Raw genomic sequence first — 64517 nt, 5'->3', positions numbered from 1 at the left:
ATAAAGCACGTAGAGTATTTTATATCATTGTAGTTGGTCAAGCCAAGATCTTAAGACATAGTGTCCGTCTTCCAGGATTATGTAAATCTTGCTGAGGGAAGAAGATATGTGCAAGAAATAGTGAAGTGACATTGCAAATTGCAATGCCAAACTTTATTATTAATATACAGGGAATGTTAAAGGAATTCAGAGAAGATGGATGGCAAATTAAGGGCTCAAGTCATTCTAGACATTTATTTATGCAGGTAATAAGGCAAATTTTGCATGTGTGAAAAGGGGATGCTTTTCAGAGCTACAGAGAAAAATTTGATTTTGGGCTGCTTAGCAAAAGCTACCTAGGACAGTGGGGTTGTTTGGGAAGAGTGGAAAAAAGTTGAACTCAGATTGTAGTCAGATTTGAAGTCTGAGTTGAGACGTGTTGAGACAGGAGTGACTATTATGAGCTAAATATCTAAGGTGCATTATAATATACTAATTCATTAATTCATTCATTGAACAAATAGTACTTAATTCCTAATATTTGTTGACTGTGCTGTCAAATATTGGGTATATAGGATTTTGCAGGGAAGATGAACTGGAAGAAGGGAAATCAACAGGCTAATATAGTTGTCCAGGCATGAGAAAATGAGGTCCAGTATTGGAATATGGTGATGGAAACAAGGAGGAAAGGCTGAATTTTAGAAAGCTTTTAAAATTAATGGTAAACTGGTCATTTTAACTGGTTGGCTATAGGAAATAAAGAAAAGGGAAGAGTAAAAGATGGCTTCAGAGTTTCAAGCTGAGCTGTCTTGGAGAATGCTATTGATAGAAAGAATGGAATTAGGTAAATGGTTACAACTTTGGTGTAAAGAGGACAGATACTACTTTATAGCAGTTGTGTCCTATATGCAATTAGAAGTATAGGACTAGAGCTTAAATGAGAGATCAGAGTTGGAAATATAGACATTAGAGTCATTAGCAGTGTAAAGTTAAAGCCATTAAATACAATTTAATGAGACAAATTACTTATTTACTGTAATTGAATATCATAGAGCCAAGAAATAAATATTGGAGATGGCCACAGCTGGCACAGGGGATCAGGGCAAGATAAGAAAAGACTTACAAGGAGCAAAGTAATTGGAGGAAAATGGGAGAAGCAAAATGTTTCATGTGTTGATATATTCAACAATAGATTTGAATTAACTTTTATTTAAAAAATATTATTGAGCACCTATTATGAGCTAGGCACTATTTTAGGTGCTAAGGTTTAGGATTGAATATAAAAGTCCCTGACCTCCTGGAGGTTATGTATTAGTGGGGACAATGCAAGAGAGGTTAAAATAGTCTAATGTCATGTGACACAACACACAGACATTTTAATGAATGGATAGGCAATATGTTAAGATTCAAAATATGGGTACAACCTCCAAATAGTATAAAAGATATTTTTAAAAGGAATTTTTCCCCTTAGGTTTATGATGCAGTAATCCCAATGACAATAAAATAGAGTAATAAAAAAAGAGATAAGATGGAGTGTGGAATGAACAGAACTTTAGGTGTATGATTGATGTCATCACCATCAGATATAACACAACTTTTTTATAAGTCCATAAAGTGCTCAAGTCCTTGAAAAAGGGAGTTGTAGAAGAGGTGGGGCAGGGACTAGGTCCTTAAGGCAGATTGCTTTGGGAAGTGAAGCTGCTGAGTAGATTTTAACTACTAGACATGGCCTTTTTTGAATTGTCAGGAATGAGTGTAATAAACAAAGGAAAGCAAGCTTCAGAGAGACTGACAACTCATACTGAAGTCGTAATCAAATGTTTTCTCCTTTGCAAATATGCAGGTTGCCTCTGCAAGGATAGTGTTGTTTCTCATGGAAAACATCTTTCCCACAAATGTCAGGATCCTGTTTGCACTAATAATACACACATTCACACACACACACACACACACACATACACACACACATACATAATTATACAATTGGTTACTGCTGCCAATACTTAGAGGTCTTTCCAAGGATTTTCTGGGTAAATGCTTGCTTGTTTCTGCAGGAAACTTTTGGTATATATAAGAAGGTATAACTGTAAATGGACTGTTGGTACCTAATGGAGCCAATGTATATTTTGTGAGTTATGAAATAGGACTAATGTAGGACATATGTAGGACTAATGAATTTTTGAAACACGGGAATAAGAAACATTTGGCCAGGTGGCATGGAAAAGAAATAAAGACACTTTGAGTCTTTTAAAGATCTATAGTACTTTAAGACAGTCATGAGCTGCTTAACAAAGGAAATACATTCTGAGAAATGTGTCCTTAGGTGATTTTGCTATTTTGCAAACATCATAGAGAGCATTTACACTAACTTAGATGGTCTAGTCTACTACACACCTAGGCCAGATGGTATAGCCTATTGCTCCCAGGCTATAAACCTGTATAGCATGTTACTGTGCTGAATACTGTAGGCAATTGTAACACTTTGGTAAGAATCTGTGTATCTAAACATATCTAAATATAGGAAAGGTACAATAAAAATATGATATAAAAGATAAAAAATGCTACACTTGCGTAGGACACTTACCATGAATGGAGCTTGCAGGACTGGGAATTGCTCGGGGTGAGTCAATGAGCGAATGGTGAGTGAACATGAAGGTCTAGGACATGACTGTACATACTGTAGACTTTATAAATGCTGTACCCTTAGGCTACACTAAATTTATAAAACAGCACAAGAGGAAATCAAGCACAAGAGAGAATGATGTAATTAAGAAACATGGTAAACAGAAGATATACGAGGCTGCTGCTGGTGTAAAACGACATATTGTTTTACACCAAACCTTTTTTTTGTAAGTAGAAAGAGTACCCTCTAAAATAGTGATAACAAGAATGGTACAGTAAATACATTACCCAGTAACGCAGTCATTTTATTGTCATCAAGTATTATGTATTGTACCTAACTGTGTGTGACACACTTGTGTACAACTGGCAACACAGTAGGTTTGTTGACACCAACATCACTATGAACACGTGAGTAACACATTGCGCTGTGAGATTATGACAGCTACGTCACTAGGAAACAGGAATTTTTCAGCTCTCTTCATGTTATGGGACCACCATCATATATGTAGTCTGTTGTTGACTGAAAGTTTGTTATGCGGTGTATGACTGTATTTCCACTACTGAATGAATATTCATTAAACCCTAACTATATTAGGCTTGGGGAAAGAAAAAGGTAACTAAGCAAACAAGCCTTTGGGAAGTGCCAAATGACAGTGAGGATAATAAAAACTATGGGTGTAGAAAATAATAAGGAGATAACCACGTCTGAAAGTGAAATATTCTTCAACATCTTGGTCAATGCAGTGTGTGTTATGTAAGATAAAATGATTCCTTTAGAGATACTAATTTATGCTGGACAAGTGATTTTATTCACACCTCCTTGGTCTCTAACTAGATGGAGGGTTTTCCAAAGAGACGCTGGATTTAGGTTCAAGCAGTAGACCTTGTCCAGAGTTTTGGGGGAGGCATTGGTGTTGGCTTTGAGGAAATTTCTCAGGTTCAACAGTAGACGCGCCAGATGAAAAAGAAAGAGCTCAAGTGTCTAGTGTGAATGCAGGGGTGGGGGCTGGAAGGATGGGAACACAACGTATGGGGTGTTTAGAGACCAAAGGTAGCAAAACTCTTTATTACGTTGGTGATTCATTCATGGCACTTTATGCCATGAGAATTAATAGTTGGCTTCTAAAGTGAATCATATTATAACAGTTAACCATTTTGGAGAACATCATTGACACAGTACATTAAAAATCTCTGGCTTATGAATATATTACTCTGGGATTCTAGGGAGGTCTAATGAATAAATATAACATTTAAGCACATTCCTAAGAACCTAGTCTAGATTCACTTGATAAACCAGATAAGCTCCCTGTTAATGGGTTTGTTCTGTGTGGCTGAGTTAATGAGTGCTTAAAATCACACCTAATGTGTATTTACTTAATAGTAAAAGAATAGTCTGAGTGATGATGGTGTAATTGGAAACCTAATGTAATAAATATGTATTTGAAAGCTTTAAAAACTAATACTATACATTAGAATTACATAATTTATTTTTTTTTATTTTCTGTCCTTCTAATCCCACCTGATCACTATACGGCAGGACTTCATTTTCATTAGAGCAAATAAGTAGTGTAATTACCCTTTAAAGAAATTTGCAGGGTCTGGAGAGAATTAATAAAAATTATAATCAGACTGCATACAAAGTGAAATATTTCAACACATAGCTTGGCAGTAACTATTTGGAAATTAAAAATAACCCTATTCCCTATATATGCAACTTCTGGGTTTATTACCTTTAATTTTAAGTCTATGGAGAAGATTCTTTTGACTTGAATGTGAGCAGCACTTTTCATAATCTGATTCACGGCCAACATATTCAATTTTATAAGTATGTACTGAGCTTCTTTTGTGATAGGAGATATGACACACTAAATGTTGCAGTCATCGCCTTTCCAGAACTTGCCACCTTGTTGAGCAAAACTATAAATGGAGAAACTTTGTCTTCACAGTCCCCCTGGAACTTTCAGCCTCCTTTTGTCCACCATCACTGCTTCTTTAGATGTTTTTTTTTAGGTGGAAACCTTATACCCAAGACAACTCCACTTATTGTAATCACCAGGTCTGTAAGTTAGGAATGCTTCTAGTTGCTAGTAATAACGCATTTGGACAACAACAGCTAAAATGAGTAGGTGTTTGTTCTACTCAGACATCACTAAGTCCAGAGGCAGGCAGCTGCTGGCATTCGTTCAGTGGCAGGGCAGCTGTAGTGCAGGCGCATGGTCATTCTCTCAGGGCTACTCCTGCAGCAGCAGGCATCCATTTGTCTTGGAGGCACAAGGATGTGGAGGAAGGACCAAGGCCAGATGCATATGTTACCTGTACAGCCACACCAACAAAATATTACCAAGGCTTTACTGAAATCTCCCTGGGGATCCCTGCTTATGTGCAATTGTCTAGAACCGTGGCATATGACCAACTAGCTGCATGTGAACATGAGTTTCTAGTCGAGGTGAGAATGGGAGAAGGGAGTTGGAAATCTGTCCTGGGTTAACCAGACAATAGTGTTTGCCACATGTAGAGAGGCTGTGCTTTACTGGTTAGGGCAGAGACTCATAGGGACCAGCTGGGAAGAGAAAATGTATAGGTGGCAGAAGCTGTTAGAAGGAGTAGGGGACATTTCTCCCTCTGCTGCCACCCTCACCCAGATCTGCATGTTGACATGAGGGTACACAGCTTATCCCTCAAGGCTCTTCTCAATGTTTCTTTCTTCTCTTGATTTTATTTAGTTCTTACATATCCTATAATAGTGAAGACAAATATTGAAAAATCATCTCAGAGTCCCATTTCCATAAACTGTTCACATGTTCCCATTTTTTCTTTTGATCCCTCTCATTTGAATGCATTTCAATATGAAGATGATAAATATTTATTTTTTCACTAAACATTACTTCATAATGCTTTCCTCCTTGCTGTTCCATTTTGTTCTTAATAAATGTCTGCATCGTCTTCACCCATTCCTTTAAAGCATTGACATTAGGGATATTAGCTTAGTAACCATAACCATTACATCTCTTAGTTCCAAGAGACTATTTATGAAAGAGTCATTATATCCACAGTAGCAGAAGGACAGGATCATATTTGTTATATTTTAAAAGATTTTTTTTATTTTATTTTATTTTTTATTTAATGATTTTTAAATTAAATTTATGGGGTGACATTGGTTAGTAAAATTAGATAGATTTTAAGCATACAATAGATAGTACATCATCTATATATTGCTTTTTAAAACTCTCCTAATTTGAGAATGATGTAACTGTGGTGACTGAAGAACTTATTCATAATGTGTGGCTCAGTAATTCAGCTGAAAACGCTACTGGTTCAACATGCAAGGAATCTTTGTGTTTAAACAATCCAGATCACTATTTTAATTTTGAATAATGATGCTATCGCTCATCATTTTAGCTCTGTATACCATTATATATGTGTGTGTGTTTGTGTGTATGTATTTAATTTGCCAAAAAATTGATCATTCATTCGCTTCCCCTACCATCTTTATAACACTGACTAGGCTTTTAAATGCAATACTTAGCAAGTTAATAAAAAGCTAGAACACTGGAATTAAAACAACAAGGAATTAGGCTGCATACCCCAGCAAATACCTTTTATGAATGCCTTGTACGTTTTCAGGTGATATTTGCCATTTGTCATAATATTAGGTAATAACAAATTCCGTTTCTGAAGATAGTAGCAAATACAATTTTGTAAATGCTGAAACTTTAATATTAAATTGTTACATCACTTTTAAATGTATCCAATGGAATCTCCATACCTTAGAGGTATGATACTTATTGCCAGTTTTGTTTAAAAAAAAACAAAAAACACGGAAAAGTTCTGCCTTCATATTTGGGAATTTCACATTATTTTCTTCTACTTGAATTTATATTTTATTTCCATGTTCACTGCAAAATCTATTTGAATGTAATGCATTCATGAAACGTTTTAAATTCCACATATCTGTGGGTGAATATTATGTAGTTTATCACTGTAGTCAACAGTATAGAATGTAGAGCCAGATTTCTTGAGTTCAAATCAGGTTTTGCCACTTGTCAGCTGTGTAATATTGAGAAAATTGCTTAACTTTCTGTGCCTAAGTTACCTCATCTGTAAAGGTGGTGGTGGTGGTGGTGGGGGAATATTACACATCCCATGGAGTTGTTGTGAGGACTAAATGAGTTCCCGTATGCACAGACGTTACAGAGAGCCTGGCAGACAACAAGCACTGCATAACAGTTTGCTGTTACTGTCAGATCCAGGGGCCTCATCAACTACTTTGTTCCTCTTTCTGTGTTGATAAATTTCAGTGCTGATCAGCCTTGTTTTACATAATGAGGTAGATGACAATGGGAAGAATTTAGGTATATATTGTCCCTTAAATTTGAATGCCTTCCAAGTTAACATGCTAAAGAAATCAGTGGTCTGGTGTCAAAAACTTTTTTTTTTTTTTTAATGCAAGGTTTGGCAACTTGATGGGAACCTCTTTCAACAAAACTTGAAAACCAAGCATTGGAAATACCTGTTTTTCAAAATATTTCTGGAACTTGAGCTATTAACTGTTTCAGTTTCTAGAAAGTATACAAAGGGCTTTACCCACTTATCAAATAGATCTTATAGCCTGTTACTCTCTGCGGCTCCAAATTTAACTCAATATTCTCAGAGAGGGTTAGGCAAAATGGAATAAATTTCCTCGCTACCTCCTAACTGATAACATTTTAATCAGCTTTATTAACAGTATAGTTTATATAGAATACAGTTCACCAATTTTAACTGTAAAACTATGCATTTTGACAAATACTTGAAGTTTTATAACCACCACCAAAGTCATGATATAGAGCATTTCCATCACCCCAAAATGTTCCCTCATGCCTATTGTAGTCAACTCGTTCTGCAGGTTTCTGGCTCATGAACTTTCTGTTACTATGCTGTATTTACTTCTGGCAGCTGGGTAAATTCCTAGGAGTGAGTTTGTTGGGTTATATGGTTAGTGTGTGTTTAACTTTATAATAAACTGCAAACTGTTTTTTGAAAGTACTGTACTTCAAGTAATCTATGAGAGTTACAGTCTATAGTCTCATCAATACTTGCTATCATCAGTAATTTTTTATATTAGCTATTTTATTGGGCATGCAATGGTACCTCTTTGTGGTTTTAATATGCACTTATCTAACTTTTAAGAGTGTTGAGAATTTTTTCATGCGTTTATTTGCTATTACCATGTATTTATTTGCTTTATTAGCCATTCTTTGCTGAAGTTTGTTCAAATTGTTTTTGCTCATTTTTTAATTGAGTTACTTACCTTCTCATTATTAGGTTGTAAGAGTCTTTATATATGCTAGATCAATTACTAGATTTCGATATTATCATGTTTTTAATATATTTTTAAAACCTTGGGGCTGCAGATTTAGCTCATTTAATTTATGGAAAATGTCCTTCGTATTTCCTAATAGGCAAAACAAGAGCCCCTGTCAAACCAATCAGCCAAATCAGCCTTTATCTCTGTGAAGAAAAATAAAATCTGACTTCATTTTTCAATTCGAACCAGTACACCAATATGAGCCCTTGTGTCAGTTCCCTCACATCTGAATTCCAAGATAGATAAGGTTCAGACATTTGCCATATATTTGTTATTCCTCGGATGAAAAAAAAAGTATCGTCTTTCAATCTTTCTAACCAATGCTCCTTTGCTTGCTCTCACAGGATTACCCTCAAGTGTGATGCTTTTTTTGGTAAATAGTTGGGGCGGGAAGCGCTAGCTAGCATGTTAACGGAGAAATATCTTTACTCCCACTCCACTTCATAGTATTTCTACATCCAAAATATTCTAACATAGGTCAAAATATCCCATTTCTAAATTCTTAAATAAGTATGTATACAACTAAGAAAGATAAGGAGCCTTTTGTAGACACCAATATTCTGAATTGTTTCTTTAGTTGATGTTCAAAAGTGTTTTTCTATCCTGGGCCAATGCACCGTAGTAAGAGTAGGGATGGTGAGAGTACAGTGTTTCTTTTTAAAAGGGCAGGACTGTGCCATAAAGAGGAGGTAGGAAAGGAGAGCTCAGGGCAACTCAAGCACTTAAAACAGGGCAGTTTTGGGTAAGTGCACATATGGAAGTTGAAGAAGTGGAAACTGACTCCATATCTGTGCATGCATCGCCTTGGACAATTTTAGTATCCATACCACAGTTAGAAGACTCTTGTTCTAAACTCATGTGGTTTTTGAAGTTAGGATAAAGGCTTCAGGCGGTGTCAGATGTCCCAAGGGAGATAAATCATTTCCTGCTGGAAGAGATAAGAGTTTCCTAGATGGAAAACAGAGTGATGTGTTTGAGTAGTGAAAGGAGGTTTATAACCTGAATTTCTTCGAGTCTTGTTGAGAAATTTTAATGCACTGGTCCCATAACTGGTAGTCTTATTTATAAGTATCCATATACTTGTATTATTATTTTTAAATCAGCTGTTGTCATCACACCATTTTAAAGAGTTTTTGATTAGTGTTCGCCCAGTGTGGTTTTCTTGGGGACAACCTCAGTCTGTTTTAGTGGAAGACCTTTAATTAGAGTATTCAATTAAGAGTTCCTTTCAGGCACTTTTCAAAGGACAGTTTAATAGTTGAGAAACTTCACCTTATTTATATCTCTAGAATTGAACAGTGAAGAAATCTTGACAGTTGTCACAAAGACTCAAAGAGACCAAACATTACAAAAATTATTTTCATTTATTCAAGCCTTTCAAATAAAATATTCATTTAATATGATACTCACAGAGGCAATAAAATACATAATTTATCTGGCATTTCAAAGTCATTTACAAATAGAGAGCTGTCATTTTAAAAAGCTCAGCTATTTTTCTTCCCTCTAGCACATTAGGTAAAAAAACCCACAACTCACAAGATACCACATCATGTAAGAAAGCCAAGTTCTGTCTCACTCACATATCTTGATCAACAGGGAGGAAAAGCTTGCTTGCTGCAGCTGCTGGCATCGCAGCCCTTGAATTTGGGTGTGTTGAAATTATGACAGGAATTCACGGTGTGTCTTCAGTACACCTGCCTGTTGCCTATTTGACAAGGAAAGTGTAGGAGGTACTCCACAGATAGACTGAAAGTCTCCCTTTTACACTGTTGGAAGCATATTCTCTGACACTCCCCACTAAGAAAATCTGCACCACCTCTCACCTACTTATCCTTTAATAAAAGTCCCTACTCCCTTTTAATATATTTGTCTAAAGATAAAAAAATATAGGGGCCTTATTCAATTGTAAATGTGAACCCTGTATAAAAAGGTATAACTATTACAATGTTGAAAGGCAGAATCCCTCAGCCCGCCACTGAAAGTGAAGAGTGCTGCTTGTGTTCCTGTCACGCTGACGTGATCCAGCCAGATCTGAACTCACATCATCCAAAGACAAAGGGCCCTTTGGAGCCAAAACATGTAAAGGAGAGTCTATGAGGCAGTGAAAATGTCCAAATGGAAAATGGAACTAAACCACTATGAACTGAGTTAAGATTGTGCCTGCATCTTGCTGCAAAATGAGGGTAGAGAAATTAAATTAGACACTATAACTGAGAGCCCAACACTCAGCCAGTTATTTCTCTCTTGTCATAAATCCCTGCCATCATTGATCAAATCCCCCTTGCTTCCTCTTATTACACCTACTTACAGCATTCAAGGAACTCACTCGGCAGTGCCCTTCCTGCTTTTGGCTCTGGACATGTCCTTCTCTTTCTCAAGTAATGTTTAATATTCAGCTCCCCTATGGCTCCCTGACTTCATTCTTCTTACTCCTACTTACTTCTGCATATCTCCTTGATGCATTTCAAGTGGTCTTCTGTTATTTGTGCTTTCCACCTATTTCCCATGATCTCCCATTGAAGTGAATTCACTCGGTAGAGCAGTGGTGTTTCTTCCAATACATCTGTCTTTGTGCCACTTGCCACCTCCCCACTCCATGATGTCTACTGTGGGGCTTTGTGTGACCCGAATAGCTGTCGAATTAGCCAGTGTGGGCCTGCCTCATGCGGGCAAACCTTGAAGAAGTCCCTCTCTAGGGACTTCTAAATTCAAGCCATTCACTAAAACATCTAGTGGGTGTCGTTGGACTTCTGAGGCACAGCGACCAATGTACAATATTATTGTTGACTTATGGGCATGATTCTAATTTGGTCATTGAATTCTATTTAGTAACTCTCTTCTCTTACTTTTGCTTTTGAATTATCACTTAGAAAAGGCTAATATTTTTAAATACAGGAAGTCAGGTATTTGCCCATGTTACACTACAAAGTTATATAAATAGTTTGCAACATTTTCAAAATAATAATATATCAATGGAAGACATTCATTTCAATCTTTTTACAATCATAAATACTGGAGCAAATCTTGATCACTTTATAATAATTCACTGGATCTATTTTAACATACAAAAAGTCAGGTGCTCTTCTCCGGGTTACGAGATCCTGGGTAAGAATTCAGTTCAAGAGTTACAAGGTCCTCGGTCCTCGGTGTTATGTATGTCAGGTTTAGTTTGAGGCCTGAGAATATTTTGGGGGGATATTTCAAAGACACAAAAATGTTTTTATACATATAAATATTTGTCCCATTAAAGTTCTGGACCATCAGTCACTTGGTGCCAAAACCAATATATGGATTCAATTGGAATTTAAGTTTTCACTTTAACTTTTTCCTCCCAAATATCCCATCAAAACAAATAATTAAATATTGTTACAGCTGAAGCATGTTCTTGTGAATTCTTCTTTTTTGTCCACTTGATGTCTACTTTTCCTGTAGTTGAAATCCTTCATTCACCTTATAGGGTGATGACTCGGAGGCTGTTTCATTGTCTGATCTCTGGAAATTCCTCATTGTTTTTTCCATAACATTTCTTATATGCCACATAAACTAGAAAACAATACATGGAAGGTTAGGCAAATTTCATAATAATTAGCAGCAAAGTTACTTTGGATAGTGATTATAAACTATGGCTCAAAAAGCAGTCTGCACATCTTGTAGGTGGGAAACAACTTAGAGCAATCACCATTCCTAATTCCATGAGCACTCATGGTAAGAGGAATGACTGCACTACAGCTGTACAGGCTACTTGCTCCTATGACTTCTGCAGGCGGTACTTGCCAATAGCCACAGCAGCAAGCATTTATTCTGTACCTACCATCTCGCAGTTAATGTGCTAGTGCTCAATAAATATGGTGCCTGCTAAGGGGCAGTGTTCAGGACCTTGGTCTAATGGCCTGTGTGGGAGGACTTGAGCTGGAATAACACTCCATCTCCCCCAGCCTTCATTCATTCCTTCCCACCAGGAGGGGGCCCTGGTTGGTGATCAGCCTTTCTGTCTTCCGTGGAGTGGCTAGTCTCTAGTAGTAGCCATTTCTCAGCATATTTCTGAGGTTGGCTCACCTGTACAGACTGCCCTGCAAGGGGAGACTTGTGCATATGTGTGAGGCATTGGAAGGGAACTGTATTAACAAGACCATTCGGTTGCAGCTTTGAACTATATTTTCTAATTGTTGTATCTGTAATAAAAGTGATATTTTGTTATCTACATATTTGATTTTTTTCTTCTACCTCTTAATTTGTTCCAAAGCCCACAGGGAAAGAGAAGGTATTGTTTACCCTCAAATTCCAATACCTCACACTTAAAATTGGTATAATAATGTTGTCTACTCAATAGGGCAATAATAAACATTAAATGGGATAAAATAGTAAAGTGCCTAGCATGGCCCTGGGAGAATAGTAAGTGCTCAGTAAATGCTAAGTATCATTATGATACACAGCTGAGAGAACTAATGTCCTGCTTCTAAGATCTTACTGTGTCAACATCAATATCTCCTTGGATTGGCCCCTGTGCTTTTAGTAATATATTATTATATTTGAAGCCACTGAGCTATTGAACCTATTGAACTGTGTTTGTGATTAATTAAAGTATCTCAACACTTTTATTATAAATTCTTTTTGAGCTGGGTTTATCTCAACTTATACTTAGTCCACTGATTTTGTTTAACTAGACTGTTTATTCCTTTTCTTTCTCCCCTTCCTTCCTTCCTTCCCCCCCTCCCTACCTTTTATTGTTCCAAAAAATAGATTTCTAATCTTTTAACCAAAATATGTTTTCAAGCATTGCATATACTTAATAAAAATCCTTTCCTTGTTTCCAAAACCAATATATGGATTCAATTGGAATTTAAATTTTACTGCTAAAACTGTGGGAAAGTAGAAGACCAATACTAGTACCCACCTTTCCATCATTCCTTCAGCTTATCTTTAATTCCTTTTGAGTTAGTTATTCAACTAGTAAAGGGATTTAACTGCTCTATCAGCCAATCTACTTTCTCTGGCTTGTCTAATAGATGTCACTAGCTAATTATTTGGAAAAATCTCAAGGTGCACCAAATTGGGTATATCTGTATCATACAGGAAAACAAGGTAATTAGGCCATGGACGCCTGTCACCTGCATTAGTGATATATCAGTGGAAGGTTTCCAATGGTTTCAGAGAGTCCTATAATAGAAAGCAAAACTCTGCTTCAAGAATGACATTCAAGACAGTAATATAAAAATGATTAGCACTCACAGGCAAGTTGAATACCTAATGGAGCTAAGTAAAAAAGTAAAACCAAACCCAAACAAAACTGTACCTTCAGTCATTTTATAACTTAATATTCACATCATTTGCATCATTCTCCTTCACTATATGGTCCTTGCTAAGTGTCATGAAGCTTAAAACAGCAGTTCATTTATTTAAAAAAAAATAGAATTTCAAAATAGAGGTTAGAATTCCAGTCAAGATGGCAGAGTAGGTAAATGCTGTTTGTTTCCTCCAGAGACCACATCAAAATGACAACTAAACTATAAAAAAAACATCATTGAGAATCGCCTAAAGTCTAGCTGAGCAGAAGTCCTATCACTAAGGATATACAGAAAAGCCATGTCAAGATGGCTGGGAGGGGCAGAGATGCGGAACGGGCTGGTCCCACCCCCACATGTGGTGCTTAAAAATCAGGAGGGACACCTCAGCTGCAAAGGAACCCTTGATGAGCGAGGAGTCCCAGCCTCACACCAGGATCCCCAACCCAGGCTTCCAGTGCTAGGGAAAGAAGTCCCCACGATTTCCGCATGTGAAATCAGTGAAGACTGTGGCTGAGTGAGATGGAAGGTGGCTGGAGTCCAAGGCATGCCCCTTAAAGGGCCCTCTCATGGAGTTACTCATTGATGGACTCACTCACTCTGAGCTCCAGCACTGGGGCAGAAGCTCAAAAGTGCTGGAGACATACAGGGAGGAACTGAATTTTCTGGCTTTAAGGTGAAAGCTGGAGAAGCAGCTTTCTCCCAGATAGAGGATCTGGCAGAAGTCATTGTTCTTTTGTTGGACCCTTCCCCTGCCCAGCCTGCATGTGCAGGTGGGCACAATAGCTGAGTCTCCATCAACCTGATTACCACCCTTTACCCCACCCTGACGATTCTCTGAAACCCCATCCCACCCAACTTGTGAGCCCACCCAAGCTGCTTCCAGTGGCAGTTCCATACAAATGGCCTGTCTTGGCTCATGCTGCAGATTTTTAAAAAAATCTCTCAAAGGTTCACAGACTCCAAACAAACATGTAGCCTTGGTGTGCCCTGTGGCACTTGCTAAGCAGCCCTAAGTCTGGAACTAGGTGCAGCCAGCCTCAGATTGCTGCTTAACCTCTCCCAGGCACCTCCAAGCCCAGCACAAGTGGCAACCATCTGCATCTCACTTTGTAGCTCATACTGTGGGTAGGGCACAGGCAGTGGCTGATCTTGGCCTGCACCAGAGCCCCTCCCAAGAAGCCCCAGAGCCAAAACACCTGGTGGCCAGCTTCAGATCACATCAGAGCACTACCCAACCATCTCCACAAAAGACACACCAACGGGCCAACTCAGCAGGCACCAGAGATCCACTAAAGCGAATCCTGCTCCATAGGGTCAGCTTCTGCACAACAGCTCCTCCACTGTAGTAATGGCCAGTCCTCACAACCAATCAGCCTGAAGGTCAATCTTTCCCACTGATGTGCCAACAGTAATCAAGGTTCAACAACAACAGGAGGGCACACACAACCCACGAAAAGGACACACCTGGTGTACCCAGCTCAGGTGACCAGGGAGACTGTATCACTGGGTCCAACAGAACACCTACTATGTAAGGCCACTCTACCAAGACTGGGAGACATAGCAGGTCTACCTGACACATAGAAACAAACACAGGGAAGCAACCGAAATGAGGAGACAAAGCAACATGTCCCAAATAACAGAACAGGACAAAGCTCCAGAAAAAGAACTAAAAAAGGGGAGACAAGTAATCTACAAGGTGCAGAGTTCAAAACACTGGTTATAAGTATGCTCAATGATCTCAGCAAGAACTACAGAAAAGAGATAGGAAAGATAAAAATGTAGATAGAAAACATAAAAAGAACCAGTCAGAAATGAAGAATATAATAACTGAAATAAAGAATACATTAGAGAGAATCAACAGTAGATTAGACAAAGAGAATTTAATCAGTGATTTGGAAGATAAGGTTGCAGAACACCTAATCAGAATAGCAAAAAGAATAAAAAAATAAATGAGGATAATTTAAGAGGCCTCTGGGAAAACATCAAGCATACCAACATTTGCACCATAGGGAACCCAGAAGGAGAAGAGCAAGAACAATAAATTGAAAACCTATTTGAAGAAATAATGACAGAAAACTTCCCTAACCTGAAGGAAATAGACACACAAGCCCAGGAAGTGCAGAATCCCAAACAAAATGAACCCAAAGAGGCCCACACAAAGACACATCTTAATTAAACTGCCAAAGGTTAAAGACAAAGAGAAAATCTTAAAAGCAGCAAGAGAAAAACAGTTAGTTACCTACAAGGGAGCTTCCATAACACTGTCAGCTGATTTCTCAATAGAAACTTTTCCAGGTCAGAAGGGATTGGCATGGAATATTCAAAGTGATGAAAAGCAAGGATCTACAGCTAAGATTACTTTACCCAGCAAAGCTAGCATTCAGAATGGAAGGACAGATAAAGACCTTCCCAGACAAGAAAAAGCTAAAGGAGTTTATCACCACCAAACCAGAATTACAAGGAATCTTAGAGGGATTTTTTTAGGAAGAAGAAGAAAAGAATATAAAAAATATGAATAATAAAATGACAATAGCTACATACCTATCAACAATCACTTTAAATGTAAATGGATTAAATGCTCCAATCAAAAGACACAGGGTGACTAACTGGATAAGAAAACATAACCCTTACATATGCTACCTACAAGAGACTCACTTCAGATGAAAAGACACATATACACTAAGAGTAAAGAGATAAAGATATTCATGAAAATGGAAATGAAAAATAAAAAGCTGGAGTAGCAATACTTATACCAGACAAAATGGACTTTAAAATAAAGGCTATAACAATAGACAAAGAAGGAGCCACTAATTCTACGTCTGGGCATTTATCCACAGAAACCCAAAAAACACTAATTCAAAAAGACATATGCATTCATATGCTTATTGCAGCATTATTTACAATAGTCAAGATGTGGAAGCAAATTTAGTGTCCATTAATAGATGAATGGATAAAGAAGTGGTACATATATACAATGGAATGTTATTCAGCCATAAAAAAGAATGAAATGTTGCCATTTGCAACAACAAGGATGGACCTAGAGGGTATTGTGATGAGTGGAGTAAGTCAGATAGAGAAACACAAACACCATATGATTTCACTTATATGTAGAATCTAAAGGACAACATTAACTAACAAACAAAACAGAACAAACTCATAGATACAGAGAACATTTTGATGGTTGCCATATGGGAGGGGTATTGGGGGACAAGGTGAAAAGGGGAAGGAATTAAGAAGTATGAATTGGTAGTTACAAAATAGTCATGGGGATGTAAAGTACAGCATAGGGAATGTAGTCAATAATATTGTAATAACTGTGTATGGTGTCAGATGGGTACTAGATTTATCAGGGTGATCAATTTGTAAGTTATATAAATGTGTAATCACTATGCTGTACACCTGAAACTAATATAATATTATATATCAACTATAATTGAAAAATAAAAATAAAATATTAGAGGTCAAATATCATCAGTCCTTGGAAAATAAAATTTAGAGAAACGTTTCAACTAGGTGAAGGCCAGCAGATGGCAGGGGCTAATGGATCAAAGGTACATGCTACAACAGAGTAAAATAAGAAAATCAACTTAGCTATCCCTAGTACTTGATATAAAGATATGTTTGCATCAACTGTTTCAATTACATGGGTATTTGAAATATATATATATCTATCTATCTGTCATCCAATATAACTTAGCTTGATAAATATCTTTAGTATACATTTTTTTCCCAATAAATATCATATATTTACAAAACATATTAAAACGATGTTTTGAGTAAGAAAATGACCAGTTCTTGGAAGCAGGTACGAAGGCATACAATAAAATGGTTCTAACAGGTTAATGTACCTTCCTAATTACTGAGGAAAAGAAAGTCAGTGGAGTGAATCGATCTCCATTACTTTTCACTTAAAAATAATCTTTACTAGAATGTTTTGGTAAAATTACAATCTTTTCATCAGTAGTTGGGAAGTCATGATAATATTATGGGTGGCTTTTCCCACTCATGTATTTCACTTTTAGAAAAAGGACATTTAACTTAATTTATATAATTCATTGCCAGAAAAATGTATTTTTTAAAAAAATGCCATATTAGCAACTTCAGGGTTTATCAAAGAAGAACATTATAATGAAATATAATTAGCATTGTTCCTTACTTCCTAAGAATATCGCTGCGAAGGCGAGCTGGAAAATGCTGTAGATGAGCGGGAAGGTAAACACTTGGTTCAGGTGCTCTTGGGTGAAGGAGAGCTGGACTATGGTGGAACACAGTTGCGTGTTCTGCATCCCTGTTTCCAAAGCAACTGTTCGGCACCTAAAAGAAATGTTCAGAGACTATATGTTTTTATGGTTTGTTTTGCTTTGTGATTGTATAAAATTCAAAGCAGACTTGAGAACAAGTCCATATAAAATGAAAATATAGGTATATATTTTATTTTTATAGCATATAGTTTGCTTTTAATATATATATATATTTATTCAATATATTTTATTTATGTTGAATAAGTATATAACTTATTTATATATTATTATATAGTATAAATAAATATTATCTCTCTCTATATATATATACACATAGGTAAAATCTTACCCCTTGTCATCTTTTATGATTGTTATGATAATGAGAAAATAAATATAAAACTCTATAAAAGTTGAAAAGGCATATGCAAACAAAAGACACTGCTATGTTTTTTTTTCTTTTCATATTAAAAAAAGTAGATTATAACATTTTCTTGTCCAGAGAAACAAAGAACACCAACTAGTTTATTTTGCCCCCAAACAGTGGAATATATAATATCTACATCTACACGTGTAAATATATATACATAGAATATTTATATTTAATATATTATATAATAATATTCATTAATAAGATATATATTTATTCAATATAAATAAAAGTATATATTGAATAAATATATATATATATACATAAAAACAGATATATATAAATAAAAATATATGTATACATAAAAGGAGCAAGCTCATTTATGTTAATGGTCCATAAAAGGCAAAGGGGGTTCATTTCAGAACGTCTTTTCAATTATGTCCATGGTAACAGTGCAGAGCACAGAGGAAAGGCTGAGAAAACACTCAAGATAGAGTATTTGTTATAGTTGTCTATTGTTAAATTGGTTTTGTTTTTCTGATTAAACCTTGATAAAAAATCTGCAAGGTAGGTGTTACTGTCTCCATTCTAGAGATAAGAAATACCAGAGAAAAAGTGGCTGGCCACAGCTGGGAAGTTGCAGGGCAGAGTGCAAGTCCAGGTCAGCCTGACTCACACGTCCAACTCTTTCCACTGTCTAGGGCTGTTTATCTCTTTCCCAACTTCATACATGCAGCAGCTCCTATACCTGCTTTTCCCACTGCTTATTGATTCAGATGGGCTAGTAGGAGAGGAAATGTTTTTACTCGGTACCACCAAACCCATGAATGCTAACCCTAGTTCTAATATTTAGCCACTTTGAGTGATGAGTTCATCTTGCTGCTGGCTGGAAGAATCCTTGTATGTTACCAGGCCAATCTAAGTGCTTTTGTTAAGTTACTCTGTATGGAGACTAAGGACCCAAGACAATGGAAGAGCTCAACCTGCATTCTGTAGGGAGTGGTCTAGAACAGTGGTTCTCAACCTGTGGGTTGCAACCCCTTTGGGGGTCGAACAACCCTTTCACAGGGGTCGCCGGGTACTTGTATGTGGGCGTATCTGCATGTGGGCCTGGAGATGGATAGAGGAGCTGTGTCTCGGTTCCTAAGACCATCGAAAATATGTGTTTTCCAATGGTCTTAGGCGACCCCTGTGAAAGGTTGAGAACCGCTGGTCTAGAAGAATCTGAGTAAAAGAGAGGCCATCAGTATTTTCTTGCTGGGGAACTTGCATAATTTAGAATGAGTCTATTTAGAATGACATATTCAGAAATAGTTATCACAGGTGAAAGATTTTGAATTTGTTATTGGTATCTACGGCTGTTATGGGTTTGATTGTATCCTCTCAACTCATATGCGGAAGTCCTAAGCCCCAGTACCTCAGACTGTGACCTTATTTGGAAATAGGGTCATTGCAGATATAATTATTAATAGTTAAGATAAGGTGATTAGGGTGTGTACTAAACTACTATGACCGGTGTCCTTCTAACAAAGGGAAATTTGAGCACAGAGACACAGAGGAAGAAGACAACATGAAGAGAAATAGAGAGGAGACGGCCATCTACAAGCCAAGGAGAGAGGCCTGGGACAGTTTCCCCATCACATCTTTCAGAAGGAACCAATCCTGCTACACGTTGATTTTGGACTTCCAGTCTCCAGAACTGTAAGACCATCCATGTCTGTTGTCTAAACCACCCCGTTTGGGGCACTTTGTTAAAGCAGCCCTTGTAAACGAATACAACGGCTATTACAGAAGAAAATTCCCAGTCTGATTTACCAAAACTCCATACCTGTACCAGGGCTGACCAGCTATTCTAGCCAGAAGAAACCCTAGAGAGTAACCGGCCACAGGAAATATTGTTCCCACAATCCACAGGTTAGGAGCGATGATCCAGGCACTTTGGTACAGTATTCCTCCAACCACAGCTATGAGCACGATAAGGATTGCACCTGTGATGGAGCCAATCTGGAAGAAAGACAAGCAGACCCAATAGTTGTGATAATGATGTTACAGCTCTCTGTGTATATTCCTTGTCTGATGGCCATGGTCAGCCTACCAGAAATGCTGTTGCTTGTCCCATGTTTTAATTTTTAAGAAAATAACAGAACATATAGCATCTACACTCAATTAGCCTAAAGATGGTGTTCTAGCTTGCAAAGTATCCTTGACAGAGAAAAAAAATGCACTCAATAAAAACTACAAGACCTGGCTTCCAGATTCTGCTCCTGCTGCTCTCCTTCCTCTTGTAAATCACTTCTCTGTCTTAGTTTCTTCATCTGTAATTAAGGATAAAATCCTGCCCTAGTCATCTTTTATGATTGTTATGATAATGAGCAACTGGATATAAAACTCTATAAAAGTCAAGAAAGATATATACAAAAGGTGCCAAAAAAATATGTACACATTTTAAGAAAGGAATAAAACTATTAAAATTGTAATACTCAATATATACTGAGAACAAAAGATGAATACAAGTCGTGTGTATACATGTTTTTGGCACCCCCGGTATATACAAAAGTCACTGTTGTTCTTGTTTTCTCCCTTTCACATTAAAAAAATTTTGGATTTTGTGACTTCTTTTTTTTTGTCCAGAGAAACAAAGAATACCAACTAGCTTATTTCGCTCTCTGATCAGTGGACTGTTTCTCTTTCTCTCTCTCTCTCTCTGTCTCTCATCATCTATCTACATATATATCTATATCTATATATCCATATAATCTATGTCTATATATCTATATCATCTTTATCCATATCTATATCATCTAGCTAGAATATAGTTGGTGAAGGAGAATGAATGGTTTATAATTTTAAATAAATATATCATATATCATATATATTATATGTCTAAATGTATTATCTGCCAATTGCCAGGCACTGAACTGGCCATATGGATACAGAGGTAAGAAAGATATGATCTATTTTCTAAGGCAGCTGTGCAGACACATCTTATAATACAAACCCACATAACAGATAAGAGCAAAGTGCTATGGGAGTCAAGTGTAGAGCAAAACCAAGGGGTGATGTTTGAATTGGATATCCCAAAGGGTGGATAGAAATTTGCCCTGTGGATGGGCAAGGAAAGGCATTCTAGAGGAGCAAACTGCATGCATGTCTATAAGTTTAGACTTCCTAGCATGAGGTTTATACATTATATAATGAGAAAATCAGGGTAGCACCTAGAAGGGCCTATCATTTCCACTCTCACTATGGAGCATTTGTCTGTAGCCTATAGCCTGGGACACTTACCTTAAGTATGATCTTGGCTTTCTGGGGCCACTTGTGATTAACAAACATTCCAATGGAAACAGGAATAACAAGAGCGACCAATGATGTACCTAAAGATGACAGAAAAGCAATTTGATCAACAGAACACATAGCACAAGGAAAGAGGAAAACAAAAGAGTAAGCAGCCTAAAACAGACTTAGGTAATACATCAGTCTTCCTTCTTGAATATACACAACGATAACAAACAAACAAAAAGCCTGTCCTCCTTCACCTACTTCAGTAAGTAATTTAATATTACTGGTGATAATTAATCATATTGATACTATAAATCCTTTCCCTAAATTCTGGGTAAATTTTTTTAGAGCTCCTTACATAGCTAACCCATGTTTTTTAGTTTCAGTTTGTCAGAATCTTGCCTTATTTGATGTTTGGACTTCTATATCTTAGGAAAAATCCCCTTTCAAAGTTTGTGTGTGTTCTTAGGGAGTACATAGGTGATATTTTATATTTCTCTGTTACTTCCTGGTAATAGAGATAAAAGAAAAATTTCAAACTTCTTCAGGCTTTCTATGGGCTAATGACTTCTGGTTAAGACTGACTTTGGTTATTCAAATCTACAGCAGAGAGGTGAGAGAATAGGTTGAAAAGCATGCTTTAAATTTTCTGTGAGATAATATATTTGGCGACTTCTCAAGTAATTATAATTCTTTGCAGGAACGTGCTCACCCAGTCAGATAAAAAAAGTCATAATTCAATTTCACCATGTTAAATTTACTGCTGTTCTTGTGACATGTGGTTTGTTTCTCCAAATTAATTAACACTCATTTTTCCAATAGCTGCTTTTATGTAATATAGCATCCACAACTTCTTGATATGAATTGATTGTACTTGGATAGCTTACATCTAGGAGCAAATACTGTGCTTGGAATGTGTGTGGTTAGGTTTTGGTAATATATTTTTAATGTGTAGGATTTATGAAAAGGCATCCCACTCCCATGTTTGACCTCTCTTGCTAAGAGGCTTTATATTTGGGGGAGCAGCCTAAGGCTGCTGAATAAAAAAGCAAGCAAGACCACCTGCGGAAGTCCATGGCAGATTTGAATTTTCACCCCTGACCAGATGAGGCCAGATAGTTTTTTCCAGGACTTACAGTTGACTGGAAAAGACACACTCTTTGCCCTTCTTCAACTCAGAGTATGTGGCTCCCGCCTGGAGAGGTGGGCTATTCTAACTCTTGACTTTGCAGTGGGCTAGAGAGCCGGCTCTTTTCTTCTCCCAGGCTCTGCTTGTTTTTCTCATTCCTCATATTCCTGTGCTTTCTGTCCAAAGCTTGACTATTTAGATGAGACAGCATCTGCTTACAGTTACACTATTGGAACCATAACTTGGTCTTTAATCAAGCTTACACAGCAGGTGTAGGAAGAAAGAAAGAGAGAGAGAAAAAAGAGAACAAAAGGGAATGGTGAATGGAGTCATGTGGTAGAACTGGGAGCCAGATAGTCTCCAAGCAGGACCTTATTCACAAACTGGGAACTGTGCAAGTCATTTAACCCCTTCCAGCCTTGATTTCCCTGTTTGTGAAATGAGAACAATTGTGTCTATCTCAGAGTGCTGTGTGAGAATTCGGCGGTAAAGTAGGTGTACAGTTCGTGGATGCTTCCAAGTATAGGGCAGAGAGGAGTAGGAACAACAATTTGACGCACTGTTTCTAGTGGTACCAGCTGTATGAGCTGCCTCCTCCTCTATCCAGATGCCACCATCTGAAGGGGCTCAGTGGGTGTTTATTGACTCATGTGAGCACCGTGTGGAACCTGTGCCCAACAGCCCTGCCCACAGAGCACAGTGGGGAGCAGATCATGGGGCTCTTTCCAGCTCCCTGGTCATCCTTGACAGATGAAACAGTGACCCTGAGCCTTAATCTTCTCATCTAAATAGTAGTGATAACACTTTTTAAAGTAATTAGGTTGTTTGTTTTCTACGTTAAAGAATTAGGAAAACCAATAGCAGGAAGGTTAGGTTGGAAATAGGCCTGGGCTGAATGGTGAGTAAGCAGAGTTAATAATCTTTGTTTTTCAAACTCTTATTTAACAATTTTTAAATCTTGTCCTCTTCTTTCTCTTCTATTTTCTTTCTTTCTTTCTTTTTTTTTTGACCTTTTACTTCTTCTTTGATGACCCTTTCCTTCATTCCTAATTACTCTTTCTCACTTTCTCTTCCTTTCAAAATTTGCCCACATGGAAGGGTGTGATATAAGTCATTCACACCATTGTTAGAATTACTCATATTACTACAGGGCATGTTCCAGAAGGGAATGCATATCAAGAGAACATTTTAAGGCTTAAATTCTGTTCTTAAAAAAGAGTAATATGTAATTAAAGCTGCTCATTCCACAGAGAGAGTCTCTGAGAGGCCTGCAATGTATACCACTCAAGCAAACTGCTTTCTGTAACTCTAAGGAAGGTGTCCTCCCAGGGAACATGCCGAGAGCTCAGCAGCATGAGCATAAGCAGGTGGTTGTGGAGGGTCATCCTAAAACCTGTTTCCAGCAGGAGATTATGTCTGATATGGAGGAGTTCCCCAGGGGTCAGTAGAAGAACAGGTATGTCAAGGAGGGCCACTTTGTTTATTTTATTATTATTATTTTGTGTCATGGTTATGGTAGGAGTGGTGAGAGAGAAAATGCTATCTGAAAATATTGCAGTGCAGATTATCCCTAATTAGTGTTCCCAAATTTTGTTCTGAACAATTTGTGTGGATCCTTAATCATGTTTTATCACAGACAACAATCGTTCTTAGAAATGGAGGGACTTTAGGTGCTATTCAGTCCAGCTTTCCTTGCCAGCAGGAATCCCTTCTACGTCCCTGCTGAGTCGCCATTTAGCCTTTGCTTGCATGCTCCCTTCAATGGAACACCCACATCTCTTTGAGGCAGCCCATCAGGGAGACATTTGTCTCCAAAGTCAGCTGAAAATAGACTGATTAGCACGTAATGTACCTAGTGCCTGGTACTGATGTACTATTTCACCTACACCTCATCTCTTATAGTGATAGTTCTGTGGGGAATGCCTGGTTTGGGTAGACCAGGAGCCATCTTGTCCTTCCTTTGAGCCCAAGTTACACCACCAACTTAGTCTTCCACCGTCATTTACCTTCCCAGAAACAGGAGAAAAGCTCCGTCAAGGATGCTGGTGACTACCTGGGAGTTGAAATGAGTGAAGGTAGACCATAGCTAGCAAATATGACTCCTGGGGCATGACACACAGGCCATGCCAGTAAAACAGCTTCTGAATCAAGTTGTGGCTTTCTGTTGAGTGTTATACACGATACGTTTTATCAGATAGTTTCCGATGGCCACACTCCGCGTTGCCTCCCAGGTGCCCTATTTTGAAATTGTTAGTGGAATGTTCTTTGTATTTCCTCAAGTTGAGTGTCTGGGAGCAAACTCCTGTTGCCATGAACTAGTCACCCGGTGGGTCAAGGAAACGACAGAGCCTCCGGTGTCCCGGGAACTTCAGCCTCCTCAGGTTCCGACGGCTATACAAGGGAGCCCCTTACGTTGGGTCCACGCCCTGGTGATTTCAGTGGAGGAAAGACCAGGTTCCCCCATGGTGTCAAAGTTTGGAATTTAAATTCTGCCAACTTGAATTCAAATGCAGGGCTGACTTGTAATGAAACCCTCATTGGGCACAAACTGAGGCTGGCACAAGAGGCACATACTAGCTAGGTCTGAGCCTGGCCAGACAGCCTAGCCAGAGATAAGCAGAGAGGAGGAGAAGAATATTCAGACATCTTGCTGAGGAACGACTTACCTATGTTATCATAGGGAATTATGATCGTCCCCGAGTCGACCCACGCTTTGGTATAGATTAAGAGGCACAGCGGCATCATCCCCAGGGCCAGCAGCGTGGAGCACGTGGTCATGCTGACGCTGAAAGGAAATGGGCAGGTTGATATATCCACCTGAGTTTTCTAGCAGAGAGGTTGTTTCATTTTTTCAATTCATGATTAGACAGTCCTACAAAAGGCTATCTCAACCAGCAGCACCACCCGGTCTGATGGACAGAAATATATGTGTACCCCAGTTTGTTCAGGGTCCAGCCTTGGGCAAAATGGTGAGATATGTTTTTGGTGTCTTCCTACCTTGTTTTGTGCTATCCCTCCTTCCCTCCCTTCCCTCTTTATTCTTGGTTCTCAAGGATAAAAAGATATTTGATGACCATTTATACTCATTACTAAACAAGGTCAGAGGGGCTTGGCCATGACAGCCTTTGGACCTCCAATCAGAAAACCACAAACACATTTACATCAGGAATGCCATCAGCGGCTTCACCATGTCTGTCTGTGCTGGGACAAGGTGGGCCTCCCTGGGCCCTTGGAAGAAAATGCATGTCCAAGAAGGGAAATTTCAGTGGTTTTCTTAAAGCAGACGAATTATTGCCCTAAATGCTCATAGCTTGAAAAAAGAAGAAGCTGACTTAAAAAACAAACAAACAAACAAACAAAGAGAACATGCACGCAGACAGGGTAGGCCTGGATTCCATTTATGCTAAAATTTACCAAATGTGCACTCAGAGAAACCAAGGCCTGGTACATCCCTCCTGAGAGTATCTGTGTTTTAGCAGCGCATCTGGCTAACTGGACTGTGGCTTTTGACATGGAGACATTAATGTGGAATGATACTATTTTCAGCACTGTGACAGTGGATGGGAAGAGGTTTTGGGTAGTGGGTCTTCCTGTTCCCATTTAAGTGCCCTATATACAGGGCAAATTCTGTGCCCAGGGAGCAGAGCCTTAAATGGCTGGGCCAGACACTAAAGCCAGACACTGCCTGGGCTGAAAGTAGGCATGGCCACTTACTGCGTGACTTTGGGTCATTTCCTTGACTTTCCTTATCTGTAATAGAAAATCGTAACCATTACCACCTCACAGGCTGTGAGGACTGACTGAGCCAGGGAGTCCAGGACTTAGAATAATGCAAGGTGCTCATTAAAAGCTAGTTACTGTTATTACATGTTCGGCCACAGTGTGTGCTGTATCCCAGCGTAATTCCAAATCAGGAAACTAGAGACATTTTTCTGAAAGGCTTTTTCTCCAATAGCTGTAGCACTGAGACTATCGGACTATTAATTTTTTAAAGGTATTATATGTGGACTGGGAGGAAAATGCTAAATTATGTATACCACCTATCTCCCCTCATCCTCCCCAAAAAACCAACAAATACAACCACTCCCTATACGAAGCTAAGGAAAACAGCTGGAGGTAAGAATTTTGTTTCAATGCATCTAATTTAGCACAGTTTGGGCAAAATAAAGAGTGGATGCAATGTCTATCGGGGACTTAACTTTCCTAATAATCACTTTAAAACAAAACAAAACAGGAATGACCTCACACAAAATACATTTAAAGGATTTAGAAAAAGATGTACTTGTCTTAGGAGAGCTAAAACAGTGTAAGAATAATCAATGCTTAGAGTTGTATGTAAACCATTTCTAAGAAGTTCATTGATTATGGTGACAGGCTAACTTAATTTAGATACAAAGTAGGATGGTAAGGCAGAGTCCTACAGCACAATAAGTTAATTTGTTATAAATTGTGCTTTGTCCTACTTAAAATTGAAGTACTCAGGTGTGTCAGTGATTCCCCTTCTCTCCCTACCTTCCTCCCTTTCTATGCCATTCTCTTTTTTATCTTTCACTTTAAAAAATAAATTACAGTGGATTTAAAGTTATCCCATCATTAAATTACTTTTATTCCGTGCATCCTATATGCTTTGTAGAGTGGAGAGGATGAAAGGGCGGCGGTGAAGGGGGGAAATATTCATTATCTGGATCACAGTAAAAAGAAGCCTGAGCATTTTGTGTTTAAAATGATGACAACAACTTTTAGAAGGAAGTTTGTTTCTCTCCTTGTTTTCCTTTCAAATTTCCTTGGGTAAGGAAATTCTGAGCTATTGCTAAGACAATTTATGAAGTTCTATTGTGGTTATGAGATTCTCGAGAGCAGTTTCTTAAGGGCCACAGGAGGGGCAAGACAGAGGTTGGAGAAAGAAATGGTTTAGCTGTAGCATCATGCCAGTGAAGTGCGGCCAAAAGACAAGAGGAGAGGTGGTTGGAAGTCAATGCCATCTGAACTAAAATGAGAACAACGTCACACCACTCAAAAGGAGGTGAAAAACAACTCAAAGATAAGTAATTTTAAGAAGTGATAGGTGGGAATAAATTAGTAAAAGAAACAATCATTTTGCATGAAAGAAATGTGACGTTCTATAACAGGCATACTTGTCAACAATAGGAACACTATTATAAATTTGTATTGGAGTGAGAGAAAATGTAAGAAAAGAAAGAAATCTCTTGTCTTTAATTCTTGGCTTTAGCTCTATTCGCCACCAGGGAGAATTATTTTTCTTTCTGGAAATAAAAGCAATAACTGAGAATTCAGTGAATGTTGATGAATTTGATAAAGTCAGTGATAAGAAATGCAAAATATTGTAATCATATTAGAAGTAAAACACCAAGTTTGAAAGATCAGAAAGAATGTATATAGGTGGCGCTAGAAAGTGGAGATGCGCTCAATGACAGAAATAATGTTGAGCAAAGGATAAGTCTGGACAGGGATCAGTGGATAGGTCTGGATTCAAATTCTGACTCTGTGACCTTGGTCAAGGTTATGAGCCGTAATTTTATCATCTGCCACATGCAGAAGATAATAGTACTGACCTCAGAAGACTATTTGATCCAATACACCAAAGCATGTAGAGTGCTTATACTGCACGTGGCTCATAATAGTGCCTAACAAACATTAGCTAGTAAAATAAAAATAAATGCTGCATTATTAATTATATTCCTGAACTATCTTTCATATCCCTGTGGCAGTATTGTAGTTACCTATTTATGTTGTCTAATCCCTTTCCTTTCTCCCTCATCCCCACCCCCTTCCCAACTAGCAACTATCAGTTTTTCCTCTACATCTCTGAGACCATTTCTGTTTACTTTGTTCATTCAGTTTTTTAGATTCCACATATAAGTGAAATCATATGGTATTTGTCTTTCTTTGACTGTCTTATTTTACTTAGCATAATGTTCTCTAGGTCCATCCATATTGTTGCAAATGGTACGATTTCATTCTTCTTTATAGTGGATGGGGTAGAGGCTTGATCACTGCACTGCACACCTGAAGCTGATGTTGTATAATATTGTATGTCAACTATAATTTAATATATATATAGTCACAGGATGTGGAATATAGTGTGGGAGTGGAGTCAAGGGAACTGTAATAGATATGTATGATATCGTGGGGGGAGTGGGTGGCAGATTGGGGGAGGGGGTTTGTCACTTTGAGGGGTAAAAAGTATAACGACAGCACTGTGTTGTATACCTGAAACTAATTGTAAAAAGAAAAAAGAAAAAATCTCAGATCCTCCTGCCCCGCACCACCAAAAAAAAAAAATGCTACATGAGACATGAGAGAAGCAAATCTTGGTCACTTTGAAGAAAAATAAAGGAAAAATCAAATAGTGTTGGGCTATTTCTAAGGAGCTTGACAGTTACCCTGTTTCCTCCAAAATAAGACCTAGCTGGAAAATAAGCCATCGCATGATTTCAGGTGCCAAAATATCACACCTTGGCATACTGAATATTTTTTAAGCTGAAGGAGTTTGTGGAAAAGGCACCCTTTTCCCTGAAACAGGTCATAAAACCCTCATGTGAGGGGTGCGTGCCTTCCATATCCTGGAGGAATCCTGCTACGGCTTCTTCTCTGGCTAGGTCTTATTTTCAGGGAAACACGGTATGTGGTTGAAATGAGAGGGATTGCTTTGGATTTTTGATACACCTGAGGGTCAGGGATCTCAAACAACTTAAACAACAGTGAACAATTGAACTGGAAGATGAACAATGTAACAATATTTGGCCACAGAACAAAGAATGTGGCAGGAAAATCGAGAAGCTATTAAATCTAGAAAATAATAAAAGGGAATGTAGAAAGTGTGTGACAATGAATAAATTGGGGGAAACTGAGGAAAGGATGTGATGGAAAGTGAGAAAGTCCTGTGTAGTATGGCTGAGGCCATTGCTAAGAAAGGAGAGATTCAAAAACGGGGAACCTGTGGGGATAGAGCATACACAAGAAGATGGATGTCTCTGTCCCCTAAACTGTAGGCCTGGGTCCCAGCAGATATACAGAACTGAAAATATCATCTTCATTTCCTCCTGAAACATTTTGTGCCTCTTGTGCCCACAGCACAAGTAGAATACGTGAAAATGCCTAGACACTGATCAGATTCCCACAACAGCTTTATAGGTTAGAGTGGTCAGAGGAGAAGCTGAAATATCAAACATGATTTGCGGTATTTTAATGAGCAAGGATTCAATGAGCAAGATCTGTTATTTTGTGTGTGTCACTTATTTTGTTGTGTTTTTTTGTTTTTGTTTTTGTCGCTAGGGATTTCAAAATGCAATGGTTTCCCAGGTAGGGAACAGATGATAGGGTGAAAGGAAGGTGTTTTGGTTTCTTCTTTCTTCTCCCAGGACCCATATCCAATGAAGTTAATGCCAGGTGGGGTTGTTTTGCTGGCATTGTGTGGTATTCATTCAACTAGTACAGATACTTGTTGGTATAAACAATCATATCTTGACTGCCATTGCTAGAGTTCACGTAGAAATGGAGAAGGTAAAGTCCCAAGAGGACAAAATTGGAAATATAAATGGTAGATAGGATCGTGTCTAAACAAATTACTAGGAGACTTTAGTTATCCAGTGCTCACTTCAGAAGAATGAGAACTGTTGGAAAACTGTTTCCCCAAGCTGAGGTATTATTCTCTTAATTTGCTTTAAAGACACATTTGAACAGTTTTCTCCCCAACGTATGCAATGCATGTCATCATCTTACATAGCGACATAATTTAACCTCCTTACAATGATTTTGGGTCACTGTGATAAACATTATAATTTGCTCTGCTAAAACGCAGCAGTGTCTTCTGGGTGACTGTGTTTGTCCCTCAGATAAGCAATATGGAGGCTGCTGTGCTTTGTGAGCTGTTCTGTTTGCTCTGGAGACGTTTTGGTCTTCTCTCTGAGGTCAGGCTTCCAGGGCCACTAGCTACTGTGGGACTCAGGCATGCCTCCCTCGCACCCCTGCCCACTTCTGATTTCTCATCCTTGGGGCTGGGAAACAGCACAATAGCGCTTTAGAATTAGGAGAGTAAGCAGGACCTGTGAAATTAAATGGGACTTATTTTGGGCATGCAAAGTCTTTTATTGGGTCTTGTTTGAGTTCTGAAAAGGTGAATTTGATGGGAAGGTGACTATTAGACTGGAGAGGTGTTGGTGTTATTTTCAAGACCAGGGGGATGTGTAGAATGCACACTTGCTAGAATGAAAATTAAAATTTTAGTGCCATCCACCCCATTATGAGACTGATTCTGACTCGCTGAAGGATTCCTATAGACTAATTCAGCTGGATTTTTCCACCAGGGTTTCAAATTTTGATTTTGGTTCTTAATAGTATTATTTCCTCCAGAAATTGTTATAAACGTAGACAAGATTACATAATCATCTATTTCAAGGGAAATAAGATTTCCCTAAAACAACAGAAAAGTATAACTTGGAGCTTTAAAATTAGGGTTTTTACAATTTTAGCCCATAGAAAGGAATCTGTTTCAACAGCCAAACAAACCAGCATCACATATACTTTTCTCCCTTACAAAATGATTACACATGTGTGGCATTACGTTGAGGTACAAGACTCTTCCATTTTGTTAAAATATTACAAATACAGTTGACCCTTGAGAAACTGTTAGGGGTAGGGGCACTGACCCTCCAGCACTGCAAAAAATCCACAAATTACTTTTGACTCCCCAAAAACTTTACAGATAACTTACTGATAACATAAACAGTTGATAAATTCATATTTTTATGTTATGTATATTATACACTGTTTTCTTACAATAAGTTAAAGAAAAGAAAGTATTATTAAGAAAATCATAAGAGAAATACATTTATAGTATTTATTGAAATAAATCCACGTATAAGTTGACCTGCACCGTTCAAACCTGTGTTGTTTAAGGGTCAACTGTATTATGTTGAAGCTGTTTAGCCAAAGCCCCATACTTAATTTTGTCCACTCCTGTCAGCTAGCTTTTAGAATCCTCACCTCAGTGTGCCTATGTCCAGGTCAAACAAAGTTGAAGTCTAAAAAGACCTTATTGCTATATGGTGGTTCACAGATTAACTAAACCTGAACAGGGCTTGCCACCCTTTCTTCTTTACAGGACTTTCTTAGGGGAAAAAAAAATCTATTGTAAGAAAGATATAGTACTTCCTTATGTGAAAAATATGTACTTGAAAGGTGTATAGTTTGTATAGTTTTTCTAAAGCTCCTGGAGAAATCAGCACCAGCTGAGACATGGTGGCTGGCTCCCAGTTGCTCACTAAGCACTGGATCGGCCTGGGATAGTTTACATTTTGCAGTGGTTACATTTTTATACTTCAAGCTTCTCTCTTCTGAGTATAGTAGCTGGTGATTAACAGAGCTCATTGCCTAGTGTACAGGGTTTAATAAGCATACATTACATTAATACCTGGCTGGTTTGCTGAAATGCATACCTTTAACAGGAAATGAGGAATTGTGAGGTACAGAAAAAGACATTTGTCTATTCAACTTGTAGCATTAAAATTCTTGGTCTCGTCACATTAATGCTTTGTCTTATTTCTATTTTATTTTATTTTTTCCTAGTGCTAGTTCAGACTAGCGCAGGATGAACTGGGAAAACATTGCAATTTAGATTATTTGGTGGGAAGAAGAAAAACTATTTTCTGTTTATTTTATAGTAAGGTAAGCATAATTAAAAAAAAACTGCTGTAAGTTTTATTTTCTTTTAGCTTGAAACAAATGTACAGATTCTTTCTTGGACTTTATACCAAGACAAAGCTTTTCCAAAGAACTAGCTGTGTTTGGTGGAGTTGACTATTGTTTCATCAAAAATTCTAATGTTTAATGAACAATTTGATTTCATGATTGCAGACAGAGCTCCACATCATCACAAAGAAAGTTGTCTGCCTTTGTTTTCATTTTTCTGATAGCAGCAAGAAAAACTTTCTCAACTGCAGCCTGTGGGGCTTGGAAAAGATTTCTTTTTTTGAAGAACTTTGAATCTTTTCCCAAAGATAAACTACAATTATCCAACTCCCTATGAACTGATTTAGATTAAAAAACACAAACACAAATATACCCCCCCAAAATTCCAATAGCTAAGCAGCTATGCCGGAAGGCAAGTACATGCATTTATTCTCTTTGGTGTGTTTCCTCAGTGGTACCCTAGTTGAGTGGCAGACCGTGTTGATATTCACAATGCCACAGTCTTCTGAGAGACTAATGCAATGTGACTGCAGTATATGGAGGTTTAGCTATCTTACCTGAGGTCCATGTCACCATCGACCCAGTAGGCCAAGATGTTGGAGGCAGTTCCTCCGGGACAGCAGCCCATGATCAGCACCACAACAGCCTGGATGGGGAGGATGTTAAAGGCCACTGACAGGATGTATCCCACGAGGGGCATGATTCCAAACTGACAGAGGAAGCCAATACAGATGCCCCACGGCCGCTTTATGTGTCCCAGGAATTTCTTGATTTCCACATTGCATCCCATAGAGAACATCACCAAAGCCAACAGGATGGTCAAGACGGTGCTCAGGACCACACTTAAAATGTCATTGAAGTTGCTGGCAGCTACCACACAGGACGCTCCATCGCAAATTGTCGCATTGGCCGAGCAGCCAGTTGAATTATTCATTGTTGGGTTTCAGGCTCGAATGGTCACAGAAATCCACAGAAGCACCAATCTTCCACTCCTCGCTAGGAAAGTAATGCCCGCTCCAACCACGGCAAACTTTTAAACCCTTCTTAAACATGTGTCACTTGGTGTCTCTTTCAAAAGCCACCTCAGAGAAGCAATAAAAAACAATAAATGCTAGTATGTCAGTTTCGAGAGGTAACATTCCAACACAGCACAAATTATGAATCATAAAAGTCCTGCCAAATTATTGGCCCAGACGGAGAATTATAATTAATCATTTATTGGCATGGTAATGAACCGTGCCATATAAAAAGAGCTGTGTTAATGTTTAATGCTGGGAAGATTTGTTCATTTCAGTTAAGCGACGCTTAGAATATTACAGAACACTAGAGGGGTTAAATTGTAGGAAAACATGTTGCTCACTTATCTCCTTTAAATAAGGGACGGTTGGCTCCTGAAAAGTCGAGAACCCTGTGCCAAATTAAATTGCAAATTGGTGTCAGACTCTGCACTGAAACCGAGACCCCCGATTTCCTCCCCCCATAGTTTCCCTGCTGTATCAACCTGTCTGCTCCTCTTGGCCTACAGTGTTCATAAAGTATACGTAAGTTTGAGAAACTTGTAGGGTTTGGGTGCAAACCAATGGGAGGGTAACATGCAGGAGCATGGAATGGTTTCTGTATTGTCTGGTGGATGGGCGGCTGACCAGGAGAGTCACCCTCAATTACTCACACACCCAATTATGTATGCGTCGTCATAGTAACAAAGTGCTTTATAGATAGTGACAATACAATTATTTAGAGGGATGAATCTCAGAGGATTAGGTCAAAGTGACAGGGGCAATTTGTGCTTGGAGTCAGAAATTGAAATTAGAATTTTTGGGGGTGGGGGAGGCAGTCAGAGGTTCCAAGGGAGGTTCATTTTTGTAAATGTCAAATAGCCGACCTCATTATGGGCAGAACACTGCACTCAGTGTACAGGGACGATAAAAAAGAGGTAGAGCAGAAATTGTTTCTGTTTTGGGGAGTTTCTGATACAATCATTAGTCAGGATGCAACATAAGAATAAAACTGAATATTTTTATCATAATTCACAATTTATAAAAAACAATTTTATCATCTTAAATTAAGTGGGATTAGCCTCTCTATTTTACAGATGAGGACGTGAGGGTTGAGGAAATGAAGTGCTTTATTCAAGGTCACCCAGCTGATAACTAGAGGTACTGAAACTCCGTTTAGCTTGCTAGAGATTTAGAGAAACACTTTAGAAAAGAGTTTCTCAAAAGTCAGTGTGCAAATGAATCCCCTGCGGGTCTTGTTAAAATGCAGATTCTGATTCTGGAAGTTGGGGTTGGGCCCCCTATGTCTGCATTCCTGACAAACTCAGAGTTGAGAGTGATAATGCTAACCCAGGGACTACACTTTGAGTATCAGGGCCTTACAGTACATGTCAGGGTGATGACAACTACCCAAGGTGGTAAACATGGAATTTACTGGTCACAAGTAAAAGCATTTACAGAATAATTCAATAGGGACAATTAACCTTTTGCATAACTTGAGCAAATGTGAGCTGTGGGTAGGGGAGTGGGCCACCAAACAGAGCTGTGAATGGAGCCAAACATCCCAGCTGCTGGGGGTCTAAGGATGATATCCTTTTACTGGGGGATTGAGCTGCTGGGATAGTAAAAGTGACAGTGATTCACACTCACTGTTGGTGCAACTCCTGTCCCAGGAGTGTTCCTCCTCAGCCGTCAGGCCCCACTGCTACCTCACCTTGCGAGGGTGGACTCCCATTAGCTCTGCCTGGTTGCGGGCCAGTTCCTGGAAGATCCTCCTGTCTCTCCCATCACTCTTTCCACTCCCACAGCTGTATGATTAGCTAGGTATTTCCCAAAAGGGCTCCCCTTCCACTCCTGGGGGTGGTATGATTTGGCCCTGCTTGGCTGGCCCCCTCTGAGCATCTTGTGGGACTGACCTCTGGCCTATGTGCCAGACTGCCTTGGGCTGGTGTGCTGAATGCGCCCCCTGCTGCTGCACCTTGGCACCTGTCAGTGCTGGCTGTTATCCCAGAAGCCCAGGTGAGGCCCAGTGCAGATCTGAAGAATTCTGAGCCTGACACATCTGCAGGGTTGATCAGCTTTCAAAGCAGCTGCCTTACTTTAATCTCAGACATTACTGAGAGTCTGAAAGTGAGTCCAGGACCTACTCACTAACAGACCAGGTCCTGTATGCAAAAGGAAATTGGAATCCTGTTGGTAGGAGGGAGCAATTTGGAATTTTCCCAGGGTGGGCATCAGGTTCTGGCCAGGCTTGGGGTTGCCAGGTAAAATCTGCACTTAGCCTTTTGTCCACATGGCTGGAAGCAGAGAGGAGCAAGTGAAGACAGCAGAAAGCAGGTTGAGAACAAAGCTCTTCTCAAATTTCAGACGACTTGCTAAGGAGATTTGAGGCTCCCAAGGGCAGAATGCTTTGCATATAGACAACTTGCAAATGAGCAGTCTGTTCGACTAGACAGAGTGCTACAGCTCTGGTTTAAAAAATGTGCCAATGCATTTCTAATTTTCACATTGTTTTTACATAAATTTGCACATTAGGCTCGAGAGGCCTTATAGTCAAGTATTGGAGTGATTCACAATTAATTAGTACCCTTAACTTGAACTGCATTTAAATTCAGGCATCAGACCAGGATAAATGGAAAATATCTTAACATGTAAAAAAACCATCCTTTTTAATTACAACACAGAATTGGGGAACAGATGCACACCTGAATGGGCCATCAGGAGGCTGGGGCTTGATTCCCATTGTAATCTTTCTCAATCTTTTCTGCTCAGTTTCTTTGTGCACTGGGCTCAGGTACAGGCCATCTTCAAGAAACCAGCAGCAAATTCCTGCTCTTGGCCTCCTGGGTGGCAACACTGCTGGTTGTGGGTCAAGTTGACCTCTCAGTTCGACCTCTCCGGCTTCCCTTTGGTTCCTATGTTATCACTTTGGAGAATGAGGGTTTAATAGCTTTCCAAAGTGTTTGCCCTGAAGTTACATGATAAAAGGGGAGCTTTCTATTTCCTATTGTGTTTCCTTGGGGATGGTTCCATTCAGATCAATCGTCATTTGGGATTTGAGTGATTCTGTTGAACTGTTCTCTGAAAAATCTCCCTCTCTCCTCGTCCCTATCCTTTCCTATGTACTGAACTTTTATGAAACCTGAAAGTCTCGTAATTAGAGTTATTATTTGAAGTTCCCACTGATTTCTGAGGCAAAAATACTCTGGGGAGAATAGCCCAGGAATGACAGCTGTCCATTTATTTGAGTGGCATTAAAGGAAGAAGAAAGCTAAGTATTGGAGAGAGGAAAGTAGTGTGGAAGGGTTTAAATTTTGCTGAATGTAAGAAGCACTGGACTAGAAACCACAAGACTTGAGTTCCAGGTCTGCCCCTTTTGGAAATACTGTGCCAGCTGTTAAGGCTTTTATGAATGAATGTGAAGCCTAAAAATCTGGAGACGATACAACTAATTTCACAAACTAGTAAAGCTAAATATACACATGCCTTATGACCCAGTCATTCTAATCTTGAAACCAGAGGGCAAATGAGTCCGGGGCTCATGCTGCCTGCGCCACTCAGCCAAAGACCAACACAGGAGTTGAGCTATAGGATAAGCATTATTGTCAGAACGCCAGTAATCTGATAAGGCAGCAGGTTAACACCTTCAAAAACAGCCTTAACATTCTCAGACCAGCTTAGGGTATTTAAGGGAAAATCTGGAAGTTGCCCCAGATATTATGTGATAGTTATAGGGTCTGCATGGAGTCTTCCCTCTGGCAACATTGTTCTCTGGTGGCATCAGCAACCCAGGAACAAAGATGGGAATAGCCTGGAAAGAATGCTAGACCACAAGGATTGTGACCAACAAGCCTAAGGGTATTAATCATAAGCTTCAGGGCAATTTTCTAAAACAGAAAATTGGGACAGGGGACATTCCAAGCTCAAGTGGCTGGGGGTGATCTATTGTGAAACTATAGGTAGGTCAAGGAAAGGTGAGGCTGGGGGAGATGCGAGGCCTCTACTACAGGGTCCCAACTGGGCCCTGCTTCAGTCATAGGTAAAAATCTAACAAATCTATAAATTGAGTTTCCCAAAAGACATGAACTAAAATGTTCATAGTAGCTCTACTCGTAGTGCTAAACTGGAAACTATCCAAATGTCCATCAAGAGTAGAATGGGTAAATATATTGTGATCTAGTCACACAATATAATTCTATACATCAATTAGGATGAATGATCTGCCATGACAAAGCTAATGCTGAATGAAAGAAGCCAGACACACAAGAGCACATACAAACGGCCAAGCTAATCAATCTATGGTATCGGAAGTCAGAATGGTCTTTATCCTTGGAGTGCGGGAGCGCAGAGACTGAAAGGGTCACAAGGTAGGCCATACTTCAATATAAAGCTGAAAAAAAACACCCAAAGCAAAACACTTCTGTTCTAGTAAGAACAGGCTGGGGGAAGATATATGTTCTGGCCTAGAGAAGGCGAGAGACAGAAAGATAACACTAGACTTGAGAAGATAATGTGGGAGAATAAAGCAGAGAGTAGAACTGGGGGTGGGGTGGGGGGTGGGGGACAAGCGCTAGAAAGAAGGATAGGAGATGAATATTCAACTTAATTGTTTTAACCAGGGTTGGCCCTGTTAATCATTCTGTGGTATAGTAATTGTTGTCAATTAAATGCTTTTTAAATGTCTAAAAACATTAATCTTTATGAACCTTTAATGAGGTACTTTTTGGTTAATCAATTCTAGATAAACCTTCAAGCAAATCCTCCTAATAGAAGGCAATGTTTATGTCCTCTTGGTTCCATAGTAACCCATAAACTTAAAGTGGAAAATTGATTCATCCATTTTGCTAGCATCTCTGGCTGTCTGTTGTGAACTTGATAAAATTTTTGTTATTTTTGAGTTTACATCTAGAACATTCATGACTAGTAAATTTTTAGGAATCCTTGACATACCTTGTGGTAGATTGTATTATTGTTCTCAATTTAATTGCTTCTTAATCCCCTGCGATGGGATTATATAGCCACAGCTGTTGAAATTACTTGCAGTACTTCCCTGTTGAAGAAGTATGCCTTCAGCTTGGGTATCAAAGCCTTGCAGATAGCTTTTGCCAAGTAAGTGTTAGTGATGGTGATGATATGACACTTCTGAGCAGAAACTCTTAAGAGTCGATGTGTGTTTGCAGCACATTCTCCCCCCTCTTTTCTCTTTGCCATGGAAATGGCTAGTCCTAGGTAAGAGCTGATCCTTCATCTGAAGACACATGGAGCAGAGTGACAGCTGACCACAACCAGCATGAGCAAGAAGTAAACCTTTGTGTCATAAGCCACTGATATCTGGGGTGGTGGTGGGGGGCAGGGGAGAGGGGGGGCTTTTGTTACATAATACAACCTCGTAAAAACTGTAATTTATCTGCCATAATTTTCAAGCCCATCAGATAAGTGTTTCCTATGAATTTATAGGAATTATCCCTGCTATGGGCTGAATCATGTCTCCCCCCTCCAATTAATATGTTGGAATCTTAACCCCCAGTAACTCAGAATGTAACCATATTTGGAGAGGACTTTAAAGAGGTGATTAAGTTAACATTAAGTCATTTGGGTGGGCGCTAATCCCATTGGACTGGTGCTCTCAAAAGAAGGGGAAATTTGGACACAATGAGAGATACGAGAGGTTCCTACAAGCAGAGAAATGCCATGTGAGGACACAAAAAGAGGATAACCAACAACAAGACAAGGACAGAAGCCTCAGAAGAAATCAAAGCTACCAACACCTTGATCTTGGACTTACAGCCTCTAGAACTGTGAGAAAAAATAAGTTTCTTTTTTGTAAGCCACTCAGTCTGTGATATTCTGTTGTGGCAGTTCTAGCAAACCAATACAACCCTTAATGAATCAAATGTTCTCAATATGGTACTAAATTTGAAAAATGGCACTACCTTTAAAAAAATGGAGAACTGGTGTTACTGCCTGAGTCTTTTTGTTACCAGAGAGCAGGCCCTTCTTGGGGTGGCGCCCAGGCTTGGTTCCTACACTGGAGGTCCAACCTGGCAGTGTCCAGGCTTGGCTCTTACACCGAGGGTTGAACCCGGTGGAGTCTGGGCTAGATTCCCACACTGGGGATCGAACCCTGGCCTTGGGCAGGAAACCCGGAAATCTTAGCCACTATGTTGTTGTTGGTGGGCCCTCCTCAGCATGATGTCCAGGTTCTTGGCATGTTGAGCAAAGAATTGAATGAGATGTAGAAGTAAAGTGGTGAAAGATAAGTTTATTACAAGAGGTAGTACACTCCAGAGAGTTAGGAGTGGGGCCAAGCACAAAAAAGTGGCTCAGAAGGCCTAAAGGGTTCAAGGGTTCAAGGGTGCAAGGGCTTATTATTAGAAGAAAAAGTACACTCCAAAGGGTTTGGAGCAGGCCCCTGAGCAAAAGCAAGACTCAAAAGGCACTGACTGGTGAGGACTTGGAGTTTTTATTTCCTTCTCTTCTAGAATGGGCTACTCCTCTCTAATTGTGGGGCTGCTTGACTGACACATATGATTGATAATGGATAATGGTTATGGTAAACAAGGGCAAGTTTGTGTGGAGAGGGGAGGTCTTTTGGGCAGTTATTTCCTGTAAACTGTTGGACGTGCAGGAATGTTACCTGACACATCCAGGCATCTCAGAGACCCAATTTGTGTCTCTAACTGCCTGCCTTATGTCCCCCTTGAGAGACGCGATCCCCATAAATCTCTATGGGAAGTTGAGGGTCAGGAGATCTCCTCTTCTGTATCTGCTTCCTGCTGAATGTGGCCGTTGTCCCTACCTATCGGGGATTCACGGGACTCTCACCCTATCTGATCTTAGATCAGCGGTTCTCAACCTTCCTAATGCCGCGACCCCTTAATACAGTTCCTCATGTTGTGGTGACCCCAACCATAAAATTATTTTCATTGCTACTCTATAACTGTAATATTGCTACTGTTATGAATCGTAATGTAAATATCTTTTTGTTTTCCGATGGTGTTAGGCGACCCCTGTGAAAGGGTTGTTCGACCCCCAAAGGGGTCGCGACCCACAGGTTGAGAACCGCTGTGCATTAGATGAAGAGAAGGGGTCTCGAGATCCGTCTGGAGGACCATGTTGACCTCAGTGGTCGGGATGTACTGGAAGTCTTATTGGGGCATCACTTGTATCCCAATGACCCCTAGATGAGGAGAGATAGATTTTAGTTAATAGAGTTAAAAGTGTTGGCCCAAGAAGCAGGACTCAAAACCATTGATGCAGGGTGACTGTGTGATGAAAAATTGTTCAGCTTCATGGAGCCTGGCCTTTCTTCTGGTTTAACCGGTCATTTTGTTATTGTTCACCCGGGAGCTAGTTCTAGAAAGAATGCTGTGCTACAATAACTATAGTCAACAAACATTAATCACAAGCTTTAGGGTAATTACCTAAAGCAGGAGATAGAAGATTTCTATGATTCAGATTAAAAATAATCTATTATTTATAATTAAGAAACTGATTTGAAAAATGATTATAACTAGAGGCTATGGAGCCAAAACACCAGGGAAAAGAAAACTTAGAATTTCTACAGTGAGAAACCCTTCGTTCGGTCCATATCATTTTCACTGTTTGTCAGGTTCCCTCTTTGAATCTTCAACCATGTGCTCACATCATCAAGAACTGGCTGTAACACAGATAAATAGTTTCAAAGAATGATATCAAGACTTTAGCTCTTTAATCATTTATATAGATCTTTATTCCATCAATAGGTTACAAAAAATTTGGCTTGAAAGAGAGGGTCATTGGGATCTTAAATTGTTAAATTATCGTCTGTCAAGCTTTAGTAAGTAAAATTAGTAGAACAGTAAGATTATGAAATTATAACATAGAATAATAGTCCATGACATTGTGAGGAAGGTATTATCACCCCCATTTTACAGGTGAAGTAACTGAGGCTTGGAGGAATTGAATCATATGCCTAAGATTGCACAAACAGTATGTGGCAGACACGGGAGTATCATCTCCATTTGGGGGGTGGTTTTTCTTCAGAGCCTTAGATCAATTTGGGCACAATGTTGGTATTAAATAAATACTAAGTGACTCATATCACACCGTCTTGTCATTTCCTATTGTCAGTGAGACAATTCTGTGTGTCCAGTTCTGTGTGTGAACTCTTCCCACCATGGCGCTCCATACATACACAGACCACATCCCCTCACAAAATTCTCATGACTTGGCAGCAAAAAAAATACCTGAGACTTTGAAAGCTATATCACAGAAAACCTAGTATTGCCATATGGCTTCAGGCTGATTGTGATCCAGGCTCAGTAGCACCTTTACCATTCACCCTGACCTGATCAGTTTAGCAGGTGCTTTCTAAGAAACTCAACTCCCCTTCCTCACATCTGAAGTTCTGCCCAACATCTTAGCCAGACTGAGCACATGTTACTGCTAACTCTTCCCTCTTACTGATTACTTCTCAAGATGCCCTACTACAAGCCTTCACCTATTTTTTTTAGCTGAGCCATCCTGCTACCTGTTGGCAGCTCAGTGGCTGCTCAGCTCAGGCTGGACTCGAACCGCTGTTGCTCAGAGCTCAAACTCTTGAGCAAGCTCTTAACCAACGGAGCCACTCGGCCGGCCCTAAGCCTTCACCTATTTCATCACCATGTATCTCAAATGAATCCTCTCATCACCGACCGCCTCACGACTGCCCCACACCAGCCACCACTAGCACATATCACCTGAAGCCTATCCTCCTGATTTCCAGCCTTCCTCCCCATAGTCTGTTCTCCAGAAAGCAATTTATAAAATAAAACAAAAGAAACAAAACAAAACAACCCAAACTAAAATCATTAAATTATATCAATCTCTACTCAAATTCTTCAATGTGTTTCCATTGATCTTAGGGGTATTAATTTCCTCACTTCATTTAAGTCTTCCTCAAATATAATTCTTCAGAGAGCCTTTTCCTGATGACTTTGTTTAAAAAATTGGCCCTGTATTCAATCTTATTACTCTGCTGTTTTTTAAAGCCCTTAGTATTACTGGGAATCCATTGTATATTTATTTGTTTACTTATTATAAGTTTCCACCTATATTATTTTGCTACTGCTACTGTAGCGGAGGACCACAAACTGTTACTCAAAGTTCTGGAGGTTGGAAGTCTAAGACCGAGGTGTCAGCAGGGCTGGTTCCTTTTGAGACCATGAGGAAGAATCCGTTCCAGGCCTCTCTCCTAGGCTTTTGGTGGTTTTCTGGGAATATTTGGCATTTCTTGGCTTGCAGAAGCATCACTCCAATCTCTTCCTTTCAGCTTACAAAGCAGTCTCCCTGTGTGCATGTCTGTCTCTGGGCCCAAACTTCCCCTTTTCATAAGGACACAACCATACTGGATTAGGGCTCATGCTAATCACCTCATTTTAATTTGATCATCTGCAAAGATCCTAGATCCAAATAAGGCCACATTCTGAGGTATTTGGAGTTATAGCTTCACCGTAGAAATTGGGGGTGGGGGGAATACAACTCAATTTATAACGCCACCCCTGTGAATTCCTTTTGGGTCAGGGTTCTCCCTTACTCATCACTAGAAAGGTGTCAGGTAAGGAGTCCTTGCTGTCTAAATGAATGAAAACATTCTTTTCCTGCACACAGTCAATTAGACCTTTGCTTAGTCCTCTGTATCAAGGTGTGAAAACCCATCATGGAGGTTTCCATGGCTGATGCCCTCAAGCAGTTTTCCTCCATCCTGATTGTAGAAATCATCCTCATCTGCCCTTCCTGCCAAGCTATCTGTGTTGTTCTGTGATTGGGGTTTACTGTCCTTGATCAGCACCTCTCCCCCACTGCTCTTTGGCCTCAGCTTTATTGCCAGCCTCAACCCCACAAGTGCTTGAGTGTGGTTTCACTTTGACTTCTGACTCCTCTCACCAACTGTCTGGATTCTTCTTGTCTCTCTGGGCCCTCAAGGAACTGGCTATGTCCACCACAGTCTGACATCTCACACATGGAGAGATGCCCCGAAAGGTGCCTTCGCGGTTGACTGGACCTTTAGGGGGATCAAGGGTGTGGCCATTGCGCTAATTGTATGTCAATCATGTCACAAGGCCCATGTTTACTGGTACTTTGGAAAACAAGGTTCTGGATAATAACCTGTTTAATAAAACACATACCCTCCAAAACTGAAACAGCAGGATTTTGGTAATAGACCTTTTTAAATGGCAGGGGCAGCTGATTAAGTGGAGGAAGCTACACTAGAATGTGCACTTTGGTTGTATCTTCTTTTTCATATTTTCTCCCTTTGGCTCCCTTCCAAATACCATCATCTCTTCCCCATTGCCATGTACTTGACCTCCTTTCAAACATCTAGTTTTGGGAAACACTAAGACAAAAAAAGTGGATAGACAGACAATCTTGCCTTGTTTCCCTTCGCACTTCTAAGACAGGTTTGACTTTTCAAAGGTAACTTTATTAAATACTAAGAGAGAAAAAACAAGACAAGTGAAATACAGGAAAACCCTAAAAATAGGTGAGTTGTCTAGGCTTTTAATGATGTAAGTGGGGTGCCAAGGCTGAGGGGAGATAGTGACTGAGGTAGGAAAGGAGGAAGAAGACAGATTCTCAGATATGTGAGTGATGTGTGAAGGAATTTGGACTTCTTCCTACACAGGGTTTTGATCACAGCAATGGAATTAAGGGGCATAAATGGATTTGAGACACTGATTAAAATTAGAAACAAAGAACAATTGATAACTAGTTGCCTTGTTAAGGCAGAAGGAGTCAAAGATAGATTTAAATTTCAAGTTGCAGTTTGATAAGCATGCCTTATCTAATGAAGCACAAGATAACAAGCTTGGAGTAAAAAGTCATTTTTTTTTCTTTTTGGGGAGGTACATATTGAATGTGGCTTTTGGGACAGTTAAGTGGAGATAGCTTATTAAGCAGTAATTTATATTTTAAATTTAACTTTATAATTTTTACAACTGATAAATATTTATTATAAAGGGTTCGATTAATGCAAATAGGTTCAAAGAAGGAAGTAAAAAAATGTTTAAATACCAGGTCCCGGAAATGACCTTTGTTAATATTAAGTGAGTGTCACTCTACATGTGTTTCTATGCAGATAAACAGAGGAAAGGATAAGGCCTTTCTCTCTGCATAGAAAAAGATAAGCTTACAAAAATGGGATCTTTTATGCATGCTCTTGTAAAAATTAGATGGATTAAAATTATTTCATATGAGTTTATTAGAAAAATATCAAGTAAAGGAATTATAGAGCTTCATATAAATATTGAGAGAGTATTTTAGAAAGCATAAGAGGTTGAATGCATTTAAAAATGCATTGAATTTTATGCAATGTTGACTCCCTAGTGATGTAGGATATTTCTTGTGCTGGGGTCATGGTCTCGTGGAACTGAAGAATGGAGACATGAACCAGAGAGCTAAAATTACAGAAAAGGAGTTTATTAGAAGAAAAGAGAAGTTTTGGGTGGAGAGGGGAGGTCTTTGGGGAGGTGTATTCTGTGGGACATGCAGGAATGCAGAGACCCAATGCCTGCCTCTAACTACCTGCCTTGTTTTCCCCTTGAGAGATGTGATCCCATAAAATCTCTATGGGAAGCTGAGGGACAGGAGGTCTCTTCTTGTGTATCTGCTTCCTGCTGGGCAGGTGTGTAGAGCTGTCCCTGCCTATTGGGGGACCCATGGGACTCTTACCCTAGCTGATCTCAATTGAGAGGAAGGGGTCTCGAGATCCGCCTGGAAGACCATGTTGGCTCCTTTGGTTGAGACTGGAAATCATGCTGCGGTACCCTCTGTATCTCCAAGGTCCCTAAATGAGGAAAAATAGATTTTAATTAATACATTTCTTAAAGAGCAGAGCTCAAAGCTATTGATGTAGGGTGGTTATGGGGTTTGGAAAGAACATTAGCCTTTAATGTTTACAAACAACAAGTATACTGGTCTGGGAAAAGGTTAAAACCTATTTAGTCTCTGGGATGGGATTATTCGAGAGTTAAGTCTGGAATGGCTTGGGGAATGTTGGGAAGTCACAGGCTTTAAGTAGTTATCTAAAGCCAGGGTGGGTGAGAGATATTCTGTAATTCCTTCTAGGGGCAATCTTTAGTCTAGGTTTCAGAAACTGAGTAGAAGAGAAATCAAAGCCAGGGGCTAAGAAACTAGGGAGGAGGAGACTTAAAAGTTGTCCAGTGGGGTGGGGGTGGGGAACTCACTTGGTCCGCATCACTAGGATAAAAGATAAGAAAATCAACATTCTCACATTTCTTCCCTGCCTGACTTCCCGCTTCCTAATTGTATTAATTCATGTATATTGAGCACCAACTATGAGCCAGGAATGGTTCTAGATGTTTGGGACACTTCAGTGAATACAACGGCCACTAAGTTGGATGTTTGCTCTTGTGGAGCTTATAGTGTATTCAGGGGAGATAGAAAATAAATAATGAAGGTAAACATAATAATAATTTAGTAAATAAAAAATAAATCGAAGTAGAGAAACAAAGAGCAGGAATGCCATGTGAGAAGAAGGTTGTATTCTTTTTTTTTTTTTTTTTAGCTGAGCCATCCTGCCACCTGTTGGCAGCTCAGCTCGGGTGGGACTTGAACCACTGTTGCTCAGAGCTCAAACTCTTGAGTGAGCTCTCAACCAACTGAGCCACTCGGCCGGCCAAGAAGGCTGTATTCTTAAATGATTGGTTGAGAAGGCAAGATTGCAGGAAAGGGGTGAGTGGAGTGAGATAGCTATCTGAGGCACTGGAAAGCTAGATGAACTCTCCAAGGGCAGGCCTGGCAGTTCTAGGTCCAGTGAGGAAGGCAGCACTGCTAGAACGGAGTGAGTGAAGAGGAGAGTAATAGGAGAGGACAGACGTTTACAGGATGGAAGGGAGAGCTGATCAAGTAGAGCCCTATAGGCCATTGTAAGGACTTTGGCTTATACTCCATGTGAGATGGGAGCCATTATTAGCTACACTGTTCTTTTTCTCATTTCAGTTGTTATAATATTTACATTCTGCTTCATAATTATAATTTTCACAGATGTTTATCTTTTAAAATGAATTTAGTGCCTACTATCAATCATTCTATATTAGTGTTTTAGTTTTCTAAAGCTGTGTAACAAAATACCTCAAAGCTTAGTGATTTAAAACAATAACCATGACATTATCTCTTATGGTTCTATGGGTTGACCAGAACATGTAAGATAGTGCATTCAACATGCTGGCAGTTGATGCTGGCTGTTGGCTGGAGGCTCAGCTGGGGCTACAATTGGACCAACTGCACATTGCCTCTCCATGTGGCTAGCACCCCTCATGGAATGGTGCTTAGAGAGAGTACCTCAAAAGTTGCCAGTCCCCTTAAAGTCTAAGTCTAGAACCGGCACAGTGCCATTTCTACCATTTATTCCGGTAGGGGGGAAAGTGACAAAAAATCTTGTAGCCAATTTTAATTCACCACAGAAAACTTCTCTATTTTTGAGTTTTCCTTTTATTTAAAAAAAATTTTGATTTTCGTTTTAATTGTATGTATTCCATTGACTAGTTTTATCTTGAAGGGCTCATGGTGTTTGCATTATCTGCTCTTTCCTGTTAGAATAACAACTTGTCTATGTAAAATATTCTTGTTTTGCGTTATTTCCTTCGACTTTTCTGGATATTACTGTATTGTCTTCTGGCACTGACTGTTGCTGTGAGAAGTCTGAGTCTGGCTTATTTTTTTCCTACTAATAAATAATATATTTTTTCTCCTGCCTGAATACTTGAAGAACTTATTCTTTGCCTTTGAAGTTCAGAAATCTAATTAGAATGTCTGGGTTTGTCATGCTGTATCAACATATCTTAGAACACTATGTAATGTTCATGTGTAGATTCAAATATTTCTTTTTTGTCAAGAAAGTTTTCTTATATTTTATCTCTGAATACTTTCTCTGTTTTATATTTTGGCTTTTATATTTAAGGGAAAACAAATTACTTAATTTGGATTAACTATGTTAGTACTCCATTTATGTTATCTACTCTCTAATTAAAAAATATTTCCCCTTTCCTTTTACTTTATAGTGATTATCACAATACCTGTTTGATTCCTTGTCCTTCCCAAATTATTTTTTACTGTGGAAATGATATTTTTGTCCTGAAATCGTTTACTTAATTCACCAATATCCATTTTCATCCAACTCTTTATTTTTAACATTTAATCTGTTAAATTTCTTTCTGTTCCTTGAGTTAGGTTTTCTTCCAACGTTGGTTCTTTATTATGTCTTGCTTGCATTGTTCTTTTCCTCTCCTTCCCTTTCCTTTTTCCCTATATTTGCCTTTCTGTTCCTTCTTCCTTCCTTCAACCTTCTCCTATTTGTATATTTAATGTGCAATTCCTTATTATTTTACTCATGTTTGAGTATGAATCTTTAGGAGTCTGTATCTTGTATTTCCCCTTACATAATGTTGATGATTTTTCTTTTACCTTTTGATACTTTATGTGGCATATTTTTCTTTAATTCTCTGAGAGATAGTTTTAGAGTCAATATTGTATTCTGTTAATTTTTTTTTTTGTAATCCTTAATGTGCAAGAGAACTTGGCCAAAGTTTTGTGTTAAAATATGTGGGTTCTGTTTACTTTTCAGATTTTGCTAATTATCCTTGCCAAAATTTATTCTACCTAAAGGGGAAGGTGTATGTATCCTTGAACTTTGGATTATTCTTCCATGCAGTATGTACTCTAAAATATTCACAGTGACATAGCCCCAAGTAGTTCATATCCTCATTTACCAATTTTTCCTGATTAAAAAAAATATATATATAAGGATATCATTTCATCTTGCTGGGTTGGTTCCATGTTTTGGAATATTAGTGACCAATTTTAGGATATTGCTTTCTTGTTGTGGGAGAATGGATGGTGGTTGCAGAATAGGTTTAGAAGCCCTGCTACAATAGAATCTAAAATCTCCTTTTCCTTACCTTTGATACTACTTATTGAAATTCTTAACTTTATGTTATATATCCCAACTTGTTTGTTTCTAGATGATGTTTTCTTGAGGGGTAAGGGTGCTGGACTTGACTATTATATTTTTTTGAGGCAGTGTTATGTTACATCTTGAAATCTGTTTCTAGGCCTCATTATTTTTTCTCTTGACTATGGGTCACATTTTTCTGTTTCTTCACATGTCTAGGCTTTGTTTTCTTAAGAGTGTACAGTGCATTGTGCATTATGTGTTGCAGAGACACTAGTTATGGAATCTTCCTCTGAAGAGTGTTGCTTACTGACCCAGTGGGCAGTTAAACTACAGGTTTGTTACATTGAGTTTGTATGGGCTTTTCACTTGGAAAGGATGAGCATCTTGGCTTTACACTTAGTCCAGGCTCACAGCTAGACTCTTAGTCCTGAGACACAGACTTCATTTCTGAGGCTTGGCCCTTCTTTGATTTTAATGGAAAGCTTGAGTTATTTACAAAACCCCTCTAACTTGGAGAAACTAAAATCTAAAGTTGTTTCATCTGTGATGGGCAGGAGCTGACATTTAGCATCAACTCTTTCAGACTTCTAACTTCATTTCTGCTTCACTACTTGGAAGCCAAAGATTTGAGGGGCAATTATAAACAGAGTTTGGGGAATCTTCCTGGGATTTCTCCTTTAATTTTTTGTTTCTTTTCTCTGGGATCACAAATTTGTGTGGCTTTCTGCTTCAATTCCATCACACCATGCAGAATGGACTGATGGCTGCCTTCAAGGGAAAAGCTTTGTAATCATAGATCTTACCCAGGGTCATTCTTTTTTATCAAGGATCAAATCCCTTTAGGTTTCTTCCTGCCTTTGATGACTATTCATTACCTTCAAATATTTTTTTTGTGTGAATTCATTCCCCAGAATTTGTAATTGATATTTGCAGGAGGATGAGTTTACCATGAGCCACTCTGCTATTATGGGAACGAAAGGCTCTTAACACCATCCAGGGACATCTGAGGACATTCTTCCTCTGGTTCCTCCTATACAGTTTAGTCCTATTGCTGCAACCAAACCAAGCCTTCCTGCACTATTGGGTTGTCGGAAAAGTCACGACACATTTTTGCAACAAAAAACATAGAAACGATATATCATGACTTTTCCGACAACCTAATATTTTACACAGTCCTCCAAAGTTCAAACCCAGTCCAGTTATCTTCACTGACTACCTACAGATAGGGAATGTGCTGGTCCCCTCCAATAATTGTTTCTTGTTTTTATTTCAAGACTTCATTCAAGGAAGCCTGCCAACAATGCAAACACAATTTATATTTCAAAAGAATGATGTTTTTCCTGTCTTCTTTGGAGAAAGGAATGTAGATACTTTAGGGGAAAAAATTACTCTTTGGAGATATTTGATATGAATTGTGTGAATATGTTTATGTGTATATTAACTTATGAAAGTAATTTATAGAATTAGATAATGGCCACCCCCAAATCTAAAATTAACATATCTCCTGTGAATTAAATTAGTGAATAAACATGTCAAAGAAAAGACAGGTTTGGATGATTTCTGGGTAAAACTCTGAAAAACCAAGGCTAGAAGCCCACTAAAAACTTGACTGTGTATTAGTTAGGATTTTCCAAAGAAACAGAACCAGGAGAAAGAGAAGGAGAGAGAGACAGAGACAGATTATGAGAATTGGCTCATGTGATTGTTGAAGCTGAGAAGTCCCAAGATCTGTCACCTACGAACTGGGGACTCAGGAAGGCAAGTGGTATAATTCAGCCTGAGTGCAAAGGCCTGACAACCAGGGGAGCCAATGGTGTAAATACCAGTTTGATGGCAGGAGAAGAGGAGACGAGATGACTCAACACAATTACTGAGGCAGAAAAAAGGATGAGCTCCTCCGTCCTCTTCCTTTTGTTCTATTCAGGCCCTCAACCGATTGCATGATGCCCGCTCACTTGGGGGAGGACTGTCTACTTAGTCCACTGATTCAAATGCATATTTTATCCAGAAACACCCAGAAGCAATGTTTAATCTGGATACCTGCGGCCCAGTTGTCCTCTGGGTTGTTGTTTATTGGCAGTGTTTTGTTTGTTCAACATACAGTTGGCCCTCCATATCCCTGAGTTTGTTGGGAACCCTCAGATGTGGGGGAGCGGGGGCTGACATACACATTGTTTTACACCATTTTATATAAGGAACTTGAGCATTTGTGGATTTTGGTATCCAAGAAGGGTCCTGGAACCAAATCCCTCATGGATACTGTAACCAAGCACGAACTGCATTTCTTTAGCATGCATTCTGCTTTTGTCCAAGGTAGCTTTGTTTAGCCTGATAGAAATATAACTCACTTTCATTCTTTCCCTCAGATCCTCCTACCTGTGTATATACTGTATGTCCACTCCTTTTAATCGTTAAGCCCTTAGGATATTAGGTTCTGGTCAGTGCCAAACTCACTTAAGAATAAAGCTTCAGGTCTGTCAACCATGACCAAGCTACAAGAACCAAACCTCAAAGTAGAATAAGGTTTTAGTAAAACAAAGATAGCACCTTGGCCTCAGTTACGTTTCAGCCCTGGACTCCTGAAAGTAGAACGTTCCCACACGTCACAGCCTCTGGAAATGGGACAGAATGATGTCATGACTGACACCAGGACCTGATGCCATGATCAATTGCTCCCTGCCTAGCCCCTATCAATCAGTGGAGCCCACGACCCCAGCTCCCATAGTAACCATGACTGATCATTTTTCCCATATATAACCACTAGAGGCCATAGGGGAACCAGGTTTGTTTGTTTTAAAATTAAAGTTTATTGGAGTGACAATTGTTAATAAAGTTGCATAGGTTTCAGGTGTACAATTCTGTAATATTTCATCTATAGATCACATTGTGTGTTCACCACTGAGAGTCAGTGGAACCAGGGTTTTGAGAGCACTAGCTCACCTGTGTCTCCCAGCTTGGTGCCAATTCCTTAAATAAACCTTTACTTTCTTTGCCGCAATCTCTTGTTCGTGTGGTAACAATACCAAGGGACAACTATAGTTAAGTTTTGGGGGAGACAAAAGTTTTACATGGATTTTTGACTGCACAGGCATGAGTGTCTCTAACCCCCACATTGTTCAATGGTCAGCTGTATTTACTGCCACCTCCAAAAATGCCTTGGGGAGTCATACATACAAAGCATAAGGATGCACAAAATCATGTTGTATTTCTTTAACACTTTTTCCCACAACCCTTAACCTAAAGCAACTCTCTTCAGACTTATAGGCACCTAATTTAATCTTTGTTCTCTGTTTCTTTAAAAAGCCACAGAAGGAAGAGCCCCATGGCAAAGCAAGCAGAAAGGAAGAATGCATTCCTAAGACCAGCTTTGAAAAAACAAGGTAAAAGGCAAGAGCCACAGACAAAAATTGGCCCAGGCCATGACTTCTACTTTCCCTTCCCATGGCCATCACCTGGTTCCTGCTAAGCAACACAATGCTTCTATAACTACTTTCTGGGTTATAGAAATCCAAATAGTGGCCAACTGCTGAAACTAAAGATGGAGCTCTGATAGCAAAACCAAAAAAAAAATCTCAAACAATATTCTGCCACGCAAGCACCAACTATTCAAAATGCTTTTCTCAACACTTATCTAATGTTAAGATAATCCTCAGTGGAACAGATGGGATAAGTTATAGTTAAATATATAAATATTTGTTGGGGCTGCAGCAATTTTCCAAAAACAATCCAAAATCCAGAGTACTATTCCTCAAGATGTTGCAGAGAATTTGGGAGTTCTTACCATATCTGAGAAGCTCTGCGCTTTCTGTTAGGTCCTCGGTAACAGGGAAGGGCTTTCTGATGGATGACCTCCCAATCAATGAACATTACTGTTTGTGGAAACAAGATATGCCATAGGAAAATCAAGCCCAGGTGTGAGTAAATTGTGGTGCCTCCACATCTTTTCATGGGAATTGACATCCATTGATTTTTGAAAGTGTACGTTTTACCAAAACTCAAGAATGTTTTTAAACAAGGCTTTCTCACACTATATTGTCAGCTTCAGTCACTCTATAATTAGATTCAGTGAACATGTCCCAAAAGCCAGAGGGGTTAGCAATAGTGACAACATTTAGTGAAGTTACTGCATCAAAATTAAAATGCTTGCTCTCTGTAGCATTAAATTATACATCATATTCTTCTTTATCATATCTTCTAACGTCTCTTCTCAGGGACCTTGAAAATTAAGGCTTCTTGTGGTGGGGCAGACACATCAACCTATTTTAAAGACAAGTTTCCTGGTAGATGATATAAAATGAAGTCAGGACAATCAACAAAATAAACTGAGAAGTTTCATAATAAAAGTGAGAAGTGGAAACATTACAAACTCTGGGTAATATTCTACAGTCACTCACACTTAAGCCAGAACCGCTTACATTTGGGAGAAGATGCTAGAGAGTATATTAAAACTTGGGGTGAGTAAACTAGATGATCTTTAATGTTTTTTCAACCTCTGAGATTCTATTATTCCTCAAAATCTATTTATCTTTTATTGTTACGAACAAAGGCTCTTGTGACATGTTTATTCAAAATGTTTCTGTTGCTATTTTATCTTTTCCTAAATGTTATACTATTATCAATTATATAGGAAGTTCATATTAATTTATATATTGAACAATTTATCCAAAAAAGATAATTTTGTATATTTTTGAGATTTTTGAAACTTGATTTACATAAGTATTGAAATTTCCTATGATAACTTCCCATTCTGCACTATCTTCTGGCTCTGAAAGTGAAAGAAGCCATAGGCTATATTTTACAGTGAACAGACTTAAAAAAAAAAGTATTAATTGAGACTTAGGTTCGATATTAGTATGCCATGTAGGGACAAATAGCTCAGTCCAACTTCATGGGCACTGTGAGTTCTTCATCTCTTTCCATAACAAAAAACAAAAACAAAAAACAAAAGAACGTTTTTCTTCATGTAGTTCCTATTGTATCCCAGGTAGCTGAAACTTAAATCATGACGAATTCGCTAGAAATCCCAGCCATCAAGTAGTGGGAATAGGCAGTACTCTCTTTAGAGAATGAGGGCTTGGAGTGCTTCCAAATTAATCTCTTATGTTTTGAGTATCCTCATTCTATGCAAATGAGAAAATGGATGTTTTTAACATTTATCAAGTAGCCTTTCACAGGTCACATTTTAGAAGTCTCTCAGACTTTAGAGCATTCAGCATACTTAAGTTTCTATTTTTAAAAGACAGGTAACAAAGTTACAATACTCAGTACTAAGTACATCTCTCTGTGTCACGTCTGGTTTTCTCTAAATTTTCTACCAAATGCTTTAAGGATGTTTTTACTTATTTTCACTATGTGATAACGAACCTGAGGTTAGACAGTTACTTGAAAAAGATTTCATAATTCTGCTTTCCCAGATCAATCAGATCTGCTGTTGTCCAGGGATGTGCAAAATGTTTGCCGTTGGATCCAGGCTCTAGGCTGGAAGGCTGTGAGCAGACAGTAATGTAGGGAAAGGTAATGAGCCGACATACACCTTCATCATGTGTGGTGGTACAGTTTTAGCTCCCTTCTTCTTCAAGTTTCTTCCCTTGAGTTGTATTTGAGCCAACATGGTTCACCTGTGGATCATTCAAAACATAAAAATGATTGCTCCTGAAAAAGAGAACATATGAAATGTCTGCAGAACAGTTCTGAAGCTTATTTAATTTTAATTTTTAAAATCACCTCCATCATAGAGTGGCAACACAGCCCTCTGGAGCCAGGCTGCTGGGTTTGAATGTCAGCTCCACCTTTACTATTCATGGGATTTGGAGCTAGTTACTGATCCATTTTGTGTCTAGGTTTCATCTCTCATAAAATGGGATTTAAACAGTACTTAGTTCATTGAGACATTTTGAGGATCAAATGACTGTAATGCTCACAGAGCTATGCCTTTCACATTTAGTACAATTGGAAAGGGCACAATTTCTCACTTTGGCTAAAGTGAAACAAACCAAACCCAATTCTGTAGGTATCTTTCTAAAAACTCTGATAAAGTTTTAGGAAGAATGGAATGGAAAAAAAGGGCTTCATTGCACTAAAACAAATATAACCACCCACTATGAGCAAAGTACTGCACCAGGGAGAAGCCAAGAAGTAAAAGATACAGCTCCAGATGTTGATATAAGATACAGTTAGGTAGGAGATAAGAAGGCTAGATAGCCAGCAGCTCTACAAGGAGGCTTATGTGGGAATTTCCCATGGTGCATTGTGCATATCTCATGGCATTTATTCCCCTGTATCATTATTGCCTGCCTTTAAGGCCATCCTCTGCCTTTCAGCTGGAGACTCTTGTTTTATCTCCACTGCCTAATACAGTTCTTGGAGGAAAATAGGTGTTCCATTCATGTTTTTTCATTGAGGGGTGATGAATAAATGCATAAATCCCCTCAAAATAAGGTAGATATGGAAGACTTCACTGAAGAAATGGGATTTGATCTGGGCTTGAATGATGGGAAAATTTATGTAAGAACAGAGTTGCCAGATAAAATATAGGAGGCCCAGTTTAATTTGAACTTCAGATTAACAACAAATAATTTTTCAGTATAAGTATATCTCATGCAATATTTGGGACATACTTATACTAAAAAATGATTCTTTGATTAAATTTGAATTTCAGATAAATAATGAATCTTTTTTTATGATAACATTTTCCAATATTGCATGGAATATACTTATATTTAAAAAATTATTCGTTATTTATCTGAATTTCAAACTTAACTGATGCTTTGTATTTTTTATTTGCTAAATCTGGCCATCCTAATAATAGGAATAGAGAATAGAAGGAATTTTAAGTTAAGGAAATGGCAAGAGAAAAATATGCAGGCATTTAGCTTTTAAGAAAATTTGACCCTCAGTAGGAATGTCTGCATGGAGAATTGTGATAGAAGACAATGCCTAAAATTGTCCCTCTTTTTCCTTGCTGATTTTGTTTAAAAATGTATATTTCAGTTTCTTAACGTCCTTCACTCCATCTCTTTCTCTTCCCTCCAGCATAGAAGTGCTATATAAGGTAAAGGACAAAGAGTTTCCAAGATACTTTGCCTTTTGGTCATTGAACCTGCTAAGACACCTTAAATGTCACTGACTGTATAATGGATTGGTACATGACTATGTGTTCAGGAAAAAAGTGAGTCACAGTAAACATACATTTAGACTTTTCAAATGGCTTTATTGGAGTTCTTTAATGTAGAAACTGACCATATAGTTTTCTTTAAATAGACTCAATCCTGGACTTTGACAGGTGCTGTGTAAGTTAGTTGAAAGTCTTCCCTTTGCTCTTTTAATTTACTTATAAAAGACAGCTTGTGCTAACTGTCCCAACATCAGCATTTTTCTTTTCTTTTCCTTTTCTTCACACTCTCTGTTTCTTTTTATATTGTGAAATACACATTTTAAAAAATTAGTTTCAGCTGTACAACACAATGCACTAGTTATACTTTTTACCCCTCGAAGTGACAACCCCCTCCCTCAATCCGCCGCCCCACTTCTCCCCATTATCATACATATCTATTACAATTCCCTTGATGCCACTCCCACACTATACTCCACGTCCCATGACCATATATATATATATATATATATATATATATTCACTTATAGTTGGCATACAATATTATACAACATCAGCTTCAGGTGTACAGTGCAGTGATCAAGCCTCTACCCCATCTATGACGTGGTCTCCCTAACAAGACGTGACCACCTGACACCCTACAAGATATTTACAACATTATTAATTATATTCCTCAAACTGTCTTTCATATCCCTGTGGCAATATTGTAGTTACCATTTATGCTGTCTAATCCCTTCCCTTTCTCCCTCATCCCCACCCCCCTCCTAACTAGCACCATCAGTTGTTCCTCTATATCTTTGAGACCATTTCTGTTTACTTTGCTCATTCATTCAGATTTTTAGATTCCACATTTAAGTGAAATCATATGGTTTTTGTCTTTCTCCGACTGACTTATTTCACTTAACGTAATAGTCTCTAGGTCCATCCATATTGTTGCATCTCTTCCTTCTTTCTTTCTTTCAGTGGCTCACTGATTCAATGCCTGTTACAGAATCTGAAAACAAAAAAAATATTGACAGTTTTTATCAATTTTTCATATTGTCTACATTAAATATCTTGTGTTCATCATAATATTCTGGACTGTGATGGGCCTGATAAAAATCTATTTAAACAAAAATAGTACATACTTCCAGGTGCTCCTGTTGAAAAATGAGATGAAACATTTGAGGTAGCTCTGGAATTAATATTCTTTTGCTTTGTGCTTAAAATATAGACTACAAAGTCACTGTACCCAATTGTCCTCATTAACAGTTATTCTTCTCATCTTTTCTACCTTTCAACTTTTAGACCTTAAGGCATTTAAGAGGCACAGATTCAGAAAGAAGAAACCACAGCAACCAAGGAGCAAAACACAAGAAGGACAGAGAGATATGATTTATTTTCTATCAGCATTCATAACTTTGTATTATTAAACCTAATTTCATTTTTCTGCATTTATGAAGTGAATTGTTTACAAAGAAAAAAGGGAGAGAACATTAAATTGCATGGGGATGAAAGACTATTTAGAGATAAACCAGAGGATAATTGAAAATATGGTTTCAAAGTATAATAATATAACCTTCCTTTTTAAATTGTACTTTATTTCAGTGGAGCCATAGGCTGTGTGCTATACGGGTTGTCTGAGAACATAAGGTGCTGCTGGACTTTCATCTGGAAATGTAAGAAATGAAGATTAAATATAAGGCTTCATCTCCATTTTCTCTTTCTCTGTTTCTTTTTCTTTTTTTGGCTTTCAGTGTACACACAGTCTATTGAGAATATTATTCATTGCTGGTAACAGGAACAAAGGGAAAAAATAAATATTAAGTTGACATAGTCAATAATATTTGCAAAATATAATAAAATAAATATAAATAAACACAAAATAAATCAAAGGATATTTATCCACAATACAATCTTCAGTTCAACTTGCAAAATATTTGCTCAGTGCTTTCAGCAGGCCAAAGTTTGTTATAAGCATGGCAGGGGACAAAATGATACAGTCTTTGTCCTCAGGTGAATACGGTTTGATGGTGGCAAGGGAAAAAATTCAATATGCGAATTATTACAATATAGAGCAGAATGGAATAAGGGCCCAAGGAGAGGTATGTCTACAGTCCTAAGAAAGGTTTGATGGAGAGGAGATTGTATCTTGTTGTGAGAGTGAGAGGGCATGGTCAGGGAGGAAGTAAAATTCAATATGGAAGTAAAATTTGAACAAGACTCAGGGAGAAAAGGGAAAAATACTTTGTGATGGAAATAATATTGCAAGTCATTGAGAAAGATCACTGGGAAGCATAAAGTATTCCAACCTTTCTGGAATACATTACATGTAGGCGATCCGAGGAGATAGGGCTGCAAAGGTAGACTGAGGTAGACTAAACAAGCCCTGAGGGAGGCAATAGCCATGAAACACTGAGAGCATAAATTGTGCTGTAGCCTGCTGCTGGCTTTCAGGGAGCCTGGCTAGACTGAACGATTCAACTCATTGTTCTTTCTGGTTTAGGTGTGTCTCATTTCTCTTTCAAGTCCTTCCTCCATTCTGGGCTTTCTGGAAAGCAAGAAGGTGGAACAGGAGGAGAGCATGTGCTTGAATATAATGACAGCAGCATTTAAAAATATTAATTGTCACTCTTTAACCCACAAAGTGACGGGAGAAAGACTGAGTTCAAACATGCGTCACAGATTCATCCATGATGATTTACCTAGTGCCTGTCAGGATGCCCTCCAAGGATGCACTTGAGCCTCTCATTGCACAGGTTTCTGCTTACCACTGTTTAGTTACCTTTGGGAAGCATGTTATGATGGAGGCACTGGACAACACGTATCGCATGAAGTTACCCAAGACAGTTAGAAGTGATTGGAGCCAGAGGACAAGCACAAAACTATGCCTTCAGGGAGTTTTAAGAGTGGAACCATGGAGGTCAAATGTCATCAGGCTCACGTACCAGAAAAGAGAGTAACTCTAAAAATTCAGGAGTCAACTAAGGATGGGAACATCATGCCTAAAAATGATGTAATGAGATAAGAATAGCTAGGATTGGGATACCTGGAACATGGTCCTATTGGGTGCTGGACCACCCTTTAGTAATAACAGATAATACTTACATAATGTTGACTATATAATATTGAAGTTTCAAATGTTGTAACCTGCATATTTTCTCTCTCCCTTAGTGGTGATATTCAATCTGAAAATGACATGGGTCTATGCCTGCCTCAATCTGTGTGCTTTTCAGTATATCAACACATTCAGTTCTTTCACTAACCCTATGAGTGTTTATATCCTCATATGACCCCATTATATTCCATTTCATGGATAAAGAATTTAGACAGAAGTAGATGAAGTGACTTGCTCAAGGTCACATAGCCTGGGAGTGGTGAAGCTAGAATTTAGCTTACAAAGAAAAAGAGCAAAAGAAGCAATTATGAAGGTTAAGTAGTCTATGAAAGTTAAAAACTAATAAAACCAGTGTTTCAATATGAAAATCATAGAAATGCAGGTAAAAATTGTACATAGATATAATCAAAGACCCACTATATTAACATAACTTAAATGGTTACTTAGATTGGGTACTTGCCACATTAAGATTCAGTCTTCAAAACAGATTTGTTTTAATAAACTATGCATGTACATGTTAAAATTGTTATAGGGAGACTTTGGTATAAATTTGTTTGGCCTTATTACTTTGTTGGCCTTGTCACTTTGATTGAAATCTTACATAGGACATACGATATTAAGATTTTTTTTCTTCTTCCCATTTCCAAACTTCTAGACTTCGCCTGCAGCTCTGTAATGGGAAAAAATGCATTTGTCGCTACAATAAATGGGGTCTCAGCTCTTAGGCATTTGTTTAGAAGGACATCCAAGATGTAAGGCACATCAAGTGTGAGCGCTTCCCGCATCTGTCTGAGTCAGCTCTGTAAGGGCAAAGCGCTCATTAGAGAAATGGATGCTGAAGAGACTGTGGAGAATAAACGCATGCTGGGAGCTATAGTTGAGCCATGAGAGGGAAGTGGCTCTTCCAGGAATAGAAAGCGATCCTTGTTGCCCTGTGAGAAGTAATAGTAGGATAGTTTTCCTGGTTCTTTGAGAGAAAGTGTAGGTTTCCCTAGCTGATAAGTCATATTGATACTGTGAGCTAACCTCCAGAGGGCCAGGATATCAAGGCAGAGGTCTCACCAGAATGTGGTCTTTCATAAACTAGACACTGGATGAGCATGTTGAATGCATGCTCATTTAACGGTGACCTTTTATAGAATAGCTACTGTTTGGTACAAGTAAATGTCTTCAGATTTGTCAGGTAGAGCCTAGCTCTATGCCCTCTGTAGAAGCATATTTATCCTCTTCCCTAGTTTATAAGGAGTTCAAAAAGGCAAACTGAGTTAATCCTTATGATGATGAATCATCAGGCAATTTCCAGGAACAGCAAATTTGTGTTACTCTTTTTGCCCCTAAGAATTACAAACCCTTTTCAAAGTTGTGACAATCTCTGATGGTACCCATGAAGCACTGCTGTCTTTTCTTCTTTGCTTCTTTCTCCCTGTTGAACTTTAGCTTCTCTTATTGCTGTCATTTTTCTTTAAGAATGAACTCCATTTACTAGGCATCCACAGTGGCACTTGGGCGTAGGAAGTGAAGGGTAAATGGTAATCTACACCTTAGAAATGGAAGGTATGTTTGGCTCAAAGGTGAGCTTTATGTGAATTAAGTGAGCATGGTGGATTTGAAATGGTGCAAGCAATTTATTATGAATAAAGCTGTTCTCAGAAGTCCAGGCAGAGTAAGATGTGCTACCGCTCTTCTTCCCTTATATTGTTGGGTCTAAAATCCTTTCTAGTACAATGCTTTAGCATCATGCATCTTAAATTGAAGTTGGTACATGAGTTGAAAACTATTGATCTAGTGAAAAACACTATTTCTTGATCTGATGGCATGTCATTTATAATTAGAACTACGTAAAGTCCCTCTGGCCCTCTGTCCTTATAATAGGATGAGCAGTTGCTTCTTGTTTATTTGGGGAGTGAACATTCATTTTTGGGTATACCAATCTCTTTTCTTTAATTTTTCTAGTTGAACTAGTTTGACTCTTGTCTGCTTATTAGCACTTCATCTATAAACATGGATAGTAGAAATAGAAGGAAATCAAACTTAAGTTATGTAAGTATGATAGATGTGGTAAAGAGAACAGGAAAGGTTTTTGGAAAATAGGATGAAGTTATTGGATCATTAATTTTAATTATGCTGTTACCTATTAGCATAAATAATTAAAAGTTAGCTGTACATAAGAACCTAACAGGAGACATAAACATCTTTAGTGAGGGATTATACCCAAGGCTTACCTTGCTTGTATGCAAAGTATTAATTTTAAATAATAAGAATACATTTGAAGTTGTACCTGTGATAAGCAATTAAAGTGTATTTTCAGTTAAAAGGTTAATTTTTTCAACAACTGAAGGAATATATCTTGAAGTAGGAAGTGTATGACATAAGCCACTATCTCAAGGTAATAACCTAACCTCATTAAACCTGTAGTGCGAAAGGAGATTCACTTCATGTTGCACCAAGGTCAAAGCCAAAGGCATAGACAAAGTAAGAGAAGAAGGCAGTTAAGCAGAAATATTCAACCTGACATATTATTATTTTTATTATTTTATACCAATAAAATAGGTGAAAAAGCCAAGTTACTTATCACCATTTAGGAATAGAAGAGAAAAAAAGCAGGTTATATGATCTTCAAAATTATGGCTGCAATGATTGCAGCAGCAAGATCTAGATGTATTTTTGTTTTGATTAAGAGGGATACATTTTTTTGAACATCTACTGTGCCAGGCACTACACAATGGTGATTTTCACTTGCTAAATTATTTGATTCTTCTAATAACCTTGTGATTACTGACAAAGGAGAGCATTTATTTTTGTTAATATTCATTAGTAGATGCAGTCAATATTGATAGTAGATGCAGTTAGTATTGATTGAATATTGGGATATTTATAATAATATGCAGATATAGAACTGAAGAAAAAAAGAACAAAGAAAGAATGCACTAAAATGATTTCAGGGTGCTTTCCTTCACACCATTCTTAAATCTAAAAACAAGTTTCAATAATTTTTAATAGTGTAATACAGCAAGACAATTAGTTGGTGATCATTAGTTTAATTCTCTTGTAGGATCATTAGAATCACTCTATTTCATCTATAGACTCTATCCCTAGCAGCCTGTCTTATAAATACACACTTGCAGCAACTAAGGAAACCAGGTGTGGTGATTTTAAAATCTGCCCACAAATTCTTTGAAACTCTACCCTTCAAAAGGTAGAGCATGATTCTGTTTTTGTTGAGTGTGGGCCAAACGTACATAGTGAGGTGAAAATGACGGTGTGTGACTTCAAAGACTAGGCTATAAAAAGCATTTCATCTTCCTCATGTTCTTTCCTTGATTACTCACACTAGAGGAAGCCAATGCCATATTGCAAGGACACTTAAGCTGCCCTATGGAGAGATCCACATCATGAAGAAGTAAGGCCTTCTGCCAAGAGTCATTGAGAAACCGAGGCCTCTTGCCAACAGCCATGTGAGGGAGCCATCTTGAAAGCAGATCCTCCAGCCCCAGTGAAGCCTTCAGATGACTGCAATCCTGGCTCATATATTGACTGCGTCCTCATGAGAGACCTTGAAACAAAACCACCAAGCTAAGCCACTTCTGAATTCCTTACCCACAGAAACTGTGAAATAAAATATGTTTATTGTTTTAAGCCACTAAGAATTTGTGTTACACAACAATAACTAATTAATATACTGAGAGAGAGACGATATTTGTGTCAGCACAAATTAATCTGTGTTATTGGAAGGAAACAAGTTGTTTTTACCCAAGAAAACAGAGCCTGAAGTCAAATCTGCATGCTTTTGTTGTATCGGAGAATATAATATGAAGGAAGCAAGCGTGAGGGGAAAAGGAGAGGCAAGGCAGGCAGGAAAAAAATTCAAAGTTCAAAGTGATGCTTAATGAAGCTTGCTACAGCTTCTCAAGATGATACAGTTGATTGCTCAGTCACAGGGGATGTCTCCAGAGAGGTGGGGCAGTGGTATGGAGCCACTCTGTCTTGGAGCAGTCAAGTGGGGAAGAAAAGAGAGGAATTTATCCACTGGCTTCTTCTTGTCTGTCTTATGTCAAAGTATTCCTAATGGGGCATGAACTCTTCACATTCCTTAGTAATGGAAAAGCTAGACCCTCAATGGGTCTCACCATGTTGGATCTGGTTGCTGGGACAGTTGTAGTTCTTGCAGTGATGAATCAGATAGAAGCCATGACAAAACCTGGCTCTTACCCTCTGGAGAGGCTGAGAAAATTGATGGTGTTAGGAGACGAGGATAAATGACTGCAGGAATGTGTGTCTTCACTGGAGCCATCTGGCCAGGAGATGATGGGGCCGAGTAGATCTGGGATGATGCATAAACTGGCCTGGTATTCAATTCCAGGCACATCATATTTGTGTATAAAGATTAGTACATTGTCAGGGAACATAAGATTATCTTTGCAGGAGCAGTATCTTGTAATGAGTAAGAGTTCAGGCTCTAAAGTTTGAATCCCAGCTCCTCTACATGGTTATATGACCTTGGACATGTTACATAACTTTTATGGCCTCAGTTTTCTCATCTTTACAATAGAGATAATAATAATACCTACCACCTAGGGAAGTTTAAATAAGTGAATGGATGTGGGACACTTGCAACATTGTCTGATACAAAGTAAGTGCAGAAAACATTAGCTATTGCTGATTTTACTGCCTAATAGGAGCTTATGCATATGAAGAACAGACAACAGCACAAAACATGAAACTAGTAAGTGAGTAGACAAAAACACAGTGAATAAAGGTCAAAGCCAGACTAAGAATTTGGCACATAAAATTCACTGTAGATATGTAGCAGCAAAATAACCACTGAGTGTTTCTGTTAATTTGTATTTTGGAATGCAAAAGTGGTGAATTTTCATCATTATTTCTGTCTCCATTGATGGCTGATTATTGAGGTTATAGAAATAATAATACATTTATTAACTACCATCCATGTGTCAAGGGTTGCTTAAGCTCTTTCATGTGTTATCTGATTTTTATAGACTGGTCAAGGGAGAAAGTTCACATCTTTTCTGCTCTTTTACTAATTTGGTTTGCCATGGGGTATAGTGTAGTTCAAAACTTCAAAATAAAAATCAAGTAAAGAAAATAAATATGAATCAGGGTAGATTTATCAGATTGGGCTCAAACTATACAGCTCTATATCTGAAGGAAGCAGAGACAATGGTGAGAAAAAAAAGTTGATAAAAACAAAAAAAAATAAGTCAGCCTGCCAGTCACATCTGGGAAACTGGAGGCTGCACCCAGGAGTGAAGAAGAAATCACGTATATCAATTCAGCAAATCCTTCATGCCACTGCTCATTTCATAGCAGGTATTTTGCTATATTCAGGTTCTACAATATGAAAGACGGAAGTTCTTGACCTCAATGTGGTCTAGCAGAGTGTCGAAGATGAATTTTTAAAATGGCTATTATTCAATGACAAGCTGTATGATAAAGGTATGTAGAAGTACATAGGGACTTCCAACCATGAGAGAATAACTGATACAAGACTCACCTTGCTCTGTTGTCAACCAAAATGCTGGTCAATATTTAGGAAATACTATCTTCAGATATTTGACAATATGATTGGCAGCACAGTCCTCTGATGTCTGCAGAAGGGAAACTACCAATGTGAGTCCTATAGTTGCCTCATATTTCTGCCTGAAAGTGTTTTTTTAGACTTTGGAGCAAGGAGAGGAAACACAAGCAGAGCATACTGGTTGCACTGAGCTGAGAAGACAGAGGAGGAGGAAGCTGGAATTTGCTGGGCAGAGTGCTGGAGAGAAGTGAGTTAGTTCCAGAAATCTGCATGGTATGCCCTTGGTTTTTGGCTGATCACTAACCCTCATATGCACAGGATAAAACTCCACAAGGCTAGGCAAAGGATAACTACTGCCGGAGCTGAGGCAGTACTGGGAGATTGTAATTTTTGAGAAGTCAGACAGAGACCTTGTTGAATACCTGGGGCAGATTGAGACTCCAGAGGTCTTGCCTGAGCAGAAACTCCAATATTTCATGCCTCAGTAGTAAAGTTAAAATAGGCCCTGAATAAAGGCTACTCTAGACCCACTGGAATGAAGCATAAAGCAAGTATCTAAAGGATCAAGCTGATATCTAACTTCAATACCTGCCAGAATAAACACAACACTCTTTTAGGAACTTAAAAAAATAATAATAACATAATATTCACAAAATCCACCATCCAATATAAAAGTATTAGACATAAAAAGAAGTGGAAATAATGTGACCCCAAGTTAGGTAGAATTAAGCCAATTAAAAGAAACCCAGAAATGACAGCAATGATGGCGTTAACAGACAAGGACTTTAAAACTACTAATATAAATATGCTCAAAGATAAAAGAAAACATGACTGTAATGAGAATAGAAATGAAAGATATAAAAAGAACAACATGTAATTAGAA

The 64517-nt window shown here is 38.6% G+C and overlaps 1 protein-coding gene across 1 annotated transcript; it reads right to left on the bottom strand.

Moving 5' to 3' along the window:
- Nucleotides 1-9361: 9361 nt before the first annotated feature.
- On the bottom strand, nucleotides 9362-33110 carry SLC10A2 (solute carrier family 10 member 2). Its single transcript, XM_019663860.1, has 6 exons — nucleotides 32518-33110; nucleotides 24916-25034; nucleotides 21127-21215; nucleotides 19670-19845; nucleotides 17390-17547; nucleotides 9362-11491 (listed from the first exon to the last, which is right to left on the bottom strand). The coding sequence occupies exons 1-6, from the start codon at nucleotides 32892-32894 to the stop codon at nucleotides 11427-11429; spliced, it is 984 nt and encodes a 327-aa protein (XP_019519405.1). The 5' UTR covers nucleotides 32895-33110; the 3' UTR covers nucleotides 9362-11426.
- Nucleotides 33111-64517: the final 31407 nt, after the last annotated feature.

The sequence above is a fragment of the Hipposideros armiger genome, unplaced genomic scaffold (assembly GCF_001890085.2).
Source record: "Hipposideros armiger isolate ML-2016 unplaced genomic scaffold, ASM189008v1 scaffold_408, whole genome shotgun sequence".
Taxonomy (NCBI): Eukaryota; Metazoa; Chordata; class Mammalia; order Chiroptera; family Hipposideridae; genus Hipposideros; species Hipposideros armiger.
Note: the sequence above shows the minus strand (reverse complement) of the source record. Positions and strands in the feature narration are given on the sequence as shown.

Excerpts from the sequence above, each read along its gene's own strand:
- SLC10A2 (XM_019663860.1), bottom strand. The coding sequence starts at position 32,894 with ATGAATAATTCAACTGGCTGCTCGGCCAATGCGACAATTTGCGATGGA. Across the intron at positions 21,216-24,915 it reads AATTCCCTATGATAACATAG|GTACATCATTGGTCGCTCTT; the intron begins GTAAGTCGTTCC and ends TGTCATCTTTAG. Across the intron at positions 19,846-21,126 it reads AAGCCAAGATCATACTTAAG|ATTGGCTCCATCACAGGTGC; the intron begins GTAAGTGTCCCA and ends TCTTTCTTCCAG.